The sequence below is a fragment of the Bubalus bubalis genome, chromosome 19, assembly GCF_019923935.1.
Source record: "Bubalus bubalis isolate 160015118507 breed Murrah chromosome 19, NDDB_SH_1, whole genome shotgun sequence".
Taxonomy (NCBI): domain Eukaryota; kingdom Metazoa; phylum Chordata; class Mammalia; order Artiodactyla; family Bovidae; genus Bubalus; species Bubalus bubalis.
In genome coordinates, this window is record NC_059175.1 from 70614610 (window position 1) to 70684094 (window position 69485).

Sequence of the window (69485 nt, forward strand, 5' to 3'; positions counted from 1 at the left end):
TAGTTACTCTAGAAATGATCAAATATTTATGTACGAGTGGTATGTCCTCAGAATACAGATATTTAGCATCTATTGAGCTCTTTATCTACTGCGATTTGACCATCCAGTGATTAACCAAAACTGAAAAGTCAGTTTCTCATGAATTTTTGAAAGCCCTTCGAAGATTTCTTTTCCAAAGTCTTATAACAGAGTCTATACAAAGGATTATTCCAACAGTTGAGAAAATGAATATTTAACCTTTCCTACCAGAGCTCAGAGTCTTGAACACAAGCCATCCCAGGGCTCACCCGTACCCTCAGTCTGCTCTGGAGCCACCAGAAGAGCAGAAAAACACTTGCTGGTCTGCTTCTTTCTGCAAGCCGCCCCCCACCCCCAGAGCAGCCCGTGTTCCACACAGACGAGAGCTGAGACGGGACCTGTCACGGTGTTCATGGGGACACACATGCTCTCATAATCCTGTGACATCACCCCAAGCCCAGGAGATGCACAGAACCTAAAATTAGCTGTTTTTAGGCTTTCATGCTAATAGAAAGCTGTATGTAAACTCTGCCCCTTTCCAAAACTTGGTCATTCTCTTCAGTAATTATCATTTAATAAAGCAGAAAAGCATTCTATATAAAAGACAGATTTATTTATTGGATAACACAAACATTATGGAATAAAGCAACAGTGTTTCCAACGTGGCTTACGCTATGAATGTGGAACCCACGACAACACAACTGTTTAGACAATAATATTGCAGAATTTTAACTTCTTTGACTTTCAGCTGCAAGACTTGAAAATTTTAAAAAATGTTTTCAGCCTTAGTTCATCTGCACTATTGAAGTTCTAAACTCCCAGTTGATTAGAGCCTTATTCTTAGTAAACAACAATTCTGAGAAATTGAAAGATATATTTTTCTGTGCGGTTCATGTATTCATTTCATTGTACAACACAACCCAGGAGATTTGAGGCATTTAAAAGAAATTTCCCTGTTTTTCCCTCCCCTGCAATTGATTCTCACAGTACAAACCCTGCCACTTTCTCTGTCAACAAAGCTTCTCGGGGACATTCCCAGGCTCTGGGGCCCGGTGGCCAGCCCCGCAGGCAGCGGCCCTAGTCCGTCCGCAGGCAGGTCTGAGGCAGGGATGGGAGCCGGGGAGGGAGCCCCCTCCTCTCCTCAGCCCCAGGAGCCCTGGCATCCCCACCGTCTGCCCTCCACCCCGAGGCCTCTGACAGGGCCAAGCCGATGCTGGGCTCCTGGTCCACCTGCTTCCAGAGACCACAGCCCCTACTTTGGCGGTGGAACCCCCCCCACCCCAGCTGCAGGTTAGGACCTCGGCACCCCCACCCTGAGCCCCGGCAACTGTGCTCAGCTCTGCAAGAAGTGGAGAGCGGGTTGGCCAGACGAGGTCGAGGTCAGGAAGTGGGGAGAGAGACACAGTGAAAAACAAACCGGAAACAGCTACCCAAAGAAAGCGCATGTGCGAGTGTGGACGCAGGAGGACGGAGGAGGAGACCGGAGGGGAGGGGGCGGGCGGTAGAGGGCTCAGAGAGGGGCATCCTGTGGGGAGCGCGCACCCCCTGAAGGCAGGGGCCGCCTGGCACAGCGGCAGACAGGCCGGGGGCAGACCCACGGGGAGGGCACCCCACAGAGAAGAGTGAAGGAGACCACAGGAGCGCACACTGGTGCCCACACATTAAACACCCGCTGAGGGTCCAGCCTGGAAGCTGCAGACTGTGGGCGGCGTCCTCCGCGTCCCGGCGTGCGGAGCATCACGGTCCCGGTCACTCTGAGAGCAGCGGGCAGCAGGCAGTCCAGTGTGGATGCCGGGAGGCGAGGCTTGGGCAAGAAGTGAGCCAGCAGGGGAGGCGCGGGAGAGCCGGGTGGGCCCCCCGGGAGCTGCTGGTTCACTGGGGTGGGCGTGAGCAGGCAGGACCAGTGGGGGACCCCGGGGATGTCTTACCAAGGGGTGGAGACTGTGTGAGAGGCAGAGGAGGCCTGCTGGCCCCCCGAGCTCTGGGGCTGCGGTCAACATGGGCACCCCGCCCCTGTTGAGCTCTTCCAGGACCACAGGCCACCGGGAGCCCACAGGTGGCCTCTCTGCTGCCTGGACCCCATCCACCGCCCCTCTGTGGCTGTGGGCGTCCAGCAGGCTCCCCAGAGGGAGGTGGACAGGCACCACCACCAGTTCCTCACCCAGGACAGCCCAGGGGCCCCGCCCGCACCGCCCTCTCCTGCAACTATCTGGTGGTCCTGGCCACCCCGCCTGTTCCAGGTCTCAAGACTGCAAGCAGGAGACCCCTTGGCTGGGGGCATCCATGGACAGGCGGCCTCGCCAATACCTGTCTGGAGGGGTCCCAGAGGGGACCAGCTGCCCCGAGGACACCCCCCTCTGTTTCCAAGAGACAGCAACTTTTGGGAAGAACCACCCCCCGTGGGAGGCCCACTCTGACCCCGGGAGGGTCCCAGCTGGGGGCTCAGTAAGCACGCCTCTGTGAAGTCATAGGTGAGAAGCCCCTGGGAGTAGAGAAGAGTCGCTCCAGCCTGGCCGCCATGGGGGAGGGAGGCTGGAGGGGAAGACCCCCTAAGCCGGCCCCCAGCAGAGCCCAGGCCCAACCCTAGGACCTGGTCCCGGCCGTCATGGAGAGCACTCCGTGCTGGGCACTCAGGGGTGCAGCTGGTGCGGGCGGCTGGGTTTGCAGACGGTTTCCAGGCCCGGTTCCCCCAGTTCTGAGCTTCCAGCACCCCCACGAAGGCTGCACATGGGGAGAGGGGGGCCTCTCCCTGGTGAATGGGTTTAACCCTCCACTCCATCTGGGGTCACTCCCCTCAGCAGCAGAGCCCGAGGCCGCAGGGCCTGAGCGCCCTGAAAACTGACCTTTCGTTGGCGGGAAGCCCTGCATCTGCTCTTAGCGCAGTCCTAAGGGGTGGGGTCACTGTACCTGCCGCCCCCGGAACACGCAGGCATTGCCCGGTCACACTGGAAAGAGAGGAACTCGCATCACAGTCGAATTCTCCAGATACTGATAAAAATCTTAGGACTAGATTGAAATGAAATCATTATTTTGCTGATTCTTCTGTACTTTCCAGGGCTTCGCAGGTGGCGCTAGTGGTAAAGAACCCGCCTGCCAAAACTTAAGAGACACGGGTTAGATCCCTGGGGTCGGGACGATCCCCTGGAGGAAGAGACGGCAATCCACTCCAGGATTCTTGCCAGGAGAATGCCATGGACAGGGGGGCCCGGCGGGCTGCAGTCCGTGGGGTCGCCCAGAGTCAGACGCGACCGAGCACGTAGTACTTTTCAATCACAAGTTTCCAAACGACCGATGAGCCGCAGCTCCACACAGAAGACCGCTGGTGTTTTCAGATGAAGAGGTCTGAATCTGTCCTCACACCCCTGCACCCGTCGCCTTTCCTTCCAGCTGTGCTGTGAGCCTACAGGTGGACAAGCCGCAGCAGCGGTTGACTACCAGGCACCCCTCTGGCTGGAAGCTACGTGACTCAGGAGAAAAGACGTGAACGCTGGAAATGAAATGTCTTTTTGTGTTCACTGAAGTTCTGTTTCAGGGAAAGTAATGGTACTTTTTTAAAAAAAAACACAAGAGGCTTTGCAGACTCCGCAGATGAAAGCCCATACTCGCTAGCTGGCTGGAGCATCTCACACCCGCTCTTAGGCTGCTAAGCCAAGGTTCTCAGCAACCAGGAACTGCACACCTACCCCTGCAATAAACTCTAGAAGTGACCAAGGAACTCCAGAGTTCAAAGAGAAACTGCTTCCCTGACAGTTTTCTCCAGCAGCCGCAGGCTTTTCTTTATTTATGTGCTTATTCATTTTTGGCCGTCTTGGGTCTCTGTTGCCGCGTGGGTTTTCTCCAGGTGCAGCAAGGAGGCCACTCAGGAGCCGCGGTGCGCGCGCTGCTCAGTGCGGTGGCTTCTCTCGCTGTGGAGCGCGGGCTGCTCAGTGCGGTGGAGCCGCGCTGCGCGGGCTGCTCAGTGCGGTGGCTTCTCTCGCTGTGGAGCGCGGGCTGCTCAGTGCGGTGGAGCCGCGCTGCGCGGGCTGCTCAGTGCGGTGGCTTCTCTCGCTGTGGAGCGCGGGCTGCATTTGCAGCTTCAGTAGGAGCTTCGGTAGTCGCAGCTCCCGAGCTCAAAAGCACAGACTCGGTAGTTGTGGCCCACGGGCTTAGTTGCTCCGGCCTGTGGGGTCTTCCCAGACCAGAGATGGAACCCATGTCTCTTGCATTGGCAGGTGGATTCTTTACCTCTGAGCCTCCAGGGAAGCCCAGTCATAGCGGGGTTCTGCAGGCCAGCTGCAAGGTACACCAGCAGACATGCGGCAAGCATCCTGACATATTTACCAAGAAAAAAAAAAGACTTTTTCAGTTGTAGAAGCATACTTAAGGTCAGAGGAATAGGTTAAAACTAAAATGATAAGGAAACCACCATCAAGTTCAGAGCAGCTGTTCAGTACGAACGCGATTTGTTCAAATTATTTGGCTCCAAAGATGGAGAAGCAGGAACATGTATTTGCCAAATTATAACTATCTCCCGGAACGTGGGCAAACTCCAGGAGATGGTGAAGGACAGGGAAGCCTGGCTTGCTGCCGTCTGTGGGGTCACAAACAGTCAGACACGACTCAGCAACTCAAGAACGACGGCTCTGGTGACTTGTGGGGACTGCGATTATTATTATCATTAGCTCCTCTGATGTACATTTGAAATGTATGTGTCATTTGCAAAGATGGAAAGGTCATTAAGCACCTTTCGGACAAATACCCTGCTTTCACTTCCTGCTACAAACTGATATAAACATGCTCTTTTTATCACTGGCATTTAGAACCTGTAGGCTCTGGAATTTTGGATGAAAAAGTCCAGGAAACCTGCCATCTGTCCCATCGGTAGTGGGGGGACCTCCCGCACACCTCGGCTGCCGCCACCGTTTCCTAGGTGAGCCGGCTCCTGGACCGCCTTGCGGGGCCCCGGCAGTGGGCCGTCCTGGGGCTGGACCCTCCATCACGAGGCAGGGTCAGCTCCGGCCCAGCCCAAGGAGGGTGCCCAGAGACCACCAGCTCCGGGGTCAGCCTGCCTGTCCTCTGGGTCCTGGATGCAAAGCAACTGCACCAGGCTTGTTAACACAAGACTCTGCTGAGGCCCTGCAGTGGAGTGGAGCTGGACTCAACTCCGAATGAGCGGGGCTTTGCAGGGACAGGCTGGCGGCCACTGAGAGGAGCTGGCTGGCATCCCAGAGGCAAGGGAGCGTCTTGCCCCAGCCGGGTGGTCTCCATGGTCCAGGCAGAGGCCTTGGTGCCTGGAAGCCTCCCCCACAGACTCCTCCTTGGCCTCGCCTTCTGATGCTGCCGGCCTGCTGGCCTGGCCACAGGAATCCCCTTCTGATGACCGTGGGGAGGTCACTGGTTTTCTCAACTGCACTGCACACTCTAGGCACCTCCACTCTAGTCCCATCTAACTGGGCTCACATGGCCACTAGCATCACCCTGGGTGGGTCACGTGCTCCCCAGAACCTGGGAGGAGGCCAGGGCTGAGCCCACCCAGAGGGTCCACCTGGGTGTGGAAAGGAAGCAGAGTCGGAGGGCGAAGTGAGGCCCTGGTCTCCGTCTCCACGTTCAAGTCACAGCATCCTGGCCTGAGGCGCACGTCCTCACAGAGGAGCAGCGGCTGGCCACGGGCATGTCAGGCTTCCTCACACTTCTTATTCGCTGGTTAATACCATTTGTGAGTGTGTCTGATTGATTAACAGGGATGTGTTCATTGCACGCCTGTCGCGTGCCAGGCACCGAGCAGAGGATCAGCGTGGATGGGTCCTGCCCTGGGGGACTGGGCCTTTGCGGTGAATGCTGTGGTCCCCTCAGTCCAGCGCAGCTCTCCTGGTTCTCTCCTGGATGAGGATAAAGCCACCCATACCTGAGAGCGGAGAGGCAGGAGCAAAGGGAAGCGGCTTCCGCCCGGACACACATGCAGCCTGGGCAGCCGCCCCCACACCAGCAAACAGCCGGAGAGGCGAGGCTCCGGGGCCGGGCACAGAAGTCCCCCTAAACTCCAGGCCCAGGCAAACCCTACTTGTGTTCACTCTGACGCACCCTCCTTTCCACCACATCTGTGCGTGGGCCATGCGGAAAGGCCAGGCCGCCTCCAGGCTGTCTGCTCGATTCCCACCGGCTCCAGAGAGAAGGCCTGGAAGTGCAGCGGCTGGAAACCAGAGGGATCGTGAGTGCCCGCGGACTGCTTCCAGAAAGGGAAGAGGGTCGCTGGGCAGCGGCAGTGAGCCTCTCAAAGGACCCTGGCCAGGCGCCCGCTCAGACGGAAGTAACGTGTATCTCATCACCCGGATGAGAGGCTGCAGGACCACTGATAGAGACCCCAGCCGGGCCCCTCGAGGTAGGACACCACCCCCCGCCTCCACCACCGCTGCCTTCTTTCTTTCACTTCCTTAAGAAAAAGCTCTTTCTTTGGATACAGCTCTGGGATTTTCTTTAAAAAAAAGAAAAAGTATTTTTTAATTTACAAATGGAAATCTAAGCATGTTTTCCAACTGATTCTTATATCATTTCCAAGCTAACAGTGGAACCTCGGCTCAGGGCAGATGAAGAAGCTGACTCACGTTGACCCACCAAACCCCCATAAAATAAACACTCAGAAACAGAAGGAGACCAGCAGAGAGGGTCTGAAGCTCTCCCCTCCCTCCCCCCTGCCCAGGAGGGTTTATCTTCCTATAAATATCGCAGTTTCTCAAAGTAATTACACCCATAAATTCCTTGAGCACTATCAGGACACATGAGCCAAGGAAAACGTGTGTGAACAAACATGCAGCTTGAGCTGTAACAGAGAAAAACCAGAAACAAACCACAGGCCTATTGAACAGTCAGTTTGCAGACAAAACGCAGCACCTCCCCGGATAGATTCAATCAGCAACAATAGGAACAGATTTTTGTGCCTGTTCCACGAGGATGAGCCTGAAAAAAAATCCTAAAAAAAAAAGTGCCAATCCATGAGAGCATATGTTGAATTACTCCCTTTATGTAAACTTTCTAGAAAAGGAAAAACTATACAGATAGGAGACCACGGAGGCTGTGGGGTGGGCACTGAAGAACTGTCACACAATCCGATGTGTTTGGACATTTGAAACATCATCAGGTATTTGACAGATGAATGAGTTCTGCGAGAAACGTCACACTAGTTTCCTGGAAAATAAAGCAGTAAAAACAACCAGCAAATAATAACTCAGGTAAAAATGAAAAGTTACATAACACAACAACAACAACAAAAAAACTCAAAGTACCCGACTTAGCCCCGCAGAAAAATAAAAACGATTTAACCAAAACTAACGGTAAAGGTGTGCTGGAAAGATGGGGGAAGTCGTGTTTAGAAGAGGCACAGGTTGAGGCACAAGAGGATTAAACTGCAAGGACCAGGAGGATACAGACGTCACCAGATGCTCAACACCGAAATCAAGGTGATTATATTCTGTGCAGCCAGAGATGGAGAAGCTCCATACAGTCAGCAAAAACAAGACCGGGAGCTGACTGTGGCTCAGATCATGAGCTCATTATTGCAAAATTCTTAAATTGCAGACTTAAACTGAAGAAAGTAGGAAACACCCCTAGACCATTCAGGTATGACCTAAATCAAATCCCTTATGGTTATACAGTGGAAGTGACAAATAGATTCAAGGGATTAGATCTGATTAGATAGAGTGCCTGATGGATGGAGGTTTGTAAACACTGTACAGGAGGCAGTGATCAAGACCATCCCCAAGAAGAAGAAATGCAAAAAGGCAAAGTGGCTGTCTGCGGAGACCTTACAAATAGTGGAGAAAAAAGAGAAGCAAAAGGCAAAGGAGGAAAGGAAAGATATAAGCATCTGAATGCAGGGTTCCAAAGAATAGCAAGGAGAGATAAGAAAGCCTTCCTCAGTGGTCAATGCAAAGAAATAGAGGAAAACAATAGAATGGGAAAGACTAGAGATCTCTTCAAGAAAATTAGACATACCAAGGGAAACTTTCATGCAAAGATGAGCACAATAAAGGACAGAAATTGCATGGGCGTAACAGAAGCAGAAGATATTAAGAAGAGGTGGCAAGAATACACAGAAAAACTATACAAAAAAGATCTTAATGACCCAGATAATCACAATGATGTGATCACTCACCTAAAGTCAGACATTCTGGAGTGCAAAGTCAACTGGACCTTAGGAAGTATCACTATGAACAAAGCTAGTGTGGGTGATGGATTTCCAGTTGAGCTATTTCAAAACTTAAAAGATGATCCTCTGAAAGTGAGGCACTCAATATGCCAGCAAATTTGGAAAACTCAGCAGTGGCCACAGCACTGGACAAGGTCAGTTTTCTTTCCAATCTCAAAGAAAGGCAATGCCAAAGAATGCTCAGACTACCGCACAACTGCACTCATCTCTCATGCTAACAAAGTAATGCTCAAAATTCTCTGAGGAAGGCTTCAACAGTATGTGAACTCAGAACTTCCAGATGTTCAAGCTGGATTTAGAAGAGGCAGAGGAACCAGAGATCAAATTGCCAACATCCATTGGATCATAGAAAAAGTAAGAGAACTTCAGAAAAATATCTATTTGTGCCTCATTGACTATGCTAAAGCCTTTGACTGTGTGGATCACAACAAACTGTGGAAAATTCTTCAAGAGCTTGGAATACCAGACCACCTTACCTGCCTCCTGAGAAACCTGTATGCAAGTCAAAAAGCTACAGTTAGAACTGGACATGGAACAATGAACTGGTTCAAAATTGGGAAAGAGTTAATCAAGGCTGTATATTGTCACCTTGCTTTTTTAACTTATATGCAGAATACATCATGTAAAATGTCAGGTTGGATGAAGCACAAGCTTGAATCAAGACTGCCGGGAGAAATATCAATAACCTCAGATATGCAGATGACACCACGCTTATAGCAGAAATTGAAGAGGAACTAAAGAGCCTCTTGATGAAAGTGAAAGAGGAGAGTGAAAAAGCTGGCTTAAAACTCAACACTCAAAAAACAAACATCATAGCATCTGGTCCCATCACGTCACAGCAAATAGATGGGAAATCAATGGAAACAGTGACAGACTTTACTTTCTTGGGCTCCAAAATCACTGCAGATGGTGACTGCAACCATGAAATTAAAATACACATGCTCCTTGGAAGAAAAGCTATGACCAATCTAGACAGCATATTAAAAAGCAGAGACATTACTTTGGTGGTAAATGTCCCTATAGTCAAAGTCATGTATGGATGTGAGAGTTGGACCATAAAGAAAGCTGAGTGCTGGACAATTGTTGCTTTTGAACTATGGTGCTGGAGAAGACTCCTGAGAGTCCCTTGGACTCAAGGAGATCCAACCAGTCCATCCTAAAGGAGATCAGCCCTGAATGTTCATTGGAAGGACTGATGCTGAGGCTGAAGCTCCAACACTTTGTCCACCTGGTGCAGAAAGCTGACTCATTAAAAAAGACTCTGATGCTGGGAGGGATTGGGGGCAGGAGCGGAAGGGGACGACAGAGGATGAGATGGCTGGATGGCATCACAGAGTCAACAGACATGAGCTTGAGTGAGCTCCAGGAGATGGTGAGGGACAGGGAGGCCTGGCTGCTGCGGTCCACGGGGTCGCAAAGAGCCAGACGTGGCTGAGCGACTGCTGTGCTGCGGTGAGCCAGGAGGCAGTTGGTGGGTGCTGCCTAAAATGAGACACCAGTCAGTGGTAGGAGAGCACAGGCACGGACACATACGGAGGCCATGAGACAGGAAGATGCTCCTCGGAAGGAGAGCTGGGACAAACCCGGACAGCATATTAGAAAGCAGAGACATCACTTTGCTGAGAAGGGTCTGTCTAGTCAAAGCTATGGGTTTCCAGTAGTCATATATGGATGTGAGAGTTGGACCCTAAAGAAGACTGAGCACCAAAGACCTAATGCTTTCCAACTGCTGCTGGAGAAGACTCCAGAGAGTCCATTGGACAGCAAGGAGTTCAAACCTGTCCATCCTAAAGAAAACCAACCTGGAATATTCTTGGAAGGACTGATGTTGAAGCTGAAGCTCCAATACTTTGGCCACCTGACACATTGGAAAAGACCCTGAGGCCTGGGAAGGTTGGAGGCAAAAGGAGAAGGGGGAGATAGAGGGTAAGATTGTTGGATGGCATCACCAGCTCAGTGGTCATGAGTCTGAGCAAACTCCAGGAGATGGTGAAAAATGGGAAGCCTGGTGTGCTGCAGTCCATGGGGTCACAAAGAGTTGGACACAACTTACTTAATGAACAAAAACAAGAGACAAGCAGTTTTAGAAATAGGTAATAAAAAGAGAGGTGCTTCAGGGGAACAAAAGTAGATGATGAGGCTGGGATCTGGGGCAGGATTGTGTTTTCTTATAAACCTTGTAATACTGTTTGACTTTTAAACTATGTTTGTGCTATTTTTGAAATAAAACTATTCTGAAAAGCAAGGGAGTCAAACAAAATGAGTAATTACAATCTACTTTCACCATTATTTCAAAAGTATATTTTAACACCAAAAAAATGTTGAAAGAACAAAAATTAGTTCAAAGAAAGATTCACTCATTTTTTTCTTATTTGTAATTGTTATTATTTCTCAATTTGCTGAAGATAAATGACAATTTCCTTGTGGTCTGGAATCAGCACCATCGCCAAGGAAAGCGGCCAGCCAGAGGAAGGCGGACATTGTTGGGTTAGCCTTTCAGGAAAGGTCCTCTCTGCCTTTCTTCCTCTTTTTCCGCCTCTTGCCTGGAACGCAGATATGATGGCTGAAGCACCAACAGCCACAGTAGGAACCAAACTATGAACCAAACTCAGGGTGGAACCCAAAGGAGGTGGAGCAGAAGCGTGGCAGGAGCTCTGATATCTGAGGAGGTGGGAGCTTTGTGACGGCCAGGCACTGCCCACTTCCAGCCCCCCGGACGCTGGGCAAAGCTCTGCTCTGCTTTGTTTAAGCTGCCAGCATGTTATTAGCTGCCTAGCGGTTCCGTGTAGATACGGCTTTGTGGAATCTTCCTTCTGTTCTCGCTTTCCAGACACTCCAAAAATTAATCTTTGTTTCTTCAACAAAGATTATGTCCACAGGAGCTGGGCCAGGAGGTCAGAGCTAGAATTCACTACTGTCTGTAGTCTGTTCGTATTACAGAGCCCCCTTGTTAAAGAGTTTCTTTGGATATTGATCAGCCAACACCTTTTCCGAACTTCCCACGCTACGTCTGTCCTGAGGCCATGGGCGCCCAATCAAATTCCTCTTCCCAGAACAGCTACTAGCTAAACACCTCATTGGTTTCTGCCTCCACCAATGAGGTGTGAGTATTAAAGGAGATTTCCTGTGGGGCTCTGGGAAGGCAAAACCGCACCCAGAGATCCCCTGGCCCTGGCCAGTCAGGCCGCTTCTTCTCTACTAAGGTGACCACTCCCTGGGGCAGCACGGAGCAGGTGGGTGCAGCAGTGGGCTCAATGGTGCTCCCCCAATCCATACCCACACCTTCACCCCGAACCTGCAAATGGGGCCTTATTTGGAGAGAGAAGTTCTGCAGATGTAAGTGACCTGAGGATTTTAGGATGAGGGGCTCATCCCCGATTATCTGCGTGCACCCCACATCCAACCACAGGGACTGGAGGGGCAGCCCCAGGAAGACGCAGGAGAGGAGATGTGAGCAGGAGACAGGAACCCCAGAGCCCCAGCAGCTGGCAGAGGCAGCAGGGACCCTCCTCTGGAGCCCCCGAGGGGAGTGAGGCCCTGGGACGCCTCGATCTCGGGCTCCCAGCTCCAGAGCCTGAGAGGATGGCTTCCTGCTGTTCTCAGCCCCTCCCAACCCCCCTCCCCCTGCCGTGGGGTGTTTGCTGTGACCACAGGACACCAGCACCTCCTTCTCATGCCCCCCCACCGTGGTATGTTCAGTTCAGTCGCTCAGTCGTGTCTGACCCTTTGCGACCCCAGGACTACAGCACGCCAGGCCTCCCTGTCCATCACCAACTCCCGGAGTTCACTCAAACTCATATCCATCGAGTTGGTGATGCCATCCAACCATCTCATCCTCTGTCATCCCCTTCTCCTCCTGCCCTCAATCTTTCTCATAATCAAGGTCTTTTCCAATGAGTCAGTTCTTCACATCAGGTGGTGAAAGTATTGGAGCTTCAGCTTCAGCATCAGTCCTTCCAATGAATATTCAGGACTGATTTCCTTTACGATTGACCGGCTTAATCTCCTTGCAGTCCAAGGGACTCTCAAGAGTCTTCTCCAACACCACCGTTCAAAAGCATCATTTCTTCAGCGCTCAGCTATGTTCAGGGCCTCCCAAGCTGCCAGGCCCCAGTTCCCACACATACTGCCCACCTGCTCCCCCCCTGGGAGCTGCATACTTACCCAGGCTGTGCCCCAGAGACAAGAGGGGACAGGCAGTCCCCAGGCAGAGGTCCGACCCCCTGAGGCAGGAGGCTGCAGGCCAGGACGACCCCGGGCTGTGGACTCCTAGCTGAGTGCTCAGCTCCCCCTACCTGCCTCCTCTAGCTCCGTCCCCCAGACGACCTCTGGAGCCACATCCCTGAGTGGCCATCCGATGTGTTTTCCCCAAACACAGATGCCCTCGAGGCTTGTTTCTGCAGCTCATTATTTTTCTCATGAAAAGTAATCAGTCTGAAACCCGATCCCCTTCCAGAGATGCAGGTCTGGCGGGCAGCGCGTTCGCTCGCCTGACCCTGAGCCCAGGCTGCACGCGGATCTTTGAAAAGGTCGCGTGTCCGTAACTGGGAAGCGATCCTGAGGGAAGAAAGTGGCATTCTGATATTTTCCTGGAGCGCAGACACGGACAGGACCGGGGAAGGCCGGCAAAGCCGCTTCACGTGGGGCTCCTGGGAGTCAACTCATGGGGACCACAGAGACCTGACCGGTGGGCACACTGCCCACCACCCGGCTCGTGGATGGAGGAGCCCTGGAAGCCTCAGCCACGCCCAGCTCCGTGCAGCCTGAGCCGCTGCCACTGAATGGAGCTCCCGCGACAGAGACCGCGGGGCCGCTGCAGATGGTCTGGGAGGTCCCCGCAAGTCTGTTCTCTGAATTCCCCGGAGATACAGACACAGGGCTGAGGGCACTGCGTCCAGGGAGCGGGTCTGTAAGACCCCTTGTGCTGTCACCGCATCCAGACACAGGCGTGACATGCCAGGGCTCGGCGTGGATGGACAGACAGACACAGCCCCGCAGGCCCCCTGTGCCCCCAGAGTCCCGGCCAGCCGGGCGGAGGCCAGGCCTGCAGACGGGCAGCGAGGCGTACCCCGCGTGAGGTCTCTCTGAGCTGGAGCACTGAGGCCCTGTTTCCCGCAGATTGTTTTTTTTTTTTTTTTCTTGATTAAAAACTGATTTTCTGCCGTGCCCTCAGAATTGCTTTTTATTGCCTTTGGAGGAACAGAGGGAGAAGAATAAAAAAATCTACTGTAAATAATCTTCCCGGGAAGGAGACTTGAAAAGAAGAAAACCTAATTTGTCTGATTTCTTTTTTTTGTAAAATAAGCGCGCACTTAATGAAAGCGGTTTATGCTGCGTGTATATCACCTTTATGTTCTGAGGAAAAACGTGGAGAAACCTTGGTTTTAACCATCCCTGGGACCAGCACAGCAGGGAAGCAAGCCAGCACTTCCAGGGACCCCAGGGACCCCCTGCACACCAGGCACAGCTGCCCCCCACACCTGATGACCAAAAAGGCAGGTGACATACGTGTGCCATACGCTGGGGAAGGGCATGGCAATCCTCTCCAGCCTGCTCGCCTAGAGAGCCCTGTGGATAGAGGAGCCTGGTCATCTGCAGTCCGTGAGGCCAGGAAGAGTTGGACCTGACTGAACGACTAAACATAATCATAATAATGGGTTGTGTCCTGCCTTCTCGAGTCAGAACTGGCGAGTCTGCCCCATAACTGAGATCCTCAGATTAGAGCAAGTGAGATCCCGGTTTACTATAAATCCCTTTACTCAAAGGAAACTAACAGGAAGTAACGTCTCCAGGCCCCACTCATATGGGCCAGCTGAAACAGGAGGTTGTTAAATGGGAGCTGCAGCAGATAGAGGCAGCCCAGGGTGTGCAGGGAGAAGCCAGCTCCCCAGAGGAGACCCCAGAGCAGGCAGAGCCTTTGTTGTCCGGGGGCAGCAGCTGAGCTGGGTTCACAGGGTGGACTGTCTCCGCCGGGAGCCCTGATACGCACAGACAGGACGCTGACGTGGAGGGTGTGGGCAGGAGAGGAGGGCCTGCAGCCACGAGGCCAGGCAGGGCTGGATGGCCCCCAGGGCCACACCGCGCACGCAGGGGCTACTCACAGCTGCACGCTCTGGCCTCACGACCTCGCCCCCCCAGACGGCGCTCAGGGACCCAGGGACGGGTGTGCAGGGGCTGCCCCACCAGAGAGGGGCAGAGAGGGCCCCGTGTGCCTCATTCGGCTCCGAGGTCATGGGTCCCACCAGCCCGGCCCCCCGAGATGCAATGGGACAAGGCCGCCCAGACAGAGGGACGCAGGGCCCTTCTCCCGCCGTGGCTGCCGAGCCTTGGAGAGCTGCAGGCGCCAACGGGCCTAGGAACTGGCTCGGGGGGGAGGAAAGGACTGCCTGTGCCCGACTCGGCCAGACCCGGCCGCACGCCAGGAGAGGCCGCAGCAGCCATCCCCGCCCCCGAGAGGAGGGCGGCCTCAGGTCCTGAGGCTGCCAACTGGGGTCCGTGCAGCCGTACGTACCGGCTCCCCCGAGCGAAGCCCTACTGCCCCGGTTCAGGTATGAGCGTGAGGACGACAGAGCAGGCGGCTGGGCTGTGCCCACGGCCCCGCCCCCAGTCTTGCAGAGACTCCGCCCCCACCCACGGCCCCGCCCCCAGCCTTGCAGAGACTCCGCCTAGGGTCCCGCCCACACCCGCCAAGCCGGAAGGGCGATCCCCTCCTTGAACTGGGGCCCCCAGCAGCACCAACCACGGGCCGAGTGCCCTGCAGGTGCCACTGAACCGAGGCCTCTTTGGGCGAGCGGTCAGTGCAGCGGTAGGTGCAGCGGTCACAGCATCGGAGTCGGGGACACGGCCTCTGGAAAAGGCTTCCAGCAGCTGGACGACCCGGGTCACTGGTCGGTTTTCACCTGTAGCTTTGGGGCTCCCTTGCCACTTGAGAGAACAGAAGAGAGGCGTGGAGCGGGAAAGCCAGAGCCGGGGTGGGGGACAGAGAAGGGGGTGCTGAGAGCCCAGGGCCCAGGGTGCTGCCGTCTGCCCCCCACCTGGCGACAACCCAGCCGAGGACAGCGCCCAGAGCCAGGACTCCCCGGAGGATGCTGCCGCCCGCCCCTCTGCTCCAGCCTCTGTGGCTGGTGACTCAGGTCCAGAGAACAACTCCTCCGTCCGCGGAGAGAGTAGTGTGTCCGCCCCACGCCCAGCTCGTCCCAGACGCTCCCAGTCGTCCCAGCCATGCTGCTCGTCGGGTTCTGAAGTCCAGCTCCACGGCCAGTTCCCGGGGTCACCGTCCTCCTCCCTACATAGAGCTACTGGCTACCTGGTCAGTCTCCCTGCTCTCCCGAGGGGACTGGTGATCAGAAGGCCAGCATCGAAGCCAAGGAACAAAGCAACTCAGAACACAATCTCATTCTTACTACTTAATTGTAAGTGAAGTAAGGTGACCTCTTCTCTGCTACCTTGAGTTAGGGGAGCCCCAGGGACCACCAGAAGCTCTTCTCCCTGTGGGGTTGGAGGATTAGTTGGTTAAGGGGATCTGGTGACCCAGCAAAGCTGCACACTCAGAAGGAAAGTCTCAGGGACAGTCTCGGGAGACAGAAGTCAGGGCTCTGCTGGCTGTGAGCATCAGACCACAGACTGGTCACTCACAGGGGACTGGTCACCCACGGTGGACTGGTCACCCACAGGAGACTGGTCACTGACGGTGGACCGGTCACCCACAGGGGACTGGTCACTCACAGGGGACTGGTCACCCACGGTGGACTGGTCACACACAGGGGACTGGTCACACTTGGGGACTGGTCGTTGGTCGCCCATGGTGGACTGGTCACCCACAGGGGACTGGTCACTGACGGTGGACCGGTCACCCACAGGGGCTGGTCACTCACAGGGGACTGGTCACCAAGGAGGGACTGGTCACCCACAGGGGACTTTGTCACTCACAGGGGACTGGTCACCAAGGAGGGACTGGTCACCCACAGGGGACTTTGTCACTCACAGCGGACTGGTCACCCACAGGAGACTGGTCACTGACGGTCGACTGGTCACTCACAGGGGACTGGTCACCCACAGGGGACTGGTCACCCACAGTGGACTGGTCACACACAGGGGACTGGTCACACTTGGGGACTGGTCGTTGGTCGCCCATGGTGGACTGGTCACCCACAGGGGACTGGTCACTGACGGTGGACCGGTCACCCACAGGGGCTGGTCACTCACAGGGGACTGGTCACCAAGGAGGGACTGGTCACCCACAGGGGACTTTGTCACTCACAGGGGACTGGTCACCAAGGAGGGACTGGTCACCCACAGGGGACTTTGTCACTCACAGCGGACTGGTCACCCACAGGAGACTGGTCACTGACGGTCGACTGGTCACTCACAGGGGACTGGTCACCCACAGAGTACTGGTCATACTTGGGGACTGGTCGTTGGTCACCCATGGTGGACTGGTCACCCACGGGGGTCTGGTCACTCTCAGTGGGAGGTTGTGGGCCTCATGGGGCCCTACTCCTGCCTCCCTAGGGCCTTCCCTACCCCAGGCTGGCCGTGGTATCTCCTCATTCCAGACACTTCCAGATGTGACCATATCCAGCAGACAGAGAGACCTCCTTTCTAACTATCTCCTTCTGTCACCAAGAGCCCTAAGCAGACCTCCCTCCCCTTAGTGGCCAGCACGTGTAACACGCTCACGCTGGTGGCTGGCAGCTTCTGAAGTGTCTCCCAGTGGCCCTTCCTCCAGGCTGCATGTCCCCCGCCAAGGTGTGGGCTGGACAGGTGACTCACAGGGGCTCTTTGTCACGTCGGAGGTTGGGCAGGCTGTCAGGGCGACAGATCACTAAAACAGCGCTTGGCCAGTCGCAGGGCAGGGGCTCGGGATTGACCCTGGGGCTGAGGACACTGAGCCCCGGGGAAGGACAGGTGCCTGCCCAGGTGGGGGTTAGGAAACTGGGAGGAGCCCCGGGAAGCACACTGCAAGGGGCTGACTGTGACCCCCTGAATCGTGCCTGCCTCAGACCATCATCTGAGTGCTGACCTCTCCTCTGCAAACCAGTGGCATCTCCAGCCAGTACTGACAGTGCCCCATGGGGTTCGGTGAGCCTGGGCCCTGGGTGGGGTGGGGGGACATTGCTTCCTGGCAAGCAGGGAGGCTGTTTGTCTCCTGCACGGCCCTGGCAGAGCCGTGATTTAACGCATTGTTGGTGACGATGAGCTGTGATCAGTCTTTGCCACAAAACACCACGGTTCCTGTTATTGGCTGGATCCTCCTGAAGCCTCAGAAATGCGGCAATGGATTAAACCGTGGAAAGTGGTCGAGTGACTTGGGCTCTTTTTCTCTGTCAGCTTGCTGGCAGACACTGCTGAAGAATATTTTTCCAATGAAGTGCTCTTGAAAAACATTTCTGAGGACCATAAAATCAATTGAGTTTAGGAGAGAAAGCTATTGTTCCAGGAAACTTTGCTAGAAACTTGGAATAAAGGGAGGCAAGCAATAAGCAGAGGAAGGAGATGACAAGCCAGCAAAGGACTCTTTCGGCGCCGCGTCCGGGCCTGCTTCGTGGTTATACACACGTGCGTCAGGAAGGTTATACATGTGTGCTGCGTGGTTATACACGTGAGTGTCAGGAAGGGCCAGCATCACATCCCAACCAGCTTTCCTCTTTAATCAAATGGTCATTTCAGGTGAAATATTAAACAAGTGTCAAAAGTCAGGGAGTCATGCATCATGAGGGGGTCCCCGAGTTTCAGAAAAGTTAAGTCAAGGGCAAGGCTCATTCTTTGCCTCCCTCTCCCTTGAGCCTCTGGGCTGAGGCTCGCCTTGACTGTGACCATCCAGGGGTGCTCGTTTCCTTGTTGGAAAGCTGCCGTTGCCACAGACATCCCGGGAGGGTTATCTGGGAAGCACGGCCCTAGAGAACCAAGACGGGAAACCCTGGAGTCCAAGAGGAAGGACCTGACTGGGGCAGCCTGCTCTAAGCTGCTCTACCCTCCCGCACCCGGGGACTCAGCAGCCCCTCCTGACGGGTTTCCAGTTAGGGGATTTGGGGTTCCAACAGGAAAAGGGTTTTCAAATCCCTGTTCTCACAGCTGTTCACCTTGGTGCCACTCCTGGGGGACCGAGACCCCCGCACCTCTGCTTCCGTCCCCCGCCCCGCAATCGCCTGCAGCTGCCCCGACACACACCGCAGAGAGCGTCCAGGGCTGCGTCACTTTGATGAAAACTGCACCGTCCTTGCAGTGGGGCCGTGAGAACAGCTCAACCAGCCTCCCTCTCGGGTGGTGGCAACGAAATTCTTTTTGAGGAAGAGAAGCGCGTTTTCTGCACAGCTGCTGCAGAGGCGTCCCATAATACAAAGCAAGGCTTCCCTTTACAGATCGACACAGTATTCCGAGAGTTCACCTCTGTTCCGTCGCTCAGGCGTATCTGACTCTTTGCGACCCCGTGGACTGCCACACACCAGGCTTCCCTGTCCATCACCAAGTCCCGGAGTTTGCTCAAACTCACGTCCATTTGTAGATGGTAGTGGACATTGGAAGTGTCCCCTTCATGGTGCCAATGAGGCTCTCGAGGAGGCTGCAGCCCCACGTGGCTGCTGGATGTCCCTGCGTGGACTGTCCCTGCGTGGCCCCCATGCCCCTGGGAAGCTGGCGGGGCCACGTGGGGCCTGCTGCACCCTGCAGCCAGCCTGCAGCCCCGTCCCCCACCTTAAACCTGATGACGCGATCCTGGGCGGTGGCCAAGGAGCAGCGCTTGTCTGCCGAAGCGGCCAAGACTCCAGCAGGAGCCGATGTCCCCAGGACTGGGACAGGAGGCACAAGACAGGCCCAGAACCCACTGCTGTGCCCGAAAGCAAGGAGGCCTCCACCATCGCTGCCCCGGGAGGACGCTCCCATGGCCAACACCAGGCAGTTTCAGCCCCGATAAAGGTGGCGCCAGTGGTAAAGAACCCACCTGCCAACACAGGAGACATTAGACAGGCGGGCTCGATCCCTGGGTCGGGAAGATGCCCTGGAGGAGGAAATGGCAACCCGCTCCAATCTTCTTGCCTGGGGAATCCCATGGACAGAGGAGCCTGGCGGGCTACAGTCCAGGGTGTCACAGAGAGTCGGACACGACGGCAGCAACTTAGCACCCTAGCACCAGAGATACTGAAATAGTTACAGATACGAGGCCCTGAATGAGCTTCAAAGCCAACGGCCTGGGGACAGTGGGTCAGACTGGCCACGAGGCTTGGAGCGAGTTTACATAAAAACTGGTCGATGAACACCTGCATCTTCTCTCCAGTCTGTGATCCTCTTTATCTTTGTAACCACTTGGAGTTTTCCATAACAGACAGTTTTAAAATGTGAAGCTGGGACTAGGAGGACCCAGCGCCTTCGCGGTCCCACCGTGCATGTTCCACGTCGTTTCAAAAGATGGGCCAAGCGGACCGCCCTGCCCACCACGGGTCCCTGCTGTCTCCCCCCAGAGGGGCAGGCACAGCCGGCCACGTCCTCCCTGAGGGTCTGGGGTGGGGGGCCTGCTGGAGAGCCCCCTGCACTCAGGGGCAGGGTCCCCATGGCCCCGTCGGAGCAGGAACGGGTGTGGCTCGGCATGGCTCCCTCCGAGGGCAGGCGGTGACCCCAGGCCATCCATGCGGCTGCACAAGCCTGCTCCCCGGCCTCTGACCCACGGAGGCTCCGCTGGCCGCTGATAAGAGGCCCCCACGAGGTCAGTCCACCATCAACCAGAGGCCAAACAGGAGGAGGCACCCTTGACAAGAGAGGCATCGCAGGTGAGGGCTGAGACTCGAGCCCCCCACAGCCGGCGTGCTGGAATGCCTCTGCAGACAGCCAGCCACCAGGAGCTGCCCAGCCACAGCAGCGCGGCATGCGGTCGGCACCAGGATCACCAAGGAGCCTATGGTTTCGGGGGGCGGGGGGAACGATGAGAGATATCTAACAAAGTTGTAACCCTCGGTCAGAGGCAGGCTGCAAAATGGCAACATCAGACCTGGAGAGCAAATCAGCGGCGAACACACACAACGGGAAAACGAGATCCCGGGGCAGTGAGGCGGGAAGATGGGTATTGATTTCCTGTTGAGCACAGGCCTGCAGCAGCCGCGGCCCATAGAGAGACGCCGCCCCGCCATCCAGCAGGACGCCTGCCTCACTGCCGGGACTCACGCTTGAGCCGCCTGCCAGGAGTCGCAGGAAGCCCTGGAAACCAAGATCGGACTGGACACAGACGGTCTGTTTCTGGGGTTCCTGTGAAAGCACCCCCTCCCTCCTGCATAATCCACCTGCTGTCCTCATGGCACTTGGCTGCGCTAAAGGTGGGCGTGCCCGTCTCCCCCGCGAGCTCCTCTGGGCGGGGCAACTGCAGGCGCTGCTGCTGCTGAGTCGCTTCAGTCGTGTCCAACTCTGTGCGACCCCACAGGCGGCAGCCCACCAGGCTCCCCCGTCCCTGGGATTCTCCAGGCAAGAACACTGGAGTGGGTTGCCATTTCCTTCTCCAATGCATGAAAGCAAAAAGGGAAAGTGAAGTCGCTCAGTCGTGTCCGACTCTCAGCTGCATCATGGACTGCAGCCACCAAGTTCCTCCACCCATGGGATTTTCCAGGAAAGCACAGAGTCAGCTAAAATGTAGCAACTAACAGATGGATGGTTTTTTTAAGTTTTAGTCCATAGAGGATTTCTCAAAGCTCAGGATCTTTCAGACCACTAGGCCCAACATCCAGTCCAGAAAAAAAAAAAAAAACCTTTAAGAACTAAAGGAAATCCCGAAATCCATGGATATACCACAAAATCCTACTGCAGGGCACAGGGAACTATATTCAATATCCCGTGATAAACCATCATGCAAATAATACGGAAAAGAATGTGTATATATGTAGAACTGAGTCACTCTGCTGTACAGCAGAAAGTAACACACCGTTGTAAATCAACTCTACTTCAAATAAATAAAACTAGGCAGAAAAAAGAAAGAGAAAACCAGTGACCTTTTCCCCGTGACCATGAAGACCAGGGGACCAAAGAGGACAAGTCTCCTCCACCAGCTGGGGACCCGCACTGATGGCCAGAGAGGCCTGGCATTTGCTCCACGAGTGTCCGTTCTTTTTATTCACGTATGTACTTGGCTGAGACAGATCTTCATGGCCGCGTGTCCATAGAGTCAGTCATGCCATCCAACCATCTCATCCTCTGTCATCCTCTTCTTCTCCTGCCCCCAATCTTTCCCAGCATCAAGGTCTTTTCCAGTGAGTCAGCCCTTTGCATCAGGTGGCCAAAGTATTACAGTTTCAACTTTAGCATCAGTCCCTCCAATGAATATTCAGGAATGATTTTCCTGAATATAAGGACTGATTTCCTTTACGAGTGACTGGTTGGATCTCCTTGCAGTCCAAGGGACTCTCAAGAGTCTTCTCCAACACCACAGTTCAAAACTATCAATTCTTCGGTGCTCAGCTTTCTTTATAGTCCAACTCTCACATCCATAAATGACTACTGGAAAAACCATAGCTTTGACTGTATGAACTTTTACCTGCAAAGTATGTCTCTTTTTTAATATACTGTCTAGGTTGGTCATAGCTTTTCTTCCAAGGAGAAGTATCTCCTAATTTCATGGCTGCAGACATCATCTGCAGTGATTTTGGAGCCCCCAAAAATAAAGTCTGTCCCTGTTTCCATTGTTTCCCCATCTATTTGCCATGAAGTGATGCGACCAGATGCCATGATCTTCATTTTTTGAATGTTGAGTTTTAAGCCAGCTTTTTCACTCTCCTCCTTCACTTTCATCAAGAGGCTCTTCAGTTCCTCTTCACTTTCTGCCATAAGGGTGGTGTCATCTGCATATCTGAGGTCATTGATATTTCTCCCGGCAATCTTGATTTCAGCTGTGCTTCATCCAGCCCAGTGTTTCGCATGATGTACTCTGCATGTAAGTGAAACAAGCAGGGTGACAATATACAGCCTTGATATACTCCTTTCCCAGTTTGGAACCAGTCCATTGTCTCATGTCCAGGCACCAAGAATCAGGGTTATCACCAAGAGGTTGGAGGAGGGTTGGGGTCTGGGACTCCAAGATCTGTCGAAAGGTCCCCCGAGGCCCTCCAGGGACATGGGGACAGCTCAGATGTCCTCCCTTACTCGGCCTCTCCCCAACGAGGCACCCACGGGTGGGACAGGAGTCCAGCCAGGCCGTGTGCCTGCTGCTCTGGGGCCAGGACCCTGGGCAGAACTTCACCATTCACAGCCCCTGCAGCTTGTCACAAGACTTTAGGCGGCCTGGAATGCAACGCCCCTGGTGACTTCATCTCTGATGCTCTCCTAGTGAGGGCGCGTACTGCAGACAGGGTGCTGGGCTGCAAGAAAGGGGACGGCCGAGCTGTACCCGTCAGCCGAGAGGGGGCGTGCCCAGCCGTGGACGCTGTACCAGCCTGAGTCATGCTGAGCAGAGAGCCGGACTGAGGCTGGGAATAGCCCTTCACCCCAGGCCTCCGGCCACACAGGCTCCAGAGAAACCTCAGAAGACGAGGCCTGTGTCCGCGAAGCTCATTTCACACGCGGCAGAAGTGGGGCTTCAACTGCGGCTGCTGCAGCTCCTGCAAGCGGGACTGAAGGGCCGGGGCGTCAAGAGGCTGCCCAGCCAGGGCAAGCTCGGAGGGGTGACAGGGGCGCGGCTCCCATCGGAGGAAAGACGGCAGCGACCCGCCTCACACCGCATCACGACACACGCGCTCTCCAGACGGACCAAAGGCCCAAACGTGAACACCGGGATCATAAAAGCGGAAGAAGGCTGACGGGAAACATGACTGTAAGACATGGAAACCTGGGAAATGAATAAAGGGCAAGGGGAGATTTGAGTGTGGCAGAATAGAATATTCCTGCCAGATGAAAGACAATAGGCAATACCAAATATTATTTAATGTTAAGCAAGTGTTTATTGAACATTATATAATAAGTTAAATATATAAAACAAACATTATTTAATAGTTATATTTACTAATAATTTTTTAAGATGACAAAAGCTATGGTTTTTCCAGTAGTCATGTGTGCTTGTGAGAGTCAGACCATAAAGAAGGCTGAGCACTGAAGAACTGGTGCTTTTGAACTGTGGAGTCTTCAAGAGAAGACTCTTGAGAGTCCCTTGGAGTGCAAGGAGATCCAACCAGTCCATCCTAAAGGAAATCAGTCCTGAATATTCATTGGAAGGGCTGATGCTGAAGCTGAAGCTCCAATTCTTTGGCCACCTGATGCAAAGAGCAGGCTCACTGGAAAAGACCCTGATGCTGGGAAAGATTGAGGGCAGGAGGAGAAGGGGGCAACAGAGGATGAGATGGTTGGATGGCATCACTGACTCAATAGACATGAATATTAGCAAACTCTGGGAGACAGTAGAGGACAGAGGAGCCTGGCGTGCTGTACATAATCCATGAGGTCACACAGAGTCCGTCATCTGTTGTTCAGATGAGCGACTGAACAACAAGATAAAAAATATTCTTATATCCCTTACACTACAAGAAAAAATACTTTGGCTTCCGGGAGATCAACCTCGAATTTCTGCTCTTTGTGTATTGGGGCTGCTGGTTTAAAATGCTGTTTCCTCATTGTTCTTCTATAAGCAATTCGGGGCTGCCAGAACCGTCCTCTGTCCCCAGTCCTGGCATCCTGGTAACGAGCAGTCAGCCCCGAGGCAGGTCCTCCCCGGTTCTGCTCCAGACCTCCATCCCGGGAGCTCCAGTCGGTGTGGACGCTCGGGAAGCCCGAGGCAGAGGCCCCCGGCCGTGGAATCCAGGCCAGACACCCCATCTCCCAGTGGGAGGACAGAAGGGCTGGAAATGTTCCCCAGCAGAAGCCTTTCTAAGTTAAGAAACTTTTATGAAAACACCTGATTTTTTGTGACTATGAAAGTGAGGATGGGGAGAGTGATTTTGATTTTGTCTTTAAAGGCATCGTATGTATTGGTGGCTCAGAGGGTAAAGCATCTGCCCACAGTGCGGGAGACCCGGGTTCAATCCCTGTCGGGAAGATCTCCTGGAGAAGGAAATGGCACGCCACTCCAGTACTCTTGCCGGGAAAATCCCATGGAGGGAGGGGCCTGGTCGGCTGCAGTCCACGGGGTCACAAAGAGTCAGGCATGACTGAGTGACGTCACTTTCCATGGGAGGAGCCTGGTGGGCTGTAGTCCACCGGGTCGCAAGGAGTCGGGCACGACTGAGAGCCTCCACTTCACTTAAAGGCATCGCGTGTGTTCTGCCTTTACTCTGCATCTCCCCTTTAAGGTGATGCTGCTGCTTTCTCTGAAGTAAAAATTATAATATGTAAGTACATAATAATTTGCAATCACCATTTCATAATTATATCTTACAATTACAGTACAATCACATAACATACAATTACACGATAACATTATTAATCTGACTTGCAAAACAGTGAGCGTGTCCCATAGACAGGACAGGTGGTGTTGCTGGTGGAAACAGCGCCAGCAAGCCAGTGGCTGGGGACGGTGGTGGGCTGGGGCTCCCGAGGCCCGTCCAGCAGGGCGCGCGCGCAGGAGCCTCACCTCCGAGCGGCTGCCGTCACCACACGTGCATGGGTCCCAGCTTCCGCGCTGCTGTGACAGAGGTCCCCTCTGCTTACATCTCATGGCCAGAGGCAGTCACAGGCCACTCCTGACCCAAGGTGGCCGGGACGTGCCATCCCACCCTGTGGGCAGCCACCAGCTCGGCAGGCAGCGCTCCCCACCACCGCTCCCCTCTGCAGAGCACGGTGCCCACAAGACGGCCAAGATGGAGCAGTCAGGGGGCCAGAGACATGCAACAAAGTTGTGCCTGCAGTCCAGTCCTGCCTGGACAAGCGTCACCACGTCCTCAGAGCGAGCAGAGGCGAGACAGCCCGCCACCTCTCAGCTGCGTCGTCAGGAGTCCACGCTGGGATCATCTGGAAGGGCCAGTGGAACCCACAGATGCCCCGAGGCCCCTGACGGAGCCACTGGATCAGAAGTGCTGCCGGACCCGGGCGGAGGGACAGAAGGAGCACAGAATGAGGCCATTCCCTGGGCCCCGGAGACGTGCTGGCCCCCCAGGGACCACCACCAACCGAGCCAGCAGAGCCTGAGGCCACGCGGTGACGTGGGGGCAGTAAGCGGCCACGGCGAAGGAGGGTCCCGCTCGAGGGATACACCGAGGCCAGGAAGGGCCCATCGGGGCACCCCCACATCCCCCAAACCCACGAGGTGCCCCTCTCAGTTGGAAACAGGGTGACCGCACACGGAAGTAAAGATGAGGTCGGCAGGGCGGGCCCTGGTCCAGTGTGACCCGTGTCCTTATGCAGGGGACACATGGACACAGAGACTCAGACACACGTGGGGAGACTGCTCTGTGGCCGTGGCCTCAGGGTCCCAAAGCAGGGCCAGCCTGAGGCAGGACGTACACCGGCTAGGTCCCGGACCACCAACTCCGGAGCCGTGAGAGAGGCTCGCTCACGCAGTCCCAGACCCCGCATCCCTCCCTGGGGCGGCCCTGAGCCCACGCGGAGTGGGGTCTGAGCAGAGAGTGGCCCACATGTGACCCAGCGTCCTGGCCACATCCTCTCTGGAGCGTCTGGGTCCTGGGCAGGAAGAGCGCCTCGTGCTCACTTTCAAACAGAAAATGGAAGGTTGCTGAACGTATAAGTAATTTTAACTGAGTCGTTGATCTGGATACTTTTAAAGTAAAACAGTAAGTATTTCTGCGGCCCTTTGAAGTCGGCCCCAGCTCCTCACCTCCCTCGGGTTATTTTACAGCCATTAAGAATGTGTTCCTTTTATCTGGGGCCTTCAATTAATTGGATTTCAAAAAATACTCTGAAATGGCTTTTTTTTTATATAAAAACCAGCCAAGTCCTGGAGGACGTTCCTGGATGATTTACTGCCATAGTAATTGAAAGCCAGCGGTTACACTGGTCACCTCTGGGGAGCCACCAGCTACACTGGGGTCTGACGGGGGCTCTGCAGTGTTCCCCAGATGCGGTGGGGACGGGGGGACTGCCTTCAGAGGGCGGCACGCCTTCCGAGTCACCCCTGGACGGGGACACGCCAGATCTCCCGGGACGGTGACATGCGAGGAGGTGCAGGCACTCCTCCACTGCAGACCTGCTGAGCGCAGAGTGCCCTGGGGGCCTGGGATGCAGCCTCCCACAAACCGCCGAACCCCGAACCCCTCTGGGAGGGAGAGGAGAGGTGGGGGCACCCGGGCAGCAGGTGGAGGCCACGGCGCAGTGCCCCCTCCCTGCACCCACTCCGCATCTACCTGCTGACCCGTGCACAGGCCACTAGGCACCGGCCACCTTCTCCCTGAGTAAGTGTTCTGTGCAGAGACTGCAGGAGAGCAGTCGGGGAGACTGGGGGGTGCGGCTCTTCTTCCATCCAGGGAAGCACACTCCTTCTCCAGGCAAATTCCCGGCGGACGCCCAGGGAGGCTCCTCGGTGAAGGGTCTCACCGCTGCACTGTTTGGGGAGGTCCCCTACACGAATACCAGCTCACCCCCTGGGGTTAGGTTTCCACTTCTCTCCAGCCTGCTTTCTTTCCTCTTTTCTGTGTGAAGGGCTTCAGAACGATATTCACGTTCCAGGGCAACAGTGTGTAGCGTCACTCTCCTCTAAGATTCACAATAACGTCCTCTCCTTTGGACGGCCGTTCGGGGCTAGGGCGTAGGCGGTTCAAGGTCGGGCCCGGAGAACACATTGCGTCTAAGCACGCCAAGTACAGGCTTGGTGCGGGTCAACAGCCTCCACTTCTCAAAGGAGAAACCTCCCTGACATCTGCCGACGCACCTCAACGTTACAGACACACGTGTTCCGAAAGCAAGGAGTAAGCAAAACACACGTGCTGACCTCTGCGGCTGCGGTTTCCCTCCCACCTGAGAGGAATGGGGGTGAGACGCAGGCACGCCGCGCCAGGCCCGCCCGGCCCCTCGAGGTGCCCCAGGCAGGGGCCAGGCCACAGGTCCCTGGGCCTAATCCGGAGGCCATGCTGCTCTGAAACAAGGAAACCCTCTCAAACTGTGCTGGAAGCTGTTCGGAGCTGGGAGCTGAACTTCCAAGGGGAGAAAGGAAGCCAGAAAGGTTCCCCTGCAGCCCCTGGAGCCAGAGGGAAACAGGCTCCCCAGAGGACCCTTTGCAAAGATGAAGGAGGCTGCTCGCTGCAGCCCTGGGACCCAGGTCCCACTACACAGCTCAGTCGAGCCATTGAGTGTGACCGAGGCCTGGCGCCTTCCAAGAACAGCAGCATCCCTGGGACAGCTGGGCCTGGGGGTCTCTCCGAAGCAGTCCTCACTCAGGAACAGTCCCTTCAGTATCCTCTCGGGGCCGGGTGAGAGCCTCTTGTCCTTCCTGCGTCCTCGGGGAGCAGGGTGCCGTGGACACCCGGACCCCTGGGCGATGGCAGGCACGGGGGCAGTGTGGGAGCTGGCCTTGTCAGCGCCAGCTCCGGCTCTCAACCCCCAAATGCCTCTGCAAGTCACAGCAAGGTTCAGGCGAGGGGGAGGATATAGGCAGGGCCAAGCCCCAGGGGCACAGAGACTTTTGTTTCAGATTGCACTCGGGTTCTGCCAACAGGAAAAACAAAAGAGGGATTGAAAGGTGCTTTTGGGGAGCCAAGGACTGACCAGAGGTGGGGGCACAGCGGCAGGCAGCTCGTGCCAGGCCAGGGGGCGGGGGAGGGGAGCGGCAGCCCTCCGGAGGAGCCCAGGCTGCCCGCTCACTTTCCACGAGGACCCCTCCAATGCCCAAGAGATGCCTTGCCAGCCAGGGCTGCTTCAACATTTCCTCAGAGCCAGGCAGCCCTGGCAGGGAGGCCGGAGGGCTGGGGCAGCTCCCTGCCCAAGCTCAGGGGCTAGGGGACAGAGGCTGGCACCTGAGGCTTCCAGCCCTCAGTCAGGGGCCAGAGCCAGGTCCGGGCTGACAGCATCCAGATGACGGTCTGTGGGTGAGTCCAGGGAAGGGAAGCCCTCACTCCCAAGGAAGGTCTCCCAGTGGTGCCACCTCCAGACGCCTGGAGCGGTCAGGGCTACAGAAACCCTGCAGGAACACAGCCTCTGGGCTGCCTGGGCTCCCTGACACAGCAGTGTGTTATTGCTAAAGAGGGAGGCCCTGGTGAATGTGAATTGAGTTTATCACCCTATCGAGGTCGTAAACACAAGCCTGCCTTGCTCATCTTCAGCTATGAAAAGAATCTGAGTCCAGGTAAGCCTCTCTCTAGGGGACCTGGCGGCCTGTCTTATTGGCCCCGGGATACAGCCCAGAGCATCGAGCACAGCAGGAAGGAGGGGACAAAGAAACAGGCAGAGCTGCAGGCAAACCCCACCCCTCTCCAGGGTGCAACTCACTGCCCCCATCTCCTTCCCGCTGGACACCCCTTCCCGGAACACTTCCATCAGCCCAGGGCAGAGGGACAGGGACATGCCTGCAGGGAGTCGGCCTGGAGGAGGCCCGGCCTCCTGTTACAGAGCAGGCCCAGAGGCCAGAGCTGATCCCCTCCCCCCACAGAAGCCACTGGAAGCACCAGGGCCCGAAGCTGGGGTGGGGGGGATGGGCACAGGGCCCCTCCTCTCCCAGAGGAAGCCCCACAGGCCCACCACGACAACACTGAACACAAAGTCGCCCCAGCCCGGAGCACCACCCTCCACCAGTGAAGCCTGGCAAACACTCTCGGCCTTTCCACCTGCTGCAGAAAAGGGGTGGGCTGGCAGCAAGTAAGTTTTTTCAGGCATTCTCCAAGTCGGCAAACCTTAGCCAGGAATCACAGCAGAAACAAGTTCAGGGTTCTCTGAAGTGGAAGTGACAAGGATCTGGGAGGACACAAGGGCAGGGGGTTCAGGGTGGGCTGGGGGAGGGTCAGGAGTCAGGGAAGCCGGGACCTGGGCCCACCACACCGGCCTGCCCTCCCAGCCGCAGGGGGCAGAAGCCACAGACTGTCCACATGGAAACGCTAGAAGGCCAAAGGCCCAGGCCAGCAGGGCTCCGGAAGAACTGATAAAGCCCTCCTGGCAGGAGGCCTCGTCGTGGGCCAGGTCCTGGTCACAGGTTCACTGGTCCCCAAGCAGGCCCTGTCACCTGGACACACCCAGATCCACCTGCCTAAGCCCCCTGCCCACAGCCAGGCTCCCGCCCAGCCCAGGGCCCGCTGCCCTGAGCGTCAGATCCGATGGGGCCCAGCAGGGACACATCGGAAAGTGGGCTCCCCAGGGTGAAGGGGCAGCGTTGGGGGAGGGGCGAGAGAGAGGCGGGCCCTGGAGCCAGGACCCCAGCCCCCTCCAAGGAGCACTGGGCCTTCAGCACCCAGGCGCTCCATTGGATCCCCAGCGCCGGGATACTAAGGCCAAGAGAGGACTGGGGAGTGGGGACTGGCGAGAGAGGGTCTGGGCGGAAGGGGGAGACCCTGGGGTCCTGTCCCGGAGCGGCTCCGGAGGCCCAAGAAGCAAAGCCGGGCGCGGGGAGGGCCCTCTGAAGGCCCGCGAGGACCCTAAGGCCGCCTCGAGTACTTGGCCCGATCGAGGCCCTCCTGTTCCGGCCGGAGGGTCCTCTCGAGCCGGGGTGCCCTCGCCCCCTACCCCACCGCCGTCCGAGGGCGCCCCTCATCCCGGCCCCAGCGCCCCGCGCGCCCCGGTCGCCCTGCGCCGGCCGGGCGGAGGGGAAAAGTCGGCGAGCGCGCGGCGCCCGCGGGGGAAAGCGTTAATGGGCGGCCGGGTGGGAGCCGTGCGCTCGCTCGCCCACGTCACGCCGGTGCGGGCTCGGCTGACGACCGCGGCGCCTGGGGACGCCGGCGCGCTCCGCTCGCTCGCCAGGTGCTCCGCCTGGAAATGTCTCCATTAGTTGTCGCCCGCTCCCCGCTGGAGCGCGCGCGCCGAGCGGCCGCGCGGAGCCCTCGCGGGCGGCCGGCAGTGGCCCGGCGCCACCGCAGGTAGGCGAGGTCCCCGCGCCCGCCCCCGCCCCGGGGCTCCGAGACCCCTCCCCCCGGCCGGGGAGGCGGAGGCTCCGCGCGGCCGCCGAGGGGCGCGGGCGGCGGCGGCGGCGGCGGCGACTCCCCGGTGCGTTCCGGGCTGCGCGCTGCTCTCCGCGGCCCCGGCGCCCGAGCGGCGCGGGCGGGCGCGTCCCCGGCGCAGGTAGGGAGTGGGCCCGGCCGCGCAAACTTTGCGAGGATAGCTCCTGCGCTGGGGGCGCAAAGTTTGCTGCCCGCCGGTGGGGTCTCTGGAGGCGGCCGCGTATGCCGCAAGTGGAGGGAAAACGGGGGGCGGGGGCGGCTTGGGGCACGGGGGCCTCGCGGAGCCGGGGGCCTGCGCTGGGACGCCCGGCTGCCAGCCTTCCCGGCTCGGGCGGCGCCCTGGGAGCCAGCGGCGGGGCCGCGGTGGGAAAGCGGGAGGGAACGGGCGGAGCGCGGGGCGTTTCGCGAGGAGGACTCATCCCGCGCGCCTGCAGCTCACCCGGGGCTTCGCGGGAGACCCCAGAGGAGCGGCTGCGAAAGAGCGACCCGCCAGGCTTGGGGTTAGCGAGTGGGGCTTCGGGACACCTAGAACCCCCCGAGCCCCACACCCCGCCCGGTGTCCGAGAGCAGTGGGCCCGGCGCCTGAGACAGGAAGGCCCTGCCCTGGGCTGCACGCCCCCGCCCTAGCCTCCCGGCTCGGGTCAACTTTTCCGGGCTGGAGCGGGCCCCCCACCCCCGCGTCGTGCCCGCGCGACTCTCGGGGCAAGGGAGCGGAGGCCCCAGGAAAGAACTCTGGGGACCGGTCAGACCTCGGGGGCTCAACTGGTCTCAGGGGAGAAGCCCTGCCGAGAGCAGAGGAGGGTCAGGACCCGGCCTCTCTCCCCAGGGCCAGCCGTGGTTCTGACGGCCGACAGCACCCCTGGGCAACAAGGGAGCGCCAAGGACCTCTAGGACTGGGGACTAATCGTCCTCAGGGCCCCTCAGCCCCGGCTCCCTCGGAATTCAGCAGGCCCGTGGGGGCATCTGGCCAAAATCGAGGCGCTGCCTTGTCCGTGGGGAAGCGCTTGGTTTCCGGCAGTTCCTGCCTGCGGGCGTGTTTTTAGAACCGGGGGTCCTTCGAGGAAGCGGGCTCAGGAAGCCGAGTCTGTGCAGGCACGTGTAGCCTGATGGTGCCTGAGACTCTGCCACTAGGTCTGTCCTGCTCTCAGGGAGCGATCCGGGGACTCAGCTCACGCCTGGGCCTTTTAGGAAAGCACGCGGGAGAGTTATTCCTGCCTTAACTAGGGGACAAAGATGGCCCAGAAAGCACTGGGTTCCGGCAGACGGTCTTGACAGAGGCACAGGTTGGCAGCAGTGTGTCGGGGTGTGCCCGCGAGTGGAGATGGTCGGGGTAACCTGGCCTCCAGGGAGCTTCGCAGGGGCTGTGTGGGCGGCCCGCAAGGCCGGGAGATTCCTCCCGCAGCCCCAAGCTTCCCCAAACTGGGGGGGCAGGCCCCTCATGCGGCCAGTGTGGCCTGGGCCAGCACCGAGGATCGGGGTCAGAGGCCTAGCAAAGCGCCTCGGGCGAGTGGGGTTTCAGGGCCAGGGAAAGAAGACAGCCAGCGAGACCCGGGAGGGCGAGGGCGAGACTGCGAGTGTCTGTCCGCGCGCTCAGGCCGGAAAGGAAAACAGAACTAGCGGCGAGGGTCAAGACAGCCCCTGAAACCCCTCCCCTAGAGCCGCGCGGCCCGCTGCGCCCACCGCGCGCCGAGGGTGTGCAGGTCTGCTCAGAAGATGAATGGTGCGTGTTCAGGGGCGCCGTTTCCCGGGAGCCGCGGCCGAGTCTCCGGGGAGGAAATGGGCGCGGCCTGGACGCGGCGAGCGGTGGCCCCGAGGCCCTGGCCGCTGGGACCTGTGCGGTGGCTTCCTCCCCGGCGGCTGAACGCTTCCAGTCGCCGGGCGGCGGGGGCCCCGGCCACGGGAATGGGGCGAGGAAAGGATGCCGAATGCCTTCCTCCAGTGAAGACGGCCGCTCCCTGAGCCCTCGGCCACCCCTGCTCGGGCGCCCTCCCCTCCCCATCACCCGGGGAGAGTGAGTTGTTTGTAAACAATAAATAATGGAAAGTAGGAGGATGTTTCCTAAAAGCCTCGGCCAAGCAGGAAAACGGGGAGGAGGGGGGAGCAGGGCAGAGTGGGGGAGGGGAGGCGCCGCGGCTCAAGAGGCAGAGCGATGGAGAGATTCATTTCTGCCGAGAAACCCCGGTGGCTAGTTCCTTATTATTTACAGGAAGGTGATATTAGCAATTCAGGTGAGAAAGAAAGAAACGCGGCCGCCATGAAATCAATACAGAATTCAAAAACAATTATTAATGTCATTTGACTCGTGTTCTTTATATATCTCTTCCGGCTACAGACGCTAAACTGTCTGAATAATTTGCATGGAGCGGCTATTCATTATTTCCGAGGATTTTCTTTGGCGGGCCGCTCGGACGTGGCCGGCTGCGGTCCGGAGCGATCGGAGAACTCGTACTTTTCGTCTGTAAATTAAAGCAATTACGCAGCAGATATTATAGGATGCGTACTGTGGTCTCCAGATAGTCATCAATCACCTTGAACCAAGCTGTCAGAGCGGGCAGATTTCGTTTCTGGGAGGCAGGTTTGCAGCTGGGGAGAGGGCGAGAACGTCATCATTAATTAGAGGGTGACCCTGGGGCGATTCACAGGTCTGAACCCAGGGATCGTTCCCAGCAAGTCTGCACAGCGCCGCCGAGAACGGCTCCCTCCCGGCGGCCGCGGGAGGCCCGGCCGGGCGGGAGCTGCAGGGGCGAGCCCGGGCCCCGCTGGGTGGCTGCGCCGAAGGCCGGCCGGGGTTCCGGGTGGCCCGGGCGTCCCCTTGCCACCCGGGCGCCGGGCTCGCGAAAGGTCCCAGGCCGGGGATTGGCTGCGGAAGCGCTGGGGTGTGCCCGCGACCGCTCCTTGAGCCCCGGGCAAGGAAGGGCGCCCCGGCCAGGCGCCCCGCGCCCCCTCCCCAGTGCCTAGGCCCGAAGGTGGCCGTGAAGAGCGAGCGCAGCGCGAGGGGCCCCGGAGCCGAGTCGGGAAACCTGCTCCTCGGAGCGCGCCGGGCTGTCTGGCAGTCCCGAGTTCAGCCGCGAGGGGCAAGGGGAGGGCGGCCCGCGAGGCGGGCGGGGGCGAGCAAAGGGAGGGCCGGTGCGCCGAACGGGAACAGACTGGACGAGGAGGGGCTGGCTCCCCCGGGCCCCGGCGGCCGGCAGTGGCTAACCCTCTGGCCCACCGAGTCCCGGGGCGGCGGGCTCCGGGGAGGGCCCAGGCCCACACACGCAGGGCACTCTGACCCCCAGATGTGGACGGCGCGCCGTGGCCGCGCGAGTGCTGGAACTGCGGCCCGCTGTGGGGTTCGAACTGCAGGGAGGCTTCGCCCAGTCCCCGTTAAACAATAGTCGCTGCGCGCCGCCCTCCGCCGCCGCGCGCCGGCCCGCGGAGCTGCCTGCCTGCCTTCCACCTGGAGGGGCGCGCGGGGCCGAGGCCGGCAGTCTGCGCCAGCGCTGAGCTAATTTTAACTGTTGATTACGGCTCCCGCGAAGCCTCACTCGCACACTCCTCGTCCGTCTCATTTGTAATTGAGACTAATGATTACAGTGGGGCGGGAAGGAGCAGCTGCTCATTAATTAATTTCTAATTAAAAGTCCTTCCGTCCTCAGTGACTAAGGAGAAACTCCGTGCGTCGGGGCGATGTTGACTGCTCCTCGGAGGAAATTCATTTGTTCCGGCCGTGCGCCCTCCGCCCCGGGCGGCGCGGCCGCCTGTCCCCGCCCCGCCCGGCCGGGCCGGGGCCGAGTGACCCCCGCGTCTGCGGCCGGGCCGGGCTGCGCGGCGTGGGGCTGACGTCAGAGCCTCCGCTGCTTAAAGCCGCTCACCGCTGACTTGACGGATTCGCACGACTCATTTTTTTTTTTTTTTCCTTTTTTGCAAAATATGTATTTGTGTCGCCGCGGCGAGGCCGGTCGGTCCCAGTGTCCCCTCCAGGCTCCGGACTGTGAAGCTGAGAGGATCGCCGCGGCTCACTTTCCTCTCCACTTAGAAAAGTTTACCGAGCTTGTGGCTGCATTAACCGGCTCTTCTGCTTCGCCCTCCCAGTGTCTAGAAGCCCGCGGCGCCCGAGCAGTGGCCGCGCCACGCCGGCCCCCTCGCTCAGGACCCTGCCGGCCCCGCCCGCCGGCCTCGGGCCCGCCATGTCCTACCCGCAGTTTGGGTACCCCTACTCCTCGGCACCCCAGGTAAGGGGGCCCCGCTAGACCAGCCACCCGCTATCACCTCCCAGCGAGCGGGGCCAGCGCCACGCACCCCTGGCGACCCACCCTGGGGCGGGCAGAGGCCGGAGGAACACCGACGGGCAGGGCCCCCATTTCCCGCTTTTGTTTGTCCTCCACCCCCTCCCGGGCTCTGAGGCTGTGCCCCGGGGAACCTGGGGACCCAGGAGAGAGGTGGCACCCGAGGGCGTGCGCGCTGAGGCCTTGGAAACCCCCGGGGAGGGTATGAACATTCCGTCCAGGAGGCGCTGGGCCCCACGTGGCTGGAGGAGACCGGGCGCACTTACATCCTGGAAAGGGACGCGCGGACCTGTGTGGACGGTGGCAGCGCCGCCAAGGATACGGAGTGCGCGCCCCCGGGGGTGTGCGTGGGGCGGACGCAGGCCCAGGGGCCCAGCCTCGAGTCCGGGGGCACCCCCCCCTTCCTCACCCCTCTCTCCCCTAGTTCCTGATGACCACCAACTCCCTGAGCACGTGCTGCGAGTCCGGTGGCCGCACGCTGGCCGACTCCGGGCCAGCTGCCTCGGCCCAAGCGCCCGTCTACTGCCCGGTCTACGAGAGCCGGCTGCTGGCTACCGCGCGCCACGAGCTCAACTCGGCCGCGGCGCTGGGCGTCTACGGGGGCCCCTACGGCGGCTCGCAGGGCTACGGCAACTACGTGACCTACGGCTCCGAAGCGTCCGCCTTCTACTCGCTGGTAAGGGGAGGGGGTGTCTCGCAAACCTTCCTGCCACGCTCGCCTCAACCGCCCTATCTGCCAAACTCACTTTCCCCAAACTGGAGGCGAGGGGCGACTCCCCTGGGGCCCGGGCGTTGGGAGGTGGGAGAGCACGCCCCACCCTAACCCTAGCCTCCAAGCATGGTCCTTCAGAGCGCACCAGCCCCAGGGTTGGGGGCTTCTGGCGGGTAGGGCCTCGTACTGAATGTGCTTATTGTTTTCTGTCTGCTCTCTATTGAGTTGGGATCAGATATGTGGTTCTGTCGCAGCTCGCTCGGGCCTGTCCCCCACCCGGTCCCCTACCCCCACTCCTTCTCCTCGCTGGGCTCCTCCCCATTTCCACCCTCCCTTCGCCCTGCGCCCCCGCCCAGCCCCTCCGCCTCTGCCGTCGCCCAGTCGCTCCCGCCCCCAGCCTCTTCCCCCTCTCATTCCCTGACACCCCAACTCTGCTCCTCCTCATTCCACATCTTGGGGTCCCTTCGCTGCCTGGGCCCGAAGGGCAGCCTGGGACCGGGCCAGGCGGCTGGGGATGGGGGCGGGATGGCGGCTTCCGAGGGGCCTGCGGGAAGCCCGCCGGAGCCAGCGTTCCTAGGGGAGGGGTCGAGCTGGGTCGCATCCCGGAAGCTGCGACCCCAGGCTCACGGGCTCCTACAGAACAGCTTCGACTCTAAGGATGCGCCGGGATCTGCGCATGCGGGCCTCCCTCCCGCCGCTGCCGCCTACTACCCTTATGAGCCGGCGCTGGGCCAGTACCCGTATGACAGGTGAGGGCCACCACGCCACGCCCCCCCACACACCCGACCCCCACAGTCCCGCCCCCGACCCCCCACGGTCCCACCCCCGACCCCCCACGGTCCCACCCCCGATCCCCGCCACGGCACCGCCCCCGACCCCCGAGCCACGCCCCCTCTGAAAGTTTGGGCGACTGAGCATGGGGTCTTTCCCGGGTCAAGCTCCAGCTGACCTGGGGTTGGGCGCACCCGCCTCCTACCGAGCCCGTGTCTCCACGGCCTAAAGGCTAAGCTGTCTCCCGCGGGGCACCCACGCCGTCTTTCCCGACTCCCAAAGCCCAGACTTCGGCCGCCTCCCCCACCTGGAGAGGTGCGACCTGTGCGGGGCGTCCCGGCCCAGCCCACAGCCCCTACAGGGGCGACTTTGTGCACCAGCAGACGGCAGGCCTTCGTGGAGCGACAGACACCTGGAATTGCAGACCTCGCACGTAGACCCTGCGGGCACTGTGTCCCCACAGGCGCTCGGGACCATTTCTGCCCACTGGCGGTGCATCGTTGGGTGCTTCGCGTCCCTGCGATGCGCTTTCCTGGTCTCAGGATCAGAGGGGCCCAATAAAGGACCTCGCAGAGACATGGGGGTCTGACAGGGTGACAGAGACCTGGCCGGCCTTGCACCGGGCTTCTCCCCCACCCACTGGGACCTCTCTGACTCCATATAGGTTTAATCAAATGTAAACATTGAAAGGCAGCGCCCACCTGGGTAAAACCCATTCCACCATAAACACACACCCCCCCCCCCACCCACGACCGGGATGGAAAGCCACGTGGGCCTGGCCCTGGCCGCCCCCCGCCCGCAGTGCGGGCCGCTGCCGGCACCCCATTGCCCAGCTTGTCCCCAGGTACGGGACCATGGACAGCGGCACGCGGCGGAAGAACGCCACGCGGGAGACCACCAGCACGCTCAAAGCCTGGCTGCAGGAGCACCGCAAGAACCCCTACCCCACCAAGGGCGAGAAGATCATGCTGGCCATCATCACCAAGATGACCCTCACGCAGGTCTCCACCTGGTTCGCCAACGCGCGCCGGCGCCTCAAGAAGGAGAACAAGATGACCTGGCCTCCGAGGAACAAGTGTGCAGATGAGAAGCGGCCCTACCCCGAGGGCGAGGAGGAAGAAGGGGGCGAGGAGGAAGGCCGGGGGCAGCCCCTCAAGAGTACCAAGGCTGAAGGTACCCGGGAGGCTGGTGGTGCGGGGCCTGGTCTCAGGGCGGGGCTCCCTGCGCCTTCTCTCGTGTTTTCGGACCTCTAAAGGCGTGGGATAAGGCAAGCCCCTGGGCCTAAGCTGCGAATGGAGTGCCCTGGCCCCGAGGAAGCGAGGCTGTGTGAGCCAGGGGACCCAAGCAGTGAGCTGGGACTCGCGCAAAATCACCCCGTTGGTAGGAGGCCGGAATCAGATTGGTCCCTGTTCGGGGACCCAGGAGCCTGGAGGAGATGGGAGCTAGAGGAAATAAGCACATGTTTTTCCTCGCTCAAAAGTGGCCCCTAACCATGCGCTCAGAACCGGAAAGGAGGGTACCGGGTTCGGCGAACCGCCACCCCGTCTCCCTTCACTGGTCACTCTTTCTCTCCCGGCAGAGCCCATCGGCAAAGGCAAGGACCTGGAGCTCAGCGACTTGGAGGACTTTGACCCCCTGGAGGGAGAACCCCCAGAGTGCGAGCTGAAGCCTCCCTTCCAGCCCCTGGACGGTGGCCTGGATCGCATCCCCACCGGGCCGGAAGGGCCCAGCGCCCCGGGGAAGGAGGCTCCGGGCGCCCTCCGGCTGCCCCTGGCCGCCGGGGACGGGGCCGCTCTGGACCAAGACCTGGAGAGGGCCCGGAGCTGCCTCCGGAGCGCGGCGGCCGGGCCGGAGCAGCCGGCGGGCGCGGGCGCGGGGGGCGGCCCACAGGTCTGCGAGTCTAAGCTGGGCTTCGCTCCCTCTGGGGCGTCGGCCGGCCTCGAGGCCAAGCCGCGCATCTGGTCCCTGGCACACACGGCCACCGCGGCCACCGCCACCGCCTTCAGCCAGACTGAGTTTCCCTCGTGCATGCTCAGGCGCCAAGGCCCCCCCGCGGGCCCTGCGGCCCCCTCCTCGGCACCCGCCTCCTCCTCGCCCGCGGCCCCGGCCCCTGCCGGTGCCCTGGACAGGCACCAGGACTCCCCGGTAACCAGTCTCAGAAACTGGGTAGACGGGGTCTTCCACGACCCCATCCTCAGGCACAGCACTTTGAACCAGGCCTGGGCCACAGCCAAGAGCGCGCTCCTGGACCGGGGGTCGCTGGGCCGCTCGCTGGGGGCGGGCGCCAACGTGCTGACCACGCCCCTGGAGCGCCCCTTCCCGCCCGCTGCGCCCCCCGACGCCCCCGCCGCCGGCAACGCCAAGGACCTGCTGGCCGTGCCAAAGGCCGGCGGCAAGCCCTTCTGCGCCTAAAGGTCAGGGCGGCGGGGCGAGGAGAGAACCGGCGCTCAGGCCGCAGGCGCGAACGTGGCCTACCCTTTTTTACCGAGTGTCCAAAGCGAGGCGAAAGGGCGGCGCAGCTCAGGCCGCCAGCCCTCCCCGGAGGGAGCGTCTGAACTCGGGCTCCCCGGGGCCACGGACAGGAGTCGGCCGGGCCCTCCCCAACCGAGGGACCCGGCCGGACAGGGCTGCTCTCAGAGCAGCAGGGAGACACCCTGAAGCATAAAGTTTACGTCCAAAAGTTTACATGCGAAGACGCGTCGTTCGAGGCCCGTTTGTGTTGCTGTCCCCTCTGGGTTTGAGGCTTGCCGCTGTTCCTCGTGAAGACTCCTCAGCCTGCTGACCTTCCGATTTCATCCTCAGCACATACTTTTCACCAACAGCACTTCACCGAGTTTACACTGTTGAACACTCTTAACCCGATAAAATGTTTTTTTAATGTATGTTCACACCAGTAATTGCCTGCTTCAGAGGCTGATATAACAAAACCAATAAAACCGAGTGATGGTGTTTGCATTGCAAAATGAGCACGTGTAAAACCCAGCGATTTGGAAACGTGAGAGAGAAGCTGCCCATCTCCCCATCCCCGAGGGCAGCAGCGGGGCGGCTTACAGAGCCCAAGACCTAAAGTGAAGCCATTGTTTCAAAAAACAGTCATACTAAACTCAGGATTCTGTAGTGTTTCCGATTAGAAGGTGATTAGAGACCCCAAACTTTTCAACTCTACTCGTGCCAGACCCCAGAATTTTGAGAAGGTAAAAGTTTCTTTGGCTAGATTAGAAAAACTGTTAAATTTCCAAATTCCCTGGGACTGTGCCCTGATGGGGGAGGGGTGTGCGGCCGCCACTGCCCTCAGCCCCGCCTGGGCAGAATGAGCTGCCTCTCGCGGCCTTGGGGCCTCCGGACTCCGCCGGGAAGTGGGTGGGGGAAGCGAGGCGGGACGTCAAGGAGGTGGGGATGGGGGACCCGCCCCTATGCTCTCAGCCTCCGCCTTCTGCAAAGCCTGCAGCGCGGTCCGAGAGAGGGATGAGCTTAGTAGAAGGAAGACCCCAGGCGGGGCTGGAAGGAAGGCCCGGGGGCGGGTGGGGGAACGTGAGCCTCCCCCGCCTCGCCTAGGTCCTTGCAGACCCCTAGCTTTGCTCAGAAACTCGGTTGCCCCACCCCCACCCGGCGGACCCCGGTTCGCCGGTGGTCTTGCAGCTCGGATCTGGAGGAAAATCGCTGGTTGCCTCCCCAAGATGGACTCTGCGGAGTTCCCTGCCCACCCCCGCCGGCTTCTGTCCCCCCATCACCCCACCCAGCTCCTCCTCCCCACGTCGCGCAAGCGCCCCTCGAAGACACCAGAGGAGCTCGCACTGGATTCAGCGCTGGCCCTCGCCTGCCAGCTCTCTGTCTAAGGCTCCCCTGGGCCTCACAGCTGTCCCAGGTGCCCAGAGGAAGGACGGGCCGCCAGATAGGAGCCTGAGAGGGTGCAGCAGCCCGATCGTGCTTCGATAAAGAGATTGTGGCCCTTGGTCCGTAGGCGGACAGACTGACAGCCCCAGAGATGCCAGCTGAAGACGAGAGTCGCCCCGCCGACCGGCAGGCAGCCTTCGAGAGACACAGGAGGCCCGGCCCTTCTTTAGGAAGGGCTGGGTGCTCCTGGACTAGGGCCCCGTGGGTCCCGGCCACCTGGGAAAGGTCGGGCGGTCGAGGCGCTGGAAAGCGGGCCCGATGGGGTGAGTGTCCCACCCGGGAGAGGGAACCCGCGAGGGGCACCCCTGAACGGTGGCCCTTGCTGGCGGGACCTCGAACCCCAGGCCTGGAGCGGAGGGCGCGGGCGCGGTCCCTGCGCCCCGCCGGCCCTGCGGTAATTGGATTGTATCCGCCCGCGCGCTGTCACCGTATTGACTTTCGCTCTCTTGGATGATATTATCCGGACTCGGAAGCTCGCCGCTGATGTGTCTGTCAAAAGGCTGCGGCGGGAGCCCCCGGCCTGGCGAGCGAGCATCAGCCAAGATAATTTGAAGTGAAATTTTCATTTTGACAGTAAACCCCTCAATTTCTAAAGGCTCCGCGCTCCGAGAGCTCGCTGGCAGGGGGAGGCTTTGCAGAAAGCCCACGTCTTAGACTGAAAAGGGCAAAAGAACTCGAATTAGTTGTAATAGATAAAAGGGCAAAAATAAAGAGTCAAGGGTACTTGACAGTAATAGTGAAAGTGGAGTCTCAGGGGAGATGCTGCGGCCGAGGCTGGGGCGCCAGGAATTTTAATGCGCGGCCGCCATGCGCGCCCCCACCCCGCCTTAGACAAAGCCAGACATTTTCAGCGAAAACAAGGTTTCGCGGACGCAGGAGGCTTGACTCGGCGAGACAGGAGCTGCGGAGCCAGAAACCCCAGGAACCCCAGGCTGGGGCTTCTGCAGGGCCCAGGCTGTGGGCCGCGCGCGGTTGGGCGCGCTTGCACGCGCAGCGGTCCGGCTGGGTCCGACTCTGGCTCCTTCCCAAGAGAGCCCTCCCGGGATCCAACCCAGGCGGCTCCAGCAATCCCAGCCCGTTGCCCCAGGGACCCCAGGCCCCTGGCATCGCCAGGGCGCAGAGGGCCCGCGTGTCCTCGCAGAACCCCCCAAGTGCAAGAGCCCTCAGGTCGTGGTGAAACTGGCTCACTGGAAGGGTTTATTTGAAACCGAGAAATTATATGAAATAAAGACATCAAGCAGAGAGCCGAGATGCAGCCGCATCCCAGGGGCGACTCGCCCAAAAGACGCTCCAAAGCTGGAGTCGTCACGTAGCCGCACACCCGTCATCTTTAGGGTACACTCTGGCAGGGTCACTCACCCACCCTCTGGCTGATCTTCAGAGCAGGGTCGGGCTAGCACAAGCGGGGCGGGAATGCATGTTTAGGCGCGGGCGCGGCGGGGCGAGGCCGCCGTCCGTGGGGCGGGGGGTGCGCTTCCCTCCCAGGGAGGCCGGCAGAAGGGCGCGGGCCCGAAGCTCTCAGCCGCTCAGGCGTGGCGAATTCAAACACACCAAGGAGGGGACGCTAAATTAACGGCGCTCTTTACATAGAGCCCAAATAAAACTGTAATCAGCGGCGCGTTACTTTTCATTAAGCGAGTCTGACAGCGGCATATCCAGCCCCGACAGGGGAACAGACGCGGGAAATATACTGCCCTCCCGCCGGCCCGCTAAGATAATTCCTTAAGCACCATTAACAGCTCTTAGCCGCGGGAAATGGGCTCCCTGAAAACGTCTCCAAATCTAAAAGCTTTATCGACCCTCCAACCGCCAGTGATGGTTCCATTTTTTTCCTCTCTTCTTTTCCTTTCCTTTTTTCTTTTTTTTTTTTTTTTTAAACTAAAGGGAGAGACGTCCAGCAAGGTAATGGAGTTTGACACGACACCTTCTTAACTAGAGAGAAAGGCAGGGAAGCCAGCCCTTAAATGATATTTAAAAGGCAACCAATTAAGATTTAAAGTGGTCGTCTCCTGAGATTATGCAAGGATTTATGCCACCTCCTTCCCCGGGCTCTGGGCCTGCGCTGCGGGGGCCTGGGCGCCCCGCTGCCTCTTCCCTCCTTCCCGTCTCTATCTCTCTTCTCTGTCTTCGCATCTGTCTCTGTCTCACTCCTTCCCAAAGAGAACCGAAGAACGAGAAGCAGCGAGCTCTTCCAAGGCTCAGGCTGTCTCGGCTCAAGGATTATTGGCTCGCCTCTTGCAAAGGGCCCGCTCTCCCGAAGCAGAGGAAGCCAGATTGAGGGAAACTGAGGCTGCCACGCCCCCCGCTCGGGGCAGCCTCTCTGCGGCGGCGTAGGGGTGCAGGGCCGGCCGGTCCGCAGTGGACGTGCCTTCAAGGCAGGGGACAGCTCAGAAGAGCAGCGAGGGGGCGGCCCGCAAAGCCCGGCGTCCCTGCGGCGGGGAGACCCCCGCCCCGCGCTGCGCACTCAGGGCCCTCCTCCCTAAGAGCCTCAGGGACTCAGACCCCGCCCCTCCCTCGCCTGGATGAAGCAGGAAAGTCCCCTCCCTGGTGGTGGCCTCGTGGGAAAGCCGAAAAGCCAGGGAAGGAAGCACCGTGACCCCGCCTCCTGACCTCAGGCTCAGGTCTTTTAGGAGGTGAGGGGAGAAAAAAAGAAAAGAGAGGAGAGAGGGGAGGGGGAGGGGAGGGGAGGGGAGGGGAAGGGGAGGGGGAGGGGGAGGGGAAGGGGAGGGGGAGGGGAAGGGGAGGGGGAGGGGGAGGGGAGGGGAGCAAAGGAGGAGAGAGTTCGTGGGGGGCGTTGCCTTTCAACATCAGCTTTCTGAAGAAACACTTGTGGGAAAAGTGCCTTGTGCCAAGAGGACTCTGGCTCTGGGTGAAGCCTGCAGGTTTATCTGAAGCCCCAGGACCAGAAAACCGCCCCTCACCGCCCCCCCACACACACACACCTGCTTCTCTGTCGGTGGCTCAGCTTACTGAAGGCTGTGGCATCAGCCAAGCCCACTCAGGACTATAAGAAGCAGGGCAGGAGACCCGTCTCCTCAGCCAGGGCTCAGGGAAGGCTCAGCAGCACCCCACTCCCCAGTCTGACCAAGTCTGATCAGCAGCGGTGGAGATCCAGCCTCAGGAGCCCCACGGGGTAAGAACCTTGATGAGCTGAGCTGAAGCCATAGCGCAGGAAGGCGCCAAACACCCAGAGCAAGGGCGAAGCAGAGGAGGGGTTTCCACGGGGGCCCGGACTCTCACCTGCGCCTCGCAGGGCACCAAGGCCCCGTCCCGGCGGTGATTCTGCTTCTGCTGCAGCGAGTGGGCACCAGCAGACGGCTCGGGGTCAGGGCGGTGGGTCACCGAGCCCCAGGGCAGCGGGGGTGCACACAGGCCCCTTCTTGTGCCTGGTGCGTCGCCTCCCTGGTTGAGCTGAGCAGGGGCCCGTCCACCAGCCCAGCTTGGGTCCCAGTGAGAGGTGGATTTGACAGGGCGGGGCTGGGGGGGTAGTGTCCAAGCCAGGCCCCCGAAGGAGCAGGTCCCTTTTTAACCAGGGTCATGACACGAGTTGGGTGGAGGCTGGGGCCAGATTGGGGAAAGCCTTGGGGGGGGGGGGGCGTGAGTGAACAGGAGCTCCCTTCTAGACCCCTGCTGCCCGCTCCTGGGGCCCCAAAGCCCCCAGGTTGCTTGGGCAGGGCTGGTGCAGGCTGCCTGCTTGGATCTGAGAGGCTCCTGGCCTTGGTACAGACTGGAGAAAAATATCCAGCAATCCACCAGAATGAAGGCGGCAGGAGCAAACCATAGGGCAGGAGGAAAGGTCGTCTCCCGTGACGATCTCACGTCCCTTGGGGCCCCAGCGGGACACGTCAGGGAAGAATCCAGTGTCGGGAACTCACAGGTAAACCGGGAGAATTAGGAGCTTTTCTGGGATTAGGCAAACAGGAGGGGACCTGCACATGCGTGCACACAGGCTCACGCGTGAGTGCACAGGCACACCCAGGGCAGTGGGGGCTCCTGCGGCTGCAGGCTGGTCAGGCCTGTGGAGCCTGGCGTCGCCCTGCACACACGCTCCTAGGGCCCCAACCCCCACTCTCCTGCCAAAGAGTTGCCGTGCAACCCCCAGACCCTGACCGGGTCACGGAACCTCACCCATCACATGGGGCCATTCATGGTCAGACAGCAGATGGGACCTGATTAGTGAGTTTGAGACTCAACCTGCACCATCAGCTGAGGTTCAGAGCATCAGCCTGAGCAGTGACTCCAGCCTTGCCGCAGCGCTCAGGCGGGTCAGGAGCCTCGTTTATGTTGGCCAAGCAGGTGGGTCCCTGCAGCCCTGACGGTGACTCCCGGCATCCCAGGCCAGGGACAGACCCTCCTGGGGGAGGGGGGTCCGCACAAGTGCACACACGCATTGTCCTGGGTCCTCAGAGTCCACTCCGGGGGCGGGGGCTCACTTCCGCTTCCGCTGCTCTGTGATCTCGAGTGGATGCGCCTGTCTGTCCACATCGGTGAGATCCAGCTTCCGGTGTCTCTGCAAACACAGGGTCCTGGAGGGGCAGGTGGACATCGAGGACCGGGAGGACTTCCGAATGTAGGGGTCACCCCGACCTCCCCAGGTGGCACCAGTGGAAAAGAACCTGCCTGCCAAGGCAGGAGACATAAAAGATGTGGGTTCGATCCTTGGGTCGGGAAGATCACGTGCAGAAAGAAATTACAACCCTCTCCAGTATTCCTGCCTGGAGAATCCCATGGACAGAGGAGCCTGGTGGGCTACAGTCCATGGGATTGCAGAGTCAGACACGACTGAAGCCACTTGGCATGCACGCTGACCTTCCTACTTGGCACTCAGGTAGGGAAAATTGGTTGTGTGCGCAATTAGATGTGGGAGGACCCCCTGGCCACCGGGGTGGGAGGCCTGCCCCAGGTCAGCCAGGGGAAGCAAGGGCACGGGCGCCGGCTATCTTGCAGAGGACGGGGTCGGGCTTGTGCCAGGCAGGCCTGCCCACAGGGCCCAGGAAAGCGCCCAGCCCTGGCAGGCAGGGTGCAGTCCCAGGGGGGTCCACCTTCCCCTCTGGCAGCAGGGATGTTTCTCCACTGTCCGCAGAGCTGGCCGTTGCTGGGATGCGGTGGCTGGAGGGGGCTGGGGTGTGAGGGTGCCACCCAAGGTCAGCGCCCAAGGTCACCATACAGGCCAAGTGAGCCCGGGGCACAGATGGCTTGCCACCGGCTGCAGGGCTGCAGGGGCTCAGCGTGGAAAGGGGGCAAGGACTCCCGTTTTCCACCTTCTCAGCAGTAACCCAGCGCCCAGCGCCCTGCACTGGAGGACTCCCCGGCTGAGCCTCAGGGGACCACGGGGCTGTGTCCCCGGAGCCCAGAGCCTGCAGTGAGCCCACCAGCTCCACATTCCTGCTGGTCCGCTGGGAGAGGACGCGGCGGCCTCCTCGGGAGCCGGGCCTTCCTCTTATTTTGGCTCCTGAACCGCTCTGCACCCACAGTGCCTGCGGCAGAGGGGTGGGCGGACGGGTTATCAGCAAAGCTGCAGCTTTTCACCCACTTCTGCTGTTCACCAACAAAGGGCGCTGCGGGGGCGCTGAGAGGGTGGCGTGTGTGACTGTGTGTGCAGCTGTCTAGGTGTGCTTCTGGAAACCAGAGACCATTCATTTCATTCTTCTAGTTTCAAGTACAAAATAAGTTATCCTTGACATTGAGGGCTTCCCTGGTGGCTCAGTGGGTAAAGAATCCACCTGCAATGCAGGAGACCCCGGTTCTACTCCTGGATCGGGAAGTTCCACTGGAGAAGGGATAGGCTATACCTACTCCAGTCTTCTTGGGCTTCCCTGGTGGCTCAGCTGGTAAAGAATCTGCCTGCAATGTGGGAGACCTCGGTTTGATCCCTGGGTTGGCAAGATCCCCTGGAGGAGTGCATGGAAATGCACTCCAATATTCCAGCCTGGAGAATCCCACGGACTTTCACTTCTTTCTCTTTATGGTGGCTCAGATGGTAAAGAATCCACCTGTCAATGCAGGAGACTCAGGTTTGATCCCTGGGTCGGGAAGATCCCCTGGAGGAGGGCACGGCAACCCACTCCAGTGTTCTTGCCTGGGGAATCCCGTGGACAGAGGAGCCTGGTGGGCCGCAGTCCCTGGGGTTGCAGAGAGTCAGACACGACTGAGTGACTGACACGCACATGGAGCAAAGCACAGCAGGCTCTCTCATCACAGCGTTGCTCTGGGACATTGTTTCTGCTTTTATTTTGCACACTTGCCTGACTTCTCACTGAAGCCAGAAAACAAGAAGTGACCACAGCGGAGAAGTGGAGCCTCAGGCCCAGACCTGCCATCAGAATGGGCCCTGGGCCTGGGCAGCGCCGATGACCAGGACAGGACCATCCAAGGCCCGGGGCCCCTCCCCAAGGCTGCTCTGAAAAGGGACGGGATGACGTGCTCCCTGTGAAGTGACAAGGACGCTGCCCAGGACGCCGCCCTCCCAGGATCTCAGCTCAGCGGGAGAGTGAGGGCGGGGACCGGGGGCGGCCAGACCTGGCCACTGCGTGCGGCCCGCGGTCACCGCCGCTCGGGCCCACAGGCCCAGCCCGCGTGCAAGGCCGAGCAGTTGCCACCTTGCCCAGCTCGCAGGGTCCAGCCAGAGCACCAGGCCTCTTCCGGGGCACTGGGGTCTTAGAGCAAACAGGTCCTTGTCAGACCAAGGCTTTGTCCAAACCGACGGGCAGGACTGTGTTACACCTGGAGGGTCTTCCATGTGCAGGACCCCGGGGAGGCAGGGGGAAGGGGAGAGCAGCCTCACGCTGGGGGAGCCCAAGCCCCTGCCCCACCCCCCAGCCTGCACAGGACACCGCCGTTTGCACCCACCAGCCCCAGAAGGGTCCAGGTGAGCATGCTCCTGAGAGGGTGGGAAAGTGGAAAGGAAGCCTGGATTTCCAGAAGGTGGTGGTGGCTTGTGGCAGTGGGAAGAGATAGGAGGCTGGGACACCCTACAAGTCAGGGCTGGGCCACGGAGGGGAGGTCTGCAGCGGCGGGCTGACAGGGGACCCCCAGCAGTTCCCACCTTTGTGGAAGCACGCTCTCCACCTAATAACCATCCAGGGCCTCCTCCTCCAGGGACAGAAGTCCCGACAGCTTCCTGACCTGATGAAGGGTGCCTTCCTGCCGTGGGAAACGGAGCCCTGGCGGTTGGTTTTCGCTCAAGGTAACAAAGTAATCGCTGGCTATCAGCCGCGGCCATCAGCAGCCTGGTACCTGCGCGGGCCGGCTCTGATGGCCCGCGGGCTGTGTGCTCTCTGGAGCATGGGGACTGGAAGCTGGGGGCCCCCAGGCCCCGCATTCCCTGCCCGGATCTCCTAAGGGCCTGGAGCGTCTGCACCACCCAAAAGAAGCCCTTATCGCCAGTGGCAGAAAGGTCACAATTCCTGGAAACCAGAGACAAGGGCTGGGCCCGCCGCAGGGCAGCGAGCTCCCGGCGCAGCTGGACTGGGCCCTGCGACCTCTGACATGAAAGGCATGGCGTTGGGAGGGGCCGGGAGGGCAGAAGACCGCAGGACGGGGCTGGGCCCCCCAACACTCCAGGCGTTTCCCCTCCCTCCCTGTGGACACCCTCCTTCCCAAAAGGACTTGTGTCCCTTATCACCTGCCGTGACTGGGAAACCCGGAACCCGCCTCAAACCCCGGGAGCGCCCAGGGTCAGGGGCACCTTGACCCGGTAGGGACGGCCGTGCACGCAGGGAGAACTGTGGGACCCTGGTCACTGGGGAACACGCCCGACGGGGCCCCGAGGGTGCCGGGCCGGGCTGGCAGGTGCACAGTGGCAGGTCAGGGCGCGTTTCCAGGGGTGGCTGCCTGATGCTACATCCTGGACGCCTGGCATCTGTGCGAGAGACTGAGAGCCGCTCTGGGTTGTGACCGGCCAATGGAAATGTGGGCGGCGTGGAGGCTGGCGTGAAATGACGTCAGCGCACTGGCAGGCAAGGACCCCAGCTGAGGAAGCCAGAAACACCGCAGGAGTGGATTTACTGTGCCGCTCACCCTCCGGCCAGAGAACGTCCTTCCGCGATGTGTCAGGAGCCACGGACAGAGTGAGAGCCCCGTTCTCCCAGACTCTGCCTCGCTGCTCCCTGCAGGCCACCTCAGCCAGGCCCCACCCCACGGGGGCGGGTCCCAGAGGGGCCAGGATCGGGGCTGCTCTTGGCCACAAGAAACAGGGTTGGTGTGGAACCCGGGTGGGTGGCAAGCCTGCCCAGACCCGTCTGGCCCACAGAGATCCCTGACGGCAGCAGTGGATCTCGGCATTCCTAGGACTCAAACATCCAGCAACTCAAACCTGCCCTAACTTTTATAATAAAAGGGACAGTACCAGAAACTTCTACTGCAAATCTCCCGCCAGCCTTCCCAAGAGAGACCCTGAAGGGGCCGTTCCAGGGAGGACACAGCCAGGCCTCCTGAGGACTTCTAGACAGTCGGTGAAAAGTGAAATGAAAAAAAAGTGAAAATGTTAGTCCGTCAGTCGCATCCGAGTCTTTGCACCCCCATGGACTGTAGCCCACCAGCCTCCTCTGTCCACGGGATTCTCCAGCCAAGAATACTGGAGTGGGTGTTCCCTTCTGCAGGGGATCTTCCCGACCCAGGGGTTAAATCCACATCTCCTGCATTGCAGAGGGGTTCTCTACCATTTGAGCCACCAGGACAGATGGTCAGAACTGGGGGGACGTTGGACCAGGCACAGCGACAACCCCCTCCTCACTCACTGCACCCCCCCACTCTGACAACTCACCAGCTCTGCCAAGGACAGATGGCCCCAAGCCCCCCTGCAGCGGTCAGACTACCGTGTGACTCTGCCCACACGACCTCCTGGATATGCTTCTGTGTTGGAAGAACTACCCCTAAACCGCCTCCCGGCCCCGCCCACGTCCCTTCCCGTTGCTGGCCGAGGGGCAGGCTCAGCAGTGATGCACATCCAGCAGTAATGTCCAGCCCTGGGCAGCGGCCGTTCCTCCCGTCTCGGATGGTCACTGCAGATGCCTCTGCTGAGAACCGGGAGGACACAGGGCGTCTAAGACAATAAAAATCACGTGTGATACCTTCCCTGGGAGCAGAACCTGGGCAGAGTTTTCCAGCCATTTTTTATGCGCATCTTTGCAATTACTTCTCCCTGGAGGTCAAGAAAACTGACCCCAGAAAGGCAGCAGGGTGGGCACCCTCCTAGGACCTGCCTGCCTGTCGGGCCGCGCCACCCTCTCTGCCCTCCCCAGGTGGGGGCTGGGAGCGAGGCCCAGTGCATCCCTCTGGACTCCTTGCACCCGGTCAGAGGGCAGACCCAGTGACCGTCTCCCCCCGTAGCAAGCCCCTCTCCCACCGTCCAGCGTCAGGAGGAGCCCCATAGGACCGCATCTCCTCCTGTGGGAATCCCACAGCGTCTGCCTGACCCTGACCTTCACCGCAGCCCCTGCAAAGGCCCAGTAGCCTGGCTGCACGGGAGTGCAGCGGGGCCAGACACATGGGCTCTCCAGGGCACCAAGGTGGCCCAGACCGTTCCCGCCGTGTTGGAGCCTGGCGGTGGTGCTTCTGACTTACTTTCTTGAGCAGCTGGTGTGGTTTCGAGGCTTCAGCCAGCACGGGCTACATGAAGACGTGATGCCCAGGGTGGGGATGCCAGGCAGGGTCCATGGTGGCCGTCTTCCTGCCCTCAGAGGGGCTGTGGGCCCAGGGCACCACTGGGGAAGGGCTCCTGCAGCTGACCCCTGCGTGTCCCATGCCAGGAAAAGGTCCAGAGTCACACGTGGTCAATTGGGTTGCCTCTAGGTCTCCAGGAGGCTCTGACTGCAGCACGTCTTCGGGGCGTTGGCTGACCTGCCCTGGACTGTCTTCCCGAGGATCCGTGCAGCCGGCCAAGGCCTCCGTTCACCACCCCGGGATCCCCGGGCCACCTCCTTCTCGGGCACCCTGCACCTCCTCCCTGCCTTCGCACCTTGGTGACGGTGCCACTCTGAGGACCCCCGTCCATGACACCCCTGCACAGACAGGGGCTCCCCACCTACACCCCCACTCCCTGCACATAAAGGGACCCCGCCCACTCTCCCTCCTCATAGAGGGACCCCGCCCCCTCCCCCTGCACACTGAGGGACCCTGCCCACTACCCCCTGCACACGCAGACCCCGCCCACTCCCCTCTGTACACTGAGGGACCCCGCCCTCCCAGCAGTGCCCCTACCCAACCCCTGGCGCTCCAGCTCTGAGCTGCCTTCTCTGCCGCCTGGGGCTGCTCCAGATGCAGCTGTCCAGTCCGGGTCCCTGAAGGCAGAGACGGCTCGCAGAGTCTGTCCTTGGGTAGGAGCCTCACAGACACGCCGGGTTGGGGCAGGGAGGGGGCAGGAGGAGAAACTGGGCAGAAGGGAAGCACCAGCAGGTGCCTGTCGATGCCCACCCGGGGTCTCCCAGCTCGCAGCCTGTGTGACCCTGTGGACTGATGCACCCAGAACCCCCACCCCCGCGAGGGTGGAAGGAGGGAAGGAGCCCTTCCCAAGCGTACATCCAGAATCCTGTGAGGGTGTCCGCGCCAGCCTGGGGGCCCCTGCCAGGGAGGAAGGAGGACTGGGAGGAGCTGGGTGCCTGGAGAGGGACACAGGCGACTTGAGAGAGCACCCAGGAGGTGCCACCCCCACGTCCCGAGCCTGGCTCCCAAGGTGTAGAGCGAGCATCAGTCACCTGCAGCCTGAGGGATGCGCCTGCAGACACGGCCCTGCCCCCTCAGCCCCCACCCCCTCCACAGGCACTGGGGTGGGCTGGCGACAGCAAGACCCCCACACCAGCTCCGGGATCAGGGCTCTCCATGCACCTGCTGGAAACTCAGCCACGCAGAGGGGCTTCCCTCTCCTGAGGGCTAGTGCTGCTCCTTCCAGCAGAGGGGCTCCCCGCTGACATGTTCTCGGGCTTCCCTGTGGCTCAGCTTGTGAAGAATCCGCCTTCAGTGCTGGAGACCCAGGTTCGATCCCTGGATGGAGAAGAGCCCCTGGAGGAGGGAAGGGCTACCCACTCCAGTACTCTGGCCTGGAGAATCCCGTGGACTGTCTAGTCCTTGAGATCTCGAAGAGTCGGACACGACTGAGTGACTTTCACTTCACTTCACTCCCAGCAGATAAGCCAAAACCGTCACCCTAAGCTCGGCTCACCCTCCCGTCCCACCCGACCCCAGGTGTGCGGGCGTCTGCTGACCCGTCTGTGCACTCTACAAATTCGGACTGGACGGTCCCAGGTCCCACACGTTCCACCCTTGGGGATGAGCTCGGTGGACCGCTGGGCCCAGCGCTGCAGGGTGGTTGGATCCTTCTGGACCACGATGGGCACTCAGGGCAGACACACCTACAGACCCCTCGATGCCATGGCGTCATCTCCCGGGAGCTGGGCCAGGGGGACGTCAGGGCACAGCCGTCCTGCACAGGTGCAGTGGCCCCACAGAGAAGAGGGTGTACTGCTGGGACCAGCCCGGGCGGGGCTCACTCTCGGAGACTCGGCTGGCCCTGGGGGCAGGACTGAAGTCTCCCCCAGCCATCTTCCGAGGAGTCTAGAACCTTCCTTTCGAGTGGAACGGGGCCCTGGGCTCTGTCATCCTGAGCCCCCCACACGGCGGCGGCACCACTCTGAGGGGGTGGCCAGCCAGCCGTGCAGGGGCGCCCTGGTCTGGATGCAAGCCTGTGGGGACCATGTGGGTGACCCCCTCAGGATGCCCCCCTCCGAGGGCCCTGGTAGGAGCCCCAGGGTCCCCCTCATTCCTGTGTCCGGAGTCCTCGGAGCCCCGGGCTGGGGGATGGGGACGCGGTCCTCCCAGGTGGCCCGCAGATGGCCAGTGACGGACGGGGGCAGCAGCTCTGCCTGGGAGATGGCTCACAGAGCCGGGCCTCGCAGCCCCCGCTCCTTGCTTGCAGCTTATCATGAGAATTCCGGCCTAACGATACAGCTTTAGATAAACAGGGAGTCACAGCGCTGCGATTTGTCTTTTTTTCCTTTCTTCCTGGGTCAGAAGCCTTTCTGTCTCAGGAGCTGTTTTCACGAGAGTCGTGGTTACATCAGAAGGAAGTAAACGTGACCCCCACACTCCCAGCTTTTCGTCTTTCCTGAGCCTCCCCTCGCCCCACTGCAGGCTATCTACCTTGCCAGAGGGTTCTGTTTCAAGGCCCACCCTTTGTCCACGGCACTCGGCTCAGAATCCTGTCCTTCCCCAGCCCAGAGGAAGCGCATGGCCCAAGCAGTATTTCTAATTTGAACTTTGTTGTGTAATTATGGTGTGAAACATATTATTTTCCCTTTATTTTCCCCCTCTCGGTTACGGCACATTTTATTGCATAAATAAATTACACATCCCGCACTTCAGGCCGCGCAGCCTGCACACCAATTAAACCTGAGGTTGACACAGCCCGAGCACAATTACGTGTAATCTGCAGAGTGAAATGCCCGTTTATTTCCTCAGCACTAATAGTACCGTTTAGCTACACGGAGGTGCTGAGTCCGGGCGGGGGCCCTGCAGGAGCGATTTACGGGCTCCGAGCAGGAGGGCTGGCGGCCCACGGCCTCATGTCCCGGGGGCCAGGGTGCCACACACACGGGACCATGGACCTGATGAAGCTGCCCCATGGGCCCGAGGGCGAGCTCTGCAGGGCTGGGTGCGCACGCAGAGGGGAGGCGGCCCCCCATGCTTTCCCCCGGGGGGCAAGCCTGCCCTGCAGCCCCTGAGCAGCTCGCTGAGGGGGGCCAACAGCGTGTCCTGCAGAGGAAGACGGGCTGCCCTTCGCCTCATCTCAAGACGTCTCACGGGTGCAGAGAAAGTGCTTCTCCTCACAGCTGCACAAACCCTCCACCCCAACTCCTTCCCCTCCCAGGACGCCCTCTGGGACAGCTTCACGGGAGACCCAACGTGGAGGAAGAGGGGCCTCCACAGGCTCTGATTAAATCCCGGGTGGACTGGCCAGTGTCCCCCAGGGCCGAAGAGTCAGAGCCACGGACCCTCGGGCAGTGGGAAGGTCCGTCCACAGGGCAGAAGTGGATGCCCCGAGCACCCTCCCAAGGCCTGGAAGAAGGCAACCTGCTTCCCTAAGGCCAGCCTGCCCTGCAGAGTCACACAGGACCTGAGTCGCCCACAGCCCATGGCCGGTCAGGTTGCCCCCGCGGCCTGCCGAGGGTGTCAGCCTTCCCTCGGGGCTCCTCTTCCAGGAGAAGACAGCTCCGTATCTCGGGGCCACAGTGAGCGTCTTGGGGTCCCACGGAGGCTGCCCCCTGCCTGGGAAACACCCACCACACGCGGGACACAGCCAGACACCACCGTCACCGCAGAGGCCCACTTTCCTCCAGCTGCCCTTTGAGAAGGAGGTTTCCGGTCACTCCCCTCTCACTTGACCAGAATGCGCCCAGTAAGGGTGTTTAGGGGCTGACCCAGGCGGGTGGGCAAGGTCTGGGCAGCGCCTGCTTCCAGGCAGACCTCCATGGACAGCCCTGCTCCTCGCCCAGGCCAACAGGAGGCCCTGCCCGTTCCCCAGCTCCCCACCTGGAGTCTCCCAATACACCCCACCCGCCAAGGACCACCCCGATGCTCAGCCTAGCCCAGGCACCACACCAGCCCTTCAGGCCACGAGCAGGCACGTGTCGGCCAGGCGGCGGTCACTCTGGGCCATCGTCCTCTCCTGTGACTCCTGCGTCTTGGGGACAGGGCCCCCCGTCCATCGGGGCCTTGAGCCTGGCAGAAGCTGTCCAGAGCTGAATCTCACTTTCTAGCAGGGCCGTGGGTCGGACGCGAAGTCGGCGGCGGCATGGGGTCCATGACAGCCACGGCCACATGGGGGCCCAGGCCCTGGTGTGGGGACTGCTCCTCCCAGGGCTCAGCCCACCAGGGGACCAGCTGACTGTGGCAGACGCTCAGGGTGCCCACTCGCCTGCGGGGTGAGGGAGCCGGACCATCCTGGATGGTGGAGGCGAGAACCCAGCGGAGGTCCTGCCCCCGAGCCCCCCACTTGCCCGGGGGAGTCGGGGATGAGGAAATGGACCCAGGGGCAGTCCTCCTGGCCCCCCAGAGACCCCAGTGCGGGGGTCCCCAGAAGGGAGGAAGGGGCTCCCTTGGCGTCGGGGCGGTGGGGGCAGGGAGACAGGACGAGTGAGCGCATCCCCTCTGCTGTCCCCGTGGGCTCACGTGTCCCTGGGTCTGCCCCGGCCAGGCTTCCGGGCAGCAAGGTGGTCCTCACCTCGGAGCACCCTAGCTTCCACATGGAGGCATTGCCGTGTGTGTGTCGGGTGTGGGCACCATGCTGGGTCCCAGCCTCGCTGAGCTGGTGGGCCTGAGTCTTGGAGACAGCCTATTCTTGATCGACTTAAAGGGAAAATAAGTGTGCCAGCCCCGTCCCATGCCTGGAGCCACTCCCTGGAGCTCTATGTGGAAACCAGGGGAACCAATTTTATGACCCAAACTGCCCAGACAAGGGAGCGGGGCTGCTGTGGGCATCCGTCCTGAGAGGAAGCTCAGGGCCCCGGGGCAGGCCTGCGAGGAACCACGTCTCCCACGGGAAGCCTGGGAGGCAGAGGTAGACGCGAGCGGCGGGAGGAAACTTAAACGCACTTGCTGAGTGACAGAGGCCCCTCCGAGCAGGCACCATGCTGCAGAGCCCAGCCGGCGACACCTGGGGATGGCACAGCCACAGAGGCAGCAATGGAGCAGGGGTCACCATGGGGACAGGGGCGGGCCCCGGGAGGCGGTGCACAGGGGCCTCCAGTCCAGTCCAGTCCAGTCGCTCAGTCGTGCCCGACTCTTTGCGACCCATGAACCACAGCACTCCAGGCCTTCCTGTCCATCACCAACTCCCAGAGTTTACCCAAACCCACGTCCATCGAGTAGGTGATGCCATCCAGCCATCTCACCCTCTGTCGTCCTCTTCTCCCCCTGCCCCCAATCCCTCCCAGAATCAGAGTCTTTTCCAATGAGTCAACTCTTTGCTTGAGGTGGCCAAAGTACTGGAGTTTTAGCTTTAGCATCAGTCCTTCCAAAGAACACCCAGGACTGATCTCCTTTAGAATGGTCTCCTTGCAGTCCAAGGGACTCTCAAGAGTCTTCTCCAACACCACAGTTCAAAAGCATCAATTCTTTTGGACTTTAGGCAGTGACAGCGCTCTGTGTGATTCTGTGACGGGGCCTCAGGTCCTTTCACATTTGTCCAGGCCCGTAGAAGGAACAGCAGGGATGGGCCTGGTGTGCAGTCTGACTCGGCACCCTGCATCGGTGCCCGCTTAGCAGCGGTGACGCCGATCACACCCCAGGGCTGGTGACAGAGAAACGGGGGCAGGGCAGCAGGTGGGGTCTGCACTCCTGCTCATTTTACCCGCAAATCTAAAACTTCTTCAAAAAATAGAGTCTATCAGTTTTTCTTTTTCTAATAAAAAGAAAGGAGAAATAAGGTAACGTCATCTCATAGAACTCACATTCTCGTTCCTCTTCCTGTGATGAAGCCCGTTAAAATTATGTTTCATTATTATTCAGGATTTCTATTGTCCAATCAACATCAGGAAGAAACAGGACTGAGCCCAGGTGGTCCTCCGTCCAGGTGGGTCCTGTGGTTAGTGGGGTCCACCTGCCCTCATCATGGCGGTGAACCTCGAGGCCAGGTGGACTGTTCCCAGGCTCTGAGCTGGTTCCTCTGATAGAACTCACTTTCTTCTCCTTCCTCCTGTAATGCAGCCCATTAAAATTATCTTTTATTAGATAATGTGTCCCCAGCGGCCCGAGAAGGCCCAGAGGCACCTGAGCCAGGTGCAGAGAGGGAGAGGCCTGCAGGCCCGGACAGGCTTCCGGGGGACTCACATTCCTGTCCCTGCATCGAGGGCCTTCAGTGCTGGGTTCATGCCGTGCTGGCTGGGAGCGAACGTTCCAGCCACTGGGGGCCCGGCCCTCCCTTCTCCGGGGGCGGGGGGCAGCGGGGAGGGCCAGCCTCAGAAGAGGCAGTGGGGTACCCAGCACCCCCCGGGGTCACCAGAGCCTCTGGAATGCGCCAGATGGCTGCTGAGGGCCGCCCCCGGCGCGGGTGCCCCAGCGCGTGCCTCCGAGGTCAGACTCCGCTCCGGACGCTGACGGCTGTCATCTGGCAGTCGCTGGCTCTCGTCTGCAGCAGGCCGCGGCCGCGGGGAGGGCCCCCGAATGCCACAGTGGCAGGGGTCAGAGGCGACAGCGGGAGGTGAGGAAAGCTGACCTCGCCGACACGTCCGGCCTTCCAGCTGTCACTGCCGGCACGTCGGAGGCCGAGGGTGAGTGGGCAGAGACGCAGGTCCAGACACACCGAGCTTCCGGGCAGCTCAAAGCTTCCAGGGCCCGTTCCCCACCCCCCCGCCGCGCCCCCACCACATCCGCTGGGGACTCCAGGAAGGCTGAGCGCCAGGCCCGCAGAAAGTGGGTGGTGTGCATGCATGCTCACGTGTGTGTGTGCACGGTGGAGCCTGCTCTCTAAGAACCGCGTGGCAAGTCCCTCTGTAAATATTCCAGCCAGGTGGCTAGTGCTGTGGCTGGTCCACTCACCAAGGCAGCCTGTGGGGCCCCTCAGGATGAAAGAGCCAGGCTCTCACAGCAGTGACACTCACGTGCCCGTGTGCACCGGGCGGACCGCAGCTCACTCCACAAAGAGCACCTGGAGCGCCACGCACGGAGCAGCCCACCTGCCGGAGTGCGAGGGGCGTGTCCTGCTCACCCAGCTCTGCACCTGCGCCCCCTGCCCCTGGGGGGCTGCTTGGCTGTGTTTGAACCTTGTGAGTTTCACTGCACTGGGATGGGGCCACCGAAAAGACATGGAGGCAGGGAGGGGAGGCGGGGAGGGAGAGACGGGAGGGGAGGTGGGGAGGGGAGGCGGGGAGGGGGAGGCGGGGAGGGGAGGGGGGAGGGGGAGGCGGGAGGGGGAGGCGGGGAGGGGGAGGCGGGAGGGGGAGGCGGGGAGGGGAGGCGGGGAGGGGAGGGGGGAGGGGGAGGGGAGGGGACTCCCCTTTGTACCCTGACATCGCCCTGCCATCTGCCCACACCTGTCCTGCAGGGCAGCTCTGACCCGGTGTGCGGGCTGTGGCGGGCCCCAGGCCTGGCAGGGCAGGTGTGCCCCAGGGATGGTGAGGGCGTGTCCTTTCCCTGTGGGTCCCTCAGCGCCAGGCCCCATGCGAGGTGGGACGGCTCCGGAGGGAGCTGCAGGCCAGGCCACCCTGGAACTCCAGCTTGGGCACCAAGGCCGGGGAGCTGTGGGTCCCAGAGGGGACGGGGTGACAGAGGAGTCAGCCTACTGTAGGCCCCTCTGGACCCCGCGAGGCAGGGAGGTCTGGGGCCTCCTCTCCAAACACCTCACTGAGCTGCACATGGCCGAGGCTCTCCAAGCCCCTAGCCCTGGGCTGCAAGGATGCGCCCCTTGCTGTCCGGCCAGCCTGTGGTCATTTGTCCTGCTGAATTACTGGCTCCTCTTCCCCCAGCACCTGGACTCAGGTATTTAAAGGAACAGGCTCCTCTGTGACCAAAAGCTCAAGTAACGGCCCCTGGCTCCCTGGCCACCGTGGAAAGGCTGCCTTCTCACATGACCGGTGGCACCAAGTTTTATCACAAGGGCTTGAGCAGACTCAAGTTGAATCCATCCAAGAGTTCATTCATAAAGAAATGATGGTGAAGGGGAAGGGGTGGGAGCCCCCTTTCCTGGCTGACCCGCAAGTCTGCAGCTCGGGTCCAACATTCTGATGGGGAAGGTCCAGCTGAGTCAGTTCTTTTTCTGAGTCACTGAGAAAAACTCTGGGTCATACCGTCCAGCCCCAGACCCCAGAGTGGACCTCCCAATCCAGACTCTTCAGACCCTGGGTCCCTCTAACACCGGTGTCCTCCCCCTGGGACCTGAGTCACAAGGGCATCCACCGCTGGCCAAACCCAGCAGGAAAGAGCCTTCCCAAGGACGCTGCTGTCCTGAAGAGCCAGGTGTGGTCACTAGGGACCCGGCTCACCCCTCACACAGGCCGGGAGCAAACACCAGAAACATCAGAGGGTTAGTGGATTCACCCGTGACATCCGAGGAGAAAGCTGCCCCCAGACGTTAAGTTTAGGGGTGGCCTTCCACTGCCCACGTGACTGTCACACCTGCTTGCACTGGTCAGCTCCTCAGGAAACAGCCCCCAGAGCCAGTGCCCCCAGACACCTCGCAGGGAGCCCCGTCTTCACGGGCCAGAGCGGTCCAGGCCTTAGCATTTGACATCAAAGGAAGTGATTCTGTTGGTTTAACTGTTGTTTGTTGGTCAGTTGCTGAGTCGTGTCCGACTTTTTGCTGCAGTACGCCAGGCTTTCCTGTCCTTCTCTATCTCCCGGAGTCTGCTCAAATTCACATCCATCGAATTGGTGATACCATCTGACCATCTCATCCTCTGTCATCCCCTTCTCCTGCCCTCAGTCTTTCCCAGCATCAGGGTCTTTTCCAATGAGTCGGCTCTTCACATCAGGTGGCCAAAGTACTGGAGCTTCAGCATCAGCATCAGTCCTTCCAATGAATATTCAGGGTTGATTTCCTTTAGGATGGACTGGCTAGATCTCCTTGCACTCCAAGGGACTCTCAAGAGTCTTCTCCAGCACCACAGTTCAAAAGCATCAATTCTTCGGCGCTCAGCCTTCTTTATGGTCAAGCTCTGACATCCGTACATGACGACTAGAAAAACCACAGCTTTGACTAAATCACCTTGAGGTTATGTGCCACAGTAGGGATGAGAGCAACCAGCCAGGTCGGAAAAGAGAGATTTTATATGCAAGGAAAGTGGGGCATGCAGACGGGTCGAGGTGTCCTGGGACAGTTACGAATAAGCTAGAGCAATGCCACCGTCTTGTCCAGGAATCTGTGGTGTTCGTCTTTCCTGAGCCTGGAAAACCTCCGCCACGCTGTGTAAGGAGTGCTACCCCAGAGCAGACAGCTCCAAGAGGGTACAGTGCCTGCTGATGGCTTGTCCCTTGTGTTTCCAGAACACGCTAAGAACCAGCAATGATGGAGCTCTGTGTGGAGCCCGAGTGGGTGATAGACAGGTTGTTAGTCCCAGAACCTCCCAGGCTTCTTACAAAGGTTAGCATGTGACCCGCCAGCTCTGGGCATGTGTACCCACCACCGTGAATTCAGATCCACCAGGGCTCCCAATAGAATTTCTCACTCATAATGTGACTTTCAGAACATCACCCCTCAAATGTAAAGTTGCAGCCACTATGGAAAACGGTATGGAGATTCCTCAACCGTACAACCGTTTGGTCTAGTAATCCCGCTCCTGGGCCTGTATCCTGAGAAAAGTCTATTCAAAACAATGCATGCTCCCCAGTGCTCACTGCATCAGTATTTACAACATTCAAGACGTGGAAGCAACTAAATGTCCGTCGGCAGAGGAACGGATGAGGAAGATGTGGCACATATGTACAAAAGAACGCTACTCAGCCATAAAAAGAACAATAATATTTTCAACATCATGGACGGACCTAGAGATTATTATACTAAACGAAGTCAGAAAGCCAAATGTTACATGATGTCATTTATACGTGAAATCTAAAAATTAATACAAGTGAACTCATTTACAAAATGGATACCAACGTACAGACTTGGTGAATGCAGTTCTGGTGGGGGAGGCGGGGTGGAGTGGGAGTTGAGGTCAACAGATTCAGACTATGATGGACAGGATGGGTGAATTCAGCTCCCCTGGGGGCTCAGATGTAAATAATCTGCCTGCAATGCAGGAGGCCCAGGTTCAGTCCCTGATTGGGAAGACCCCCTGGAGAAGGGAATGGCAACCCTCTCCAGTGTTCTTGCCTGGAAAATCCCACGGACAGAGGAGCCTGGTGGGCTACAGTCCATGGGGTCGTGAAGAGTCAGACACGACTGAGTGACTGAGACACAGCTGTACGGCACAGGGAATCCCACATCCTGCAATAAACCATGATGGGAAAGAATATGAAAAAGACTGCTTATATATGTTTAACTGAATCACCTTGCTGTACAACAGAAACTAAAGCGACATTGTAAATCAACTGTACCTCTACAAATTTAAAGGCAACACAAAAACACCTCTCACAGGCCTTGACTCTCCCAGGAAGACACGGTGATTTTCCCACTTCTGTCTGTTGAGACCCAAGAATGACTCTGGGGAAGAGACACACGCGCAGGTGCACCAGGGGTGGGGTGTGGGGTGTGGCCTCAGCAAGGAGGAGCCGGAGCTGGCTCCCAAAGACCCAACACTCCACGCAGCTCCTGGGGGGCTAGTTTTCCACTGGAATTTAATTTGAAGGCAAGGATTCCCAGAGACGAGGGGCAAAACCAAAGCACCATTTTCAGAGCACGTGGCATTGAAATGTGTGCAGCCCGCAGAGGACAGAACCAGAGTATTTCAGGTTTGGGTCCCGGAGTCAGCCGGCCCCCGTGTCCCCGGGTTCGGTCGTCGTCCAGTGAACATCTGGTGCGTGGCTCTTGGGCACTTGCTCACTTGTTTCCACCTCCACCCCCAACACACATCCAAACAGAAACTGTAGGTTTTCATTTAAAATCCCTCTGGCTCCTGGAATACAGTGCTAACTCAGTGGTTTCCATACTACTCCCGGGGTTGGTCGACACCTCTGGTCTCTCAGAGCAGCGGCAAATACCTTTCTCAGTTCACCCAAGTTCATATTTTGAGCAGAGTTTACAGAATGCAATTTATAGGCTTATACTGTTTAAAAGTACATTTTCCCCTAATACGAAGATATCAGGCTTTTTATTACTTTGGTAAGTTTTTTAGGCAAGAATGGAATTTATAATCTAGAAAACTCCTCTCTAAAAGACTGTGAATCACACCTCTTTCACCCTGAAAAATTACTTTGGCAACACATGTATAAGGAATGAGTAATGGAATGTGCCTCCTGAAATATGAACAAGGTGCCTTTCTAATGAAATAAAATCCAGTCATGATCCCAGTGAGTAACGCTGCATCACTTTTATTACTAAGGGTAGCTGGGAATTCGCCATGCCACACAAGTGTAGGTTGCTGAATAAAATATGATGCGTTTTAGGTGCTTCAAAACCGTCCTGAATTCTCGATAGGGAGGTGTCCTTCCCACCCACCACCGCAGCCTCTAAACGCTAAGCTGAGTGTGGACGTCCAGGTGTGGAAAGCTTGCCCACCGAGAAAAGTACTGCTGAGCGCAAACCGTATGGAATCACGCTCCCAACCAACCACGAAAGTGATCATGGGAAGGAGAAAGCAACCATCGTTTTGGGGAAAACCTCTACCAGCAGATGAAACTGTGGGGCGGCTCTCCCGGGGGAGGGGGCCGTGTTTGCTGTGAATAAAGGAGGTTCTGTCAGAGGCGATCGGGTGCAGCAGGCTGTTCACACACACAGGGATGCAGAAGCCAGGTCAAGAGGAATGCCCATGTCTTCCAGACAAAGCAGCTGCCCTTCACCCTTCCAATACTCCTGCGGCTTCCTGGAAGATGAGAGAGTGTGCGTTTAACAAACCCGAGGGGGCGGCCCTCCCGGATGCCACGCCCCAGCCTGCTGTGGCCCACCAGCTGGCTCCTGCTCTCCCCCACAGCCGGCCCCTCGCGGCTCCCCGGGTGAGTCCGCAGGTCTCCGCTGGGCGGTGGTGCTGACAGAGGTCGTGCCCTGCATGACCCAGGGCGCCCTGTGCCCCAGATGACGGCACTCCCCTCTCAGCCTCTCAGGGCCGTCAGATAACCTGCCCGGAGGCCTTATCTGGGCCCTTCCTGCCCCCTGTCCCTGAGAAGGGCCAGAGCCCAGAGCGCCCGGCCGAGGAGAGCGGAGACTGCGGGTGAGGAGGGGCTGAGCAGTGTCCAGAGCCAGCTGCCTCCACGGAGCCCCCACACCTCGGAGCCCTCACCACAGAGCCCTCACCACGGAGCCCCTCACCACGGAGCCCCCACACCACAGAGCCCCCTCACCACAGAGCCCCCATACCATAGAACCCCTCACCACGGAGCCCCTCACCATGAAGCCCCCTCACCACGGGGCCCCTCACCATGGAGCCCCTCACCACGGAGCCCCTCACCACAGAGCCCCTCACCATGGAGCCCCGCGGATGCAGTCTGACTCGCACAGCTCGGGAGCCTGCAGCAGGTGAGTCCCTGGAGACGGGCCGTGGGTGACGTCTCCCCAGGGGAGAGGCCGGGGCCCTGGGTTCTCCCTCCTGCTCTGCCCTCCAGGCGGGGCCCAGCCTCAGAGGCAGGTCTGTCCCGTCGCCCGCGCAGTCTACGCCGTGGGCCCAGCCGGGCACTCACTGCCCGGGGGGTACAGGGGAGGGCAGGTGGGGAAGAGCCTCGGGGGGCTCCTCCCCGCCGGCACCGGGGCAGACAGCCTAACCCTAACCCTAACTCCTCTGCTCCCCGAGTCCTGCCTGCGATCGTCTCCACACGCCAGGTGGCTCCATCCACGACACGCTGTCCCCAGTTCTGGGCCAGAATGGGGTGCAGAAGCTGGAGACGGAGGCCGGCAGGGCTGCTCCCTGGGGGCGTCGCGGGGGCGTCCGCCTCTCCTGCGGCCCCACTGCCCTCACGTGGCTTCGCCCCACACTGTGTCCAGGTCTCCCCCTCAGAAGAGCCAGTCCCGCTGGATTCAGGCCTGACCCTCACCCGCCACAGCCTCGTCTTAAGCTGACCACGTCCACCGAGGCCCCGTTTCTAAACCAGGTCAGAGTCGCAGGCTCTGGGTGGACCTGACTTCGGGGGCCTCTTTCCCCACCGGGCAGGGCCCCTCAGCGTGCCCAAAGCCCTGACTTCTGCTGGCACCCTGGGCTCAGCCTGCCTCCTCTCTGCACCCTGCAGTCTGCACGCCATCTGCCCCCATCCCCAGGAAGGGCCAGGGGGGCACGCTGCCCCTCTGCACAGGGCGAGGGACGAGTGGACTGCAGCCATGCCCAGGCGGCACTCGGGAGCCCCGTCGGGGCATCCCCACACCCTTGGAGCCCGTGTTGGCCCCGGAGCGCCCATCCCTGCCCAGGCCAACATGGTCCCCACAGGGACCGGTCCTGACCGCCACCTCCCACCCAGACGGCTCTCCTCACACACGGCCGGCTCTCCCGAGAGGCCCACGTCCCTGGCACACAGTGGCCACTTGTGCACGCAGGGCTCTCCCGCCTTAGTGATTTACTCCAGAGCACGCAGGACGGCGGAACATCAAGTGCCTGCTGATGCGACGCTTTGGGGCTCCGAGCAAGCCCGCTGGCGTCCGGCGGGAGCCACTCTGGGTGGCAGAGAAAGCACCACGGAGCGAGGAGGCAGTTCCACGGGAAACGACGCCGCGTCACAGGGAGGGGCCGGCCGCGTGTTAACTACTCAGGAGACTAAGCAGGACCAACCTTCTGAGCTGGAGGCAGAACATTTCAGAGTGAAACTCACGTGGTGGTAAAGGTCGGAGAAGATCAAGTCAGGCACAAACGACCGGTCTGCTTTTCCATTTTCTGATCGATCAATATTACATTTTTTTCAAAGCTAAAACGCAACGGCGGAGTTATAGCTGAGCTTTGTGTCACCCTTCCACTGTGAATACAATCGCAACAGGGACACAAATGACTTTACAAGCCACAGAATTTTTCTGATCCAAACCCCCAGATGAGCGAAAATCTTCAAAATCTCTTTCGTTTGACGATGGGGAGAATGAGCCTCTCCACTAATGAGACACGGACGACGCCGTCGCCTTTAGGAATCCGTCACCCAGCGGAACGTGGCTCTGTCATCCCTGCCAGTGGGGCCGCAGGCTCCTCGTTCACTGGAAGTCAGCTGCAGGGTCCGAGGAGGCCGGACTCAGTCCACCAGAGCTACGCCTCCGGGATGGGGCTGGGGGTGGCGGGCACACTCTGTTTACCGCCATCGACCACATCATAGCTCCTCCATTGGAGACAGGGTTTAACCACCATCTGAAACATTCCCATGAGCTGGAGAGGAAGCCCCACTTGCAGAGGGAAGTCCGATGTGGGTTCTAACCCACCTTCAGGATGGCATGCCAAAACAGGTTCTGAGGGAGACTCTAGGACGCCAAAACCAAACCAGCCAAGTTCACAGAGCGTGTCTTGAGGGCACACTGTTTGCCTGGGGCCTGGGAGTTCCCCCCGCTTTGGCGAAACAGCACACTGGGTTAGGGTTCCAAGGACCACAGAGTGGACAGAAGGCAACCCCTGGGAGCCAGATGGTGAAGAATCCTCACACCAAGGCAGGAGATGCAGGCTCAATCCCTGGGTCGGGAAGATCCCCTGGGGCAGGGCATGGCAACCCACTCAGTATTCTTGCCTGGAGAATCCCCATGGACAGAGGAGCCTGGCGGGCTACAGACCACAGGGTCGGAAAGAATCAAACATGACTGAGTGACTAACACTTTCACTTGTTTTCACGTGATGGACAAAAGGAAAGCTGGCTTAGAGGTGAATGAATCTGGCTTCAATAACGCGCAGCAGGATTTTGTCAGCTCCCTCGGAAGAGAGACACTGCCCCCACCCTCTGCCGGTGGCCAGGACCCTGCTTCTGGGTCTCCTCGCCTCCCTGGAGAGTGTGCATCCTGCTGGGATCTGAACCCCAGGTCCGCTCTCTCCACAAAAACACTCTCTGCTGCCCGTCCCGAATGATCCAGTAAAAAAGAACCGGAACCATAGAACTGATTGTAACAGATCTTTAGACTCACAGGAAAATAAAAATAACCTCCCTGATATTAAAATCGATAAGGATTTTCCTTAAAACTTGTGAGTGACAACTGACTCAAAATGAAAACTCGGTGGCCGTGTCACAGGAAGCCCAGACAGGCGCGGCTGGATCGGCAGAATCCATAATTCACGGCGGGCTCGCCAGACGGAAAAGCCCAGCTCAAGTGCTAGACTGCACTGTGTTTATCACGTACTTGATATCAGGACTCAGCGTTTTTCTCATATAAGCAGTCAATTAACTCAATTCTCCTATATCAAAACCTGCGTCTTATTAACACAAAGATTGTTTCCCATTGAAATGATTAACATAATCATGGGAGACCAGGTAGGTGAATGCAGAGGCCTGGGGGCTGGTGGATGCTGGGCTGCCAGAGGCATCCTCCTCCCCTCCCCCCCACCCCTGCCCCCTCCCCTCCCCCTCCCCTCCCTCCTCCCCTCCCCCTCCCCTCCCCCTCCTCCCCTCCCTCCTCCCCTCCCTCCTCCCCTCCCTCCTCCCCTCCCTCTCCCCTCCCCCTCCTCCCCACTTCCTCCTCCCCTCCCTTCCCCTCCAGGTCTGCCCAGCATCACCTGAAGGGCATCCCTGGGAAGAGTTCACGGGGAGAGAAAAAAGGACTACCTCCTGCCTCCAGACCACTGCACGCCCACCAGGTTCCTGGGGTGGCAGCCTGTTCATTTGGCTCCACTCTGTGGATTTGAAAAGCTACTCTTTCCTTCCAAGGGTCAGAGTCCCCCCCCACCACCACCGTCCCCCCTGCCCACCATCCCCCCCACTGCCCTGCTCCCCCCTCCACTGCGGCAGGAATCTTACAAGCTTGGAGCTAAAGCCCCACGGGGGCCCCCACAACACTGCAGCCTTGACTCCAGTGTTTCCCCGGGAAAGGGAGAAACAAAGGCTGGGAGCTGGGCAAGGGGACGCAGCCACTGAGCCCGCCTGTGTATGGGGCCCTCTGATGCTCTGGACAGTGGCGGGGTCATGGGTCAGGGGGCAAAGTCTGGACGTGTCCATGTCAGAGCAGAGGGTGAGGGACGGGGCAGGGACGGTGCAGGTGGTCCCCAGGCTCAGTTGACACAGAGGCCTGGTCCAAGGCCGTCCCCAGGAGGGCCACTACCCCGATGCCCGCTGCGCTGTGCAGGGAGCATGGACCCCCTGCCCATCCAGATGGGCACAGCTAGGCTCTGTCACGGCATGGGGGCCCCTGAGAGTCTAATTATGGGGAATTCGGGGTGGTATGTGTGAGCATGGAAGAGGCACCCGTGTTTTCCCCCCTTTGCAAGTAGCTGATGCAGGACAGGGTGAGCTCCTTTCACTGGGCCAGGTGCGCAGGTGCCTGCTAAGTCGCGTGGTCACGTCTGCCTCTCTGTGGCCCCCTGGACTGTGGCCCACCAGGCTCCTCTGTCCGTGGGGCTCTCCAGGCAGGAACACTGGACAGGACGGGCTGCCGTGCCCTCCTCTAGCTGTGACCTCCAGGCAACTTCTGCTTCCCTCGGGTTTGAGGCTGAGCACAGGCCGGGGGCGGCTCCCACCAGGCCTGCCTGCGGTGTCCCCCAGGTCCGCTCCTGACGGCCCCTGCTGAGTGGACGGTCCCTGGGTCACCGGACACGTCCTCCTGTGCTGAGTGTCTGGGCCGCAAGGGGGGGCTTCTGTTGACCGCCTGCTTTCAGGTTCGGAGAGCGGGTCTCAGGCCTCTGCCCAACAGTCGGCAGCTTCAGTCCACAGTCATCAGAGCTCACAGAGAACCTGGACCCGAGACAAACCAGGACGGCTGTGCACAGTCCACGGTCAGTGCAGCCAGCGGCCACTCCCCAGAAATCATCAGAAGACGACGATTCATTTCTGCAGGGCTTTTGTACTGACCAAAACAACACATCTTTCTGCAGAATTTACTATCTTCTTGAAATTTTTCAGTTGATTTCACTCTCAGGTTGAAGAAAACAAATTGCAAATAATAGGAGAAAGCTTTCAATACAGTGGTTGTTTTTTCACTGGTGTTTGGTTAAAAATAAGATTCCTGGATATCCAGACTATGAAGGGAAGTTTAAAATAACCACCATCCCTCTGGCACAGAATTCTATTCTTACATAAAATTGGAATTTAATTAATAAGTATTTTTGTTAAGGCCAAAAAAATATCTACAGCAGTACATATTGTTTTAATCCTAAAATGCAGGTGGAAACCAATTGCTATGTTTACAGACTAAATGGGCCTAGAGAAGAATTATGCTTACCGAGAACTGTGCTTCAAGAAATAAAGATCTGGAGTATTGTGATTTTTCTTCTTCTAAGCAACAAAAAAGTATTTCATCAAAAGATGACGGTGGGCTTTGCAAGCGTCTGACCCTTCGTCAGGAGATTTACGAGGGAGACCCACTGCCGGACGTCAGGACGCAGGCGGGGCCTCGTGTGGCCGGTCCAGCAGGAAGGTGGTCAGCATAGCACGCCCAGCCCCCGGGCGGCGCCCAGTTCCCACTGTGGAGACCGTAGATCAGCCCGAACTCCAGAGGCCAGCTCCGCTCCCCGCCCTCCACGGAGCCGCCACGTGCAGCTTTGAAGAAAGTGCCTGTGAATGCAGTTGAGCTTGAAAGAAAAGAACAGCAAATAAACAAGACTCACAGAACACGCCTGATTCTATTTTCAGGTGTGACATTTCACCTCGGGTTTTATCAGCAGCGGGATTTCCTGGTACAAAGCTCTCACACAATTTTCTGGGGGACCGTCATGAGGTGGGCCGCGTGTGGCACCGTGTCTGAGCCTTGGGTACACGGCCAGGCCAGGTCCTGGTCCTTGAACTGACCACGTGCACCTCTGCTCTGCCCATGGGCAGCGTCGGTCACACTGGCGAGGGAAGGACAGGGGCGCCCAGGGGAGCGCCTCCAGACTCGTCCTCCACACGCCTTCCCAGCGGGCCTGCGGGTCTTCTCTCAGGCTGGACGAAGGACAGCTCAGGCCTCGTTTGGAGGTGCAGGTGGGCTTCCTCCCCAGACCCTATGGTGGGGTCCCCACAGCTCTGAGCAGCCCCCCACTGGCCTCCACCCGACCCGAGCGGGTCGGGGACCACGAGTCCGTTATTCACACACTGAGCGCCCCGCCTGGCCGGGTGCACGCACCTCCTGTGACAAGGCTATAGCACCTGGGAAAGCAGCTCGCCTGCCCTCATTTTTAATGATGTAATGAAATCTCATTTTTAATTACCTGAACAAAAAGGCTTCAAGTCCGTCAGATCGCCTCTCAGGGCGAGGTATCAGCCAGCAGCTTCAGAACCAATTACCCGTGTTTCCTCTTTACTTCTTGCAAATGTGACCTTTTGTTGGGATCCGAGCGCACGTCTCCTGCTGCGAGTGGGTAGCGTCAGTGCCCGCCCGTCGCCCACATCAGGACGGCGGCTCGTCTCCATCGCCTCTGATGGCTGCAGGACAAACGGGTGTCGGGGACCCAGGGCCGCAACGAGAGGACCGGGAGGGGCCACAGGGCCTTCCGGAGATGAAGCCAGATGCCCGGCGTGGATGGAGGGAACCCTGGCACCGTCCTGGGTGACCCAGCCTGCAGGCACTGTGAGACGCAGCATCCGCCATGCCAGGGGGGTGGGTGGCGGGCTGCAGACTCGGGAGCCGAGGTGAAACACCAGGCGGGTGGGTGGCAGGCCGCAGACTTGGGAGCCGAGGTGAAATGCCAGGCCGGAGGGTGGCGGGCAGCAGCCCAGGCGGCTCTCCAGGCTCTGGACCAGCACAGGGGCATCGCCCGTGGACCCGGGGTACCCAGAGTTCAGGGCCTGGGCCTGAGCCAGCGGAGGAACCCGCAACACAGAGGCAGGTGCCTGTCCCCTCATGCCCTGAGTGGCTTCACCCACCAAGGCTCCTGGGCGCTGGCTCGAGGGCTTGTGGGCTTGAGGGCCGTCAAGGGGGCAGGGAGGCTGTGTGAGTGGCTGGCCTGGCACCTTCGGGAGAAGCCTGGATGCTGAAGGCAGGAGGGGCCACAGGCTCCGCTTGGCCAGGAAAGCCCAGGCAGGGACAAGCCGGGCCCCAAGGACAGGACGGGAGGGCTGGGCCAGGGGGCCGCGGAAGAGCCTGCGGGGTGAGCACTGCTCACGGCCAGGCCGCAGACGGCACCCGCCCGCCCAGAGCCCGGAACCCCCTCAGGTGTTGGCGCCCCCTCTCCCCCACCCCGCATGCTGCGCAGAAGGAAGGGAAGGGGCCACTGCCAGGGCTCTGAGTCAGCGGGCACTGACTGCTGGGGCTGCCAGCTCCAGAGGCCCGGGGACCCTGGGTCCTGTGTCACCACCCCCCGCCCCAGATGGAAGAACGGTCAAGGTCAGCAGGCTGCCGCCCCCTCGCCCGCCACCAGCCTGGGGCCTCCTGCTGCTGGAGGACAGAGGAGGAGCCGTGGACGCCTGGTGGCCTCGGGGACCCGGAAGGAGGCTCAGGTGAGCCTGGCCAGGTAAGCCCGGCCCCTGTGGCCCCTCAGTCACCCCGACACTGGCCAGGCCGGGACGGTGGCTCCTTCATCTTCCCTCCTCTGAAGACAGCTCGGGGGGGGTGCCTCTGGGACCCCCGAGTCCCCGGATTCATCCAGGCAGAGTTGGGGGGACACCGTTTCAGGATGAGCTGCCTTCCCACCAGCCGGGAGCCCTGGGCAGCAACTACAGGGGCCCTGCGTCCCCCTTGTGTCCAAGGAGGCCTTCCAACCATGGATCCTGAAGGACATGGCCAGGGTGGGGGCCGGGCATGGCTGGGGTGGGTGGCTTCCTCACCCAGAGCCTCCCTCCCAGGGCAAGAAAGCCAAGAGCTGTGCCCACGGGACACGGGACAGTCCTCCTCCAGGGCCGGCCCCCACGTGCCCACGGCCCCCCAACAGGTATCGAGGGGGAACTCTGGCGGCCACAGATGGACTCTCCCGGGAGGCCCTCGCCAAACAGGGGCCCCACTGTGCATGGACCAAGCAGGGCAGGGTCCCGCCGTGCTCCTTCAGCGGGAGAGGCTGGCAGTGTGG

At 59.5% G+C, this 69485-nt stretch overlaps 1 protein-coding gene across 4 annotated transcripts; it reads left to right on the plus strand.

The window, feature by feature from the left end:
- The first annotated feature begins 29004 nt into the window (after positions 1–29004).
- IRX4 (iroquois homeobox 4) lies at positions 29005–38903 on the plus strand. 4 transcript variants are annotated; one of them, XM_006051700.4, is made up of 6 exons: positions 29005–30108; positions 34264–34403; positions 34882–35133; positions 35809–35918; positions 36785–37113; positions 37520–38903. In XM_006051700.4, exons 2-6 carry the CDS (start codon positions 34359–34361, stop codon positions 38350–38352), a joined length of 1569 nt encoding a protein of 522 aa, XP_006051762.3. In that variant the 5' UTR covers positions 29005–30108; positions 34264–34358; the 3' UTR covers positions 38353–38903. The 4 variants fall into 4 exon arrangements, with proteins under 4 accessions (XP_006051762.3, XP_044788380.2, XP_006051763.3 ...); XM_044932445.2 differs by lacking the exon at positions 29005–30108 and adding an exon at positions 30254–30310; XM_044932446.2 differs by lacking the exon at positions 29005–30108 and having other exon boundaries at positions 34076–34403; positions 35827–35918.
- Positions 38904–69485: the final 30582 nt, after the last annotated feature.

Bases quoted from the DNA above. Each gene is read 5' to 3' on its own strand.
- IRX4 (XM_006051700.4), top strand. From the start codon at position 34,359: ATGTCCTACCCGCAGTTTGGGTACCCCTACTCCTCGGCACCCCAG. The intron at 34,404-34,881 runs GTAAGGGGGCCC...TCTCTCCCCTAG, and splicing joins CCTACTCCTCGGCACCCCAG to TTCCTGATGACCACCAACTC. The intron at 37,114-37,519 runs GTACCCGGGAGG...CTCTCCCGGCAG, and splicing joins CAAGAGTACCAAGGCTGAAG to AGCCCATCGGCAAAGGCAAG.